The following is a 72,089-nucleotide window of genomic DNA, read 5'->3' as shown; positions in this document are numbered from 1 at the left end:
AACACTCAAGAATGAATACAATTGAGTACAAGTAGTGTTCTTGAAAGCAAAATGAATATTGAATGAAAAATACGCTTGAAATGCTCAAACTTGAGGTTTGATGCTTTCTCTTTGATTCTCTCTTGATTCTAGTTGCTTGTTGTTTCTTGTTGTTGATCAATGGCTTCTAAGCTTGTTTAAATACACCTTGAATCACTTATGAACGTTGGGGATCATTAATGAAGTTATTGGAGCCGTTTAAGTGTGAAAACAATTAATATTTCTGCTTGGAGCGTGGGGGGAATCGGTACCCCCTCATAGGGAATCGGTTCCCTAAGTGTAAAATTCAAATATTTCGACCGTTAAACAGGGGGAATCGGTACCCCCTTAGGGGTAAATCGGTTCCCTCCGAGCATTCTGTTTTTCTCGGAGCCAAACCCTTCAGGGGGGAATCGGTTCCCTCTGAGCAATCTGGAATTTTTGGCTTTGAAACGGTTCGAAATATTTTGTAAAATTGTTTTGAAATTATTTTAAGATTAAAACTTAATTTTACACTTGAGTAAGGATTAAAAATGACATTTGAAAGATTTGGAGTAATATTTTGATATTCGAATAATTATATCGAATATACTTAAAAAATCTTTTTGGAAAATCTTAAAATTCATTTAACTTAATTTGTTATATCGAAATATCAAAATGTTTTCAACATTAAGTAAGCTATTGTTGGGATAAATTTGATTGAAAGGGATGTATATGATTGAATGATTAGGGCTTGTGCCCTAGATTGAACAATTGTTATTGACTAGCTGTAAGAGTAAAGATGATAGAGTTATAAGATTAGAAGAAAAGATAAAGTAAGTTAATCAAGTATAATATGAATCTGGATTTGATTGTGTATTTTGATCATATAGATATGATGTAAGCAAAGAAATAAGTATTTGTATAAGATTAAATAAGAAATTATTTATACAAGAGATTGTAAAGGAAAAGATCTTGTATAAATAAAGGGGATTATCAAAGTTACGAAGATGCGATGAAAATCAGTAATCAGATATAAATATAAGTGATATGAACAAAGTATGAGAGTTTGAAGGAAAGATATGATCTATGTTACAAGAAGATTTTTGATTTGTGAATGAGTAAAGGGATAAGGAAATTAAATGAAAAAGAAATTAAAGGGTTAAGTATGATAAAGGGTATATGGAAGTGTAAATGATAAGTTCGAGATAGAAATACGGAAAATGTGTAAGGTGATGTGAAAAGATTGTTTGATTCTATAAAGTATATGTTTAATTACGTTTGAAGAATATTTAAAGTTAATATCTTTTGTTATAAAAGGGTGATTATTCCTTGAACAAGTACGTAAGATTATATGAAAAGATTTTGTGTATTGTAATACAAACAAGAATTAAGGAATGAGTAAAGATTTGGTTTATGGTGTAAAGCAATTAAAGAATGATGAAGGAAATCAATTGATTCATAATATTGAGTAGTAAGGATTGGATGTTACTGTTTACGTGATGAGTGATATTATATGGAATTTTTTTAAAAGGTCAAAGGAAAATGCAGGATAAAAGAGAGAAAAGACAGAAATAAATTGAGATTATTTGTTACTGTTTATATGATAAACTACAGTAGATGAATGAATAAGGGAAAAAGTTAGTTGAAAAACTAAAAGAATGAAATATTAAATAAAGGAAACAACCTGAGAGTATTAAAAGATATGTTTTTGTCAAAGTGTGCAATGAAAATTCGAGGACGAATTTTCTTAAAAGGAGGGGAGATTTGTAACATCCTAATTTATGGGTTAGTGACTAAATTGTAAAATTTTAGAATTTGGTAATCAAAATAGAATAGTTGAATAGTTTAATGATTTATTTGGGAATATTTTCGGAAAGTTGTTAGTAATTATCCAATGAATTAAAGGGAAAAATGGTCAATTGACAAGGAAATATATTTTCTCCCTTTTAATAGGTGATAAAAACATGGGGAGATGAAAACATTTCATCTTCTTCTTCTTCCTTTCTTCTTCCTCCTTCCCGTGGAAGCTAGGCAAAGGTGAGTTTTCTATTTTGTTGATTATTTGTTGAATTAAAGGTTGGGTTTTGATCATTAGATGATAACTAAGCTTAAGGAAAGCTTAAGTTATCTTAAAATAAAAAGATAAAGGAGTTATGACATATTAAAGAAAATGGGTTTTGAAGTGAAATTTTGAATATGAAGGTTTAAATGAATTTGGAGGATGAATTTGACTTATCATCTATGAGAATAAGAAGCTAGAATTAAGTTTAGATAACATGGAAAATTTGGTATGATTATTGATTTCTATATGGAGAATAGAATTTTGAGGTTTAAGATGAAATAAATGGATATAAATTAGTTTAAGTATATGAAAAGGAATGAAACTTGAAGAATTGAGGTTGAAAGAGTGAATTTTCGTGCTTAAGATACCTCTTGAACAAAAATTCCAGATTATGCAGGCGGTACAAATGTAACACCCCCAACCCGTATCCGACCAGGATACGAGTCCGAAGTGTCACATTGACTTTTCAAAAATTTATTCGTATAAAATAGTGAGTAATTTAAAACTTTTATAACATTTAAATTATTCAAAACATTTACAAAATTATTCAGAGCTTATACAATATATTCTTTTGACTACATGCCAACTAGAACTTTATATACAAAAATACATATTATTCACCTCTCTTCTGATCTGACATTCGGTAAGGAGAACTGACATGTCTTGTTCCACTTTACTTTTCTTTTCGCTTTCCAAACCTACGTGTGAAACAATCACATGCTAAGTTGATGACTTAGTGAGGCATATAAAACATATAATATTTCATATAACATAAAGCATACATAAACATATACCATCATTATCATAATCTCTATCATTATCATTAAGAAACACACATAACATCATATGGTTCATGTAACACATTTCAAACCACTTACCTTTGATAACCATTTATAAACTCATCGTATACATATCACATTCAGTATGCTTGTTTAATCACTTTATTAGCCCATGTACACTAGTGAGAACTTAAGGTATGTGAGTACATTGAGGTTGTGCACACATATGCTGTCACCACAGCTCGATCAATGTCCCGAACGACCAGTCCATAGATTCTGAAGAACCTAGGTAATCAGTCCATATATCCCGAAGAACATAGGTAAACAGTCCATATGTCCCGAAGAACATAGGTAAACCCTCGACCCTTTGCATGCCAACTATACCCTAGCTCTCATATCACATAACATGGGCATTATCATTTAACAGTTCACATTACTTGTCATTTCTCTTCTGTCACATACCACATGTATATGTAACCATGTATTCCATATCATATCACATGTATCACGTATTGCCTATTCATATGTCATTTCATATAACATATATCATATGTGTATGTAATCACATAGATCGTATCATATAGCTTTATTCATATCACATATTCATATAAGCTCATAGCTTCTTTCACATATACATGTAATCACTTAGTCTATTTTCATGTAATTCTTTTCACTTCTCATATGATTTTATATTCATATCTCACATAGCTCATATCTCCTTGCATTGTTTCATATAAACATAGATGTCATTTCTTGTTCACATATATTTTCCATATAACTCATATATCTCATAGTTCTTTCACATAGCTCACAATCATATTTTCATATCATATATCTTATAATAGATTCTTATATCATCATTTGTTTTATTTCTACCTATTCATAACCACATTAACATGTAATGCAAGCAATATGTATTAATACATACATGTAATCACATAACTTATACCACATGATTCATGTAGTCATTTATATCATTGTCTTTTAACACATATCCCATAATCACACAAATCATCACATAGATTACCAATCAAATCACATTTTAGGAGTTACTTCTTACCATAGTAACTCCATCACTAGCTCATCGCAAGCCAATGTTTATTCAATAATATAAGTACAAATTAATTGCACTCACCTTAGCCTTGCTTTGATTCGATTATAATCCTTTGATTATTCCGGAACTTGTTTAGGCTCAATATCTACATAAATATATCATTTCAAACAACTATCAGAAGCCTAAACTTTAAACTTGATGTTAATAACTTAAACCGGTTTAATGAATCAAATTCCATTTTTTTATTTAGGGGGGAATCGATACCCCCCAGGGGAATCTATTCTCGGGGAATCGATACCCCCCAGGGGAATCTGTACCCCCTGGACATTCTGGAAATTTTCGTCCAAGAGGGGGAATCGATTCCTTTCATAGGGTATCGGTTCCCTCTACCCAGAAATTGTATTTTAACCCCGGAAATCATCAATTCTTCACTTAATTCTTCTATTTTAAACCCCTATCATGTCATTAAACTCAACTACCATTACTTAAACCAACTTATATCCATGAAAATCATCTATAACTTCAAAATCCTATCCTTCATATGTAATTCAAGAATCATACTCAAATTTCAATATGTTCTAAATACAATTCTAACACTTCTATCTTCTTATTCTCATAGATGACAAGTCAAATTCAACTTAAAATTCAACTTATCAGATCTATTCCATGATTTCATATAAAAACTCGTTTTCTTAAATCTCTTATAACTTCTTCATCTTTTGACTATAAGACAACTTAAGCTTTCCTTAAGCTTAGTTATCATCTAGTGATCATAACCCAACTTTTAAAACAACAAATAATTAACAAAATAGCAAACTCACCTTTGATGTCTCTCTCTCTCGTATGGAAGAACAAAGGAGATGAAGTGGAGAAAATATCTCCTCATCCTTATCCCACATGCCTATATATCATTTAATTATAATTTTCAAGTCAAATGACCATTTTGCCCTTTAATTCTTTTAATAATTACTAACAACTTTCAGGAAATATCTCCACATAAATCATTAAACTATTCAACTATTCTACTTTAATCACCATATTCTAAAATTTTACAATTTTGGTCACCAACCCGTATTTTGAAATGTTACAAATCTCTCCCCCTTAAGAAAATTCGTCCTCGAATTTTCATTGTACAAATAGATGGGTAATTGTATACCCATATCTTATTTGCACTCACTTACACACTACTTTATTATCCAACTTATTTCTTTCCATCAAAACATAAACCTTCATCAAACTATCCATATATATATATATATATATATATATTCTTTCAGTCAAAATAATTCATTAGCTATATCCTTCACTTATCAAACCTTTATTCTCACTCATCCCTAATACAAATTCTTTGGTTCGAATTCAACCATTCCATTACCTTTGTCTTATAACTGATCACTAACATTCATATTCATATTCTTAAACCTTTCCTTGGTCTTTTAATATTCTCCAATTAACATTCATCTCTTTCACTTTATTTTGTCCATGTTGTAAAGAAACTATTCTATTTCAGAACGATAAAGTTCCTTTAATACTATAATTTCCAATCTGTCTGAACGGATTGGCTCTATTCTCTAGTGGGGAATACAACTAATTAATATATGGTTTAAAGGTGAAAACCAGTATCTCTATCTTTCTTTGATGATGCTTAACTTTATGAAGCACTAATTTTCTTAATCATCTGAGATTTTTGTTCTCTAATCCTTTCATTCTGAGCTCTTTCTATAGCTTTAACATGATTTACCATTTCTTGAAATAAGAACAAATTTAAAACAATAACACTATTTTGATTTAAGGCGCAAGCCTTAAACAACCAATCACATATATTCTTCTTAATCGAAATCATTTCAGCAATAAATCTACTTAACTTATTAAACTTATACACATACACATGCACGTATAATTTTCTTTCTTCAAGCTCATATATTCGAGCTTCATTTGTCTTATGAACTTATTATCGATTTACTTATTCTTGAACTGTTTTATAAACCATAACCACGTCACTTGATCTTTCAATATTCTTATGGTGACTTTCATTCACCATATTTTATCTTATCTACGTAGTAACGAAACTTCTCAATTTAATTTCTCATCTTTGGAGAAATGAACACCTTCTAGCATTATCTTCATATCATTTATCCAAAGATCTGTAACAACAGAACCTTTCTCAAATTCACCCTTGAACTCGGGTGCACTTAACTCTATTCGATACATTCATTCTATGAGTTAACAAAGTATACAATTTATAACACATCGGAATATCATTCAACATCATGAATCATTCTCTAATCTTATACAGGCATTCCCTGAGGTTTTCGCTCTTTTCCCTGCTTGGCCAGGGCAGGTGAATGTTATTACCTTCAGGTCTATCGCCTTGTGCTTCACTTTGGAAGCTCTCATATATTCATGTGCTCATATCCTTACTTCTATCACATATCACGTGTGCATATGATCATCCAATTCATATCATATAACATATGTCATTTGTATATGTTCACATATCATCTATCATATTATATAAACATATATATATCTCACATAACTCATTCTCAGTATTCACTTATCTTATATAACATAACAATTTAACTCTATTAACAAGACAGCACACTCCTTACCCTATCAGATCAGAAAATTTTTCACTTTGTGTTGGCATGTACACTTTTTAAAACACTTTCAACTTCGTTTTTAGCCTAGAATCGGCTAAACCGTAGCTCTGATACCATTAAATGTAACACCCCCAACCCGTATCCGACCAGGATACGAGTCCGAAGTGTCACATTGACTTTTCAAAAATTTATTCGTATAAAATAGTGAGTAATTTAAAACTTTTATAACATTTAAATTATTCAAAACATTTACAAAATTATTCAAAGCTTATACAATATATTCTTTTGATTACATGCCAACTAGAACTTTATATAAAAAATACATATTATTCACCTCTCTTCTGATCTGACATTCGGTGAGGAGAACTGACTTGTCTTGTTCCTCTTTACTTTTCTTTTCGCTTTCCAAACCTACGTGTGAAACAATCACACGCTAAGTCGATGACTTAGTGAGGCATATAAAACATATAATATTTCATATAACATAAAGCATACATAAACATATACCATCATTATCATAATCTCTATCATTATCATTAAGAAACACACATAACATCATATGGTTCATGTAACACATTTCAAACCACTTACCTTTGATAACCATTTATAAACTCATCGTATACATATCATATTCAGTATGCTTGTTTAATCACTTTATTAGCCCATGTACACTAGTGAGAACTTAAGGTATGTGAGTACATTGAGGTTGTGCACACATATGCTGTCACCACAGCTCGATCAATGTCCCGAAGGACCAGTCCATAGATTTCGAAGAACCTAGGTAATCAGTCCATATATCCCGAAGAACATAGGTAAATAGTCCATATGTCCCGAAGAACATAGGTAAACAGTCCATATATCCCGAAGAACATAGGTAAACAGTCCATATGTCCTGAAGAACATAGGTAAACCCTCGACCCTTGGCAATGCCAACTATACCCTAGCTCTCATATCACATAACATGGGCATTATCATTTAACAGTTCACATTACTTGTCATTTCTCTTCTGTCACATACCACATGTATGTGTAACCATGTATTCCATATCATATCACATGTATCACGTATTGCCTATTCATATGTCATTTCATATAACATATATCATATGTGCATGTAATCACATAGATCGTATCATATAGCTTCATTCATATCACATATTCATATAAGCTAATAGCTTCTTTCACATATACATGTAATCACTTAGTCTATTTTCATGTAATTCTTTTAACTTCTCATATGATTTTATATTCATATCTCACATAGCTCATATCACCTTGTATTGTTTCATATAAACATAGATGTCATATCTTGTTCACATATATTTTCCATATAACTCATATATCTCATAGTTCTTTCACATAGCTCACTATCATATTTTCATATCATATATCTTATAATAGATTCTTATATCATCATTTGTTTCCTTTCTACCTATTCATAATCACATTAACATGTAATGCAAGCAATATGTATTAATACATACATGTAATCACATAACTTATACCACATGATTCATGTAGTCATTTAGATCATTGTCTTTTAACACATATCCCATAATCACACAAATCATCACATAGATTACCAATCAAATCACATTTTAGGAGTTACTTCTTACCATAGTAACTCCATCACTAGCTCATCGCAAGCCAATGTTTATTCAATAATATAAGTACAAATTAAATTGCACTCACCTTAGCCTTGCTTTGATTCGATTATAATCCTTTGATTATTCCGGAACTTGTTTAGGCTCAATATATACATAAATATATCATTTCAAACAACTATCAGAAGCCTAAACTTTAAACTTGATGTTAATAACTTAAACCGGTTTAATGAATCAAATTCTATTTTTTTTATTTAGGGGGGAATCGATACCCCCCAGGGGAATCTGTTCTCGGGGAATCGATACCCCCCAGGGGAATCTGTACCCCCTGGACATTCTGGAAATTTTTGTCCAAGAGGGGGAATCGATTCCTTTCATAGGGTATCGGTTCCCTCTACCCAGAAATTGTATTTTAACCCCGGAAATCATCAATTCTTCACTTAATTCTTCTATTTTAAACCCCTATCATGTCATTAAACTCAACTACCATTACTTAAACCAACTTATATCCATGAAAATCATCTATAACTTCAAAATCCTATCCTTCATATGTAATTCAAGAATCATACTCAAATTTCAATATGTTCTATATACAATTCTAACACTTGTATCTTCTTATTCTCATATATGACAAGTCAAATTCAACTTAAAATTCAACTTATCAACTATATTCCATGATTTCATATAAAAACTCGTTTTCTTAAATCTCTTATAACTTCTTCATCTTTTGACTATAAGACAACTTAAGCTTTCCTTAAGCTTAGTTATCATCTAGTGATCATAACCCAACTTTTAAAACAACAAATAATTAACAAAATAGCAAACTCACCTTTGATGTCTCTCTCTCTCGTATGGAAGAACAAAGGAGATGAAGTGGAGAAAATATCTCCTCATCCTTATCCCACATGCCTATATATCATTTAATTATAATTTCCAAGTCAAATGACCATTTTACCCTTTAATTCTTTTAATAATTACTAACAACTTTCAGGAAATATCTCCACATAAATCATTAAACTATTCAACTATTCTACTTTAATCACCATATTCTGAAATTTTACAATTTTGGTCACCAACCCGTATTTTGGAATGTTACAACAAATACCCCTAGGGGCGTATTTTGAAATGTTATATTTATGTAGATATTGAGCCTAAACAAGTTCCGGAACAATCAAAGAATTAGGATCGAATCAAAGCAAGGCTAAGGTGAGTGCAATTTAGTTGTGCTTATGTTATAGAATGAACATTGGCTTGCGATGAGCCAGTGACGGAGTTACTATGGTAAGAAGTAACTCTTAAAATGTTATTGTATATGACATGAGTTACATGATTATATGTATATGTGATATGTTTAACATGATGTTCTATGCGTTGTTTGATATATATATATATATATATATATATATATATATATATATATATATATATATATATGCTTACATAAGAACATGAGAAATAAAATAAGTTATGTGATAAGGATATAGAAAATGAAATGAATGACATGAAATGTGTGTGTGCTTTATTATATGAGTGAATATGTTCTTGTAAGTACTAAATGACTTATGTAAATAAAAGAAATGGTGAGACAAAATAAGTAGTATTTATTGATAAGGTAAAATGAGATTATATGAACAGATACTATTGATAGGGCATATAAGACTATATGTATATCCTTTAATGTAATAAAGTGAAATAAGTCAAATGATATTGAAGTATGTGAATATAGTATATGCGATAAGTGATGTATGTGAAGCATATGATAACAAGAGAAGTATTATAAGCTAAGTGACATATGATTATGAAATCATATGAAAAGTGAAATGTGAATGTGAATATGTGAAATGATATAAATGATATTGCCCATGTTATGTGATATGAGAGCTAGCGGTATAGTTGGCATGCCAAGAGTCGAGGGTTACAGTGGTCCTACGGGACATAGTGGTCCTTCAGGACAATACAATGGTCCTTCGGGACAATACAGTGGTCCTACGGGACATAGTGGTCCTTCGGGACAAATTTCAGTGACCCTAGTGGGAATTTTATGAGCTGTGGTGACAACATTTGTGAACAACCTCAATGCACTCACATATCCTTAGTTCTCACAAGTGTACCATGGGCTAATTAAAGAGATAACACAAATATAATATATGTGATGTATATGCTTTTGATGATATGAAATGCTACAAGAATTATATGATGATGTGTATATTGTTTGGCTAAGAATGTTAGATACAAGAGCATATGACTAAGGGATTAAGGATAATGCTAAGAAGGTAAATGATGATATGTTTATTCCTTGGTATAGTGATATATATGTTATATGATGAATATATGGTAAGTAAAAGTGATTAATGATAGTATTTGCAGATGTATGCCTTTTGTTTATATGAAATGGTATATGGTTATATTATATGTTTTATATGCCTCACTAAGTCATCGACTTAGCGTGTGATTGTTTCACACGTAGGTTTGGAAAGCGAAAAGAGAAATAAAGAGGAACAAGACAGGCCAGTTCTTCTTACCAAAGATCATATCAGAAATGTAGATCGAATTACATGTATTTAGTTAGAAAGAATTTAGTTGACATGTAATAAATAAAGGATTTGTATTGGATACGCTCTGATCAAGTTTTGGAATGTTTTAAACGTATATATATGTAAATGGTAAATGTATAGAGATGAACGTTTTAAATTTTAAGAGTTTATATATATATTTTACTGCAGTACTGTAGCAGGGTATCGGTTCCCTGTAGCAGGGGAATCGGTTCCCCTATTACAATATGGAAAATTTTAACATTCATGTATGTTCATAAATGCGTTTTTGCCTCAAAATTTTATAACAAACACAATTCAATAATATATGATTGTATTTTCTTAAAATGAGTTCAAATGTTTTGATATTTTGTAAGAATATCGTTTTTAAAAGTTAATGTGACATCTCAGACTTGTATTTGGGTCGGGTACTAGTTGGGGTGTTACAGTATTAGATCGAGTTGGGTAAAAAATTCCAAGTTATTCAAGTTTACGATTTCTATTTTATAATTTAAATTTTATTTGAAATTTTTCGAGTCGAGTCCATGAAATCGGATTCGGGTCAAATCAAGTCGAGTTGTTCGAGTTTCTGTTTAAATTTAATTGTAAATATATAAGGTTATTATACTAATCAACTATAATTTAAACAACTTTTTATAACCATATATGATATACATATATATTTCTCTATATTTTTTCATATGACATATACATATACTATGTCGAGTTAAAAGACTTGACTCGAATATGAAAAGCAATCCACTAATTACTAAAATTTTTAAGTTATTCGAGTATAATTTTATAGCTCAACTTAAATTTGAAATTGTTTCAAGTCGAATCGAGTTGAATTTACATTTGCTCACATCTACTAACTATAGTTAAATCACAGTGTATCATTCTAGTTTTCGTTCAACCTGTTGAAATACATATTTTTATCCGCCGTGACTGATTTCAATCCTTTAGTTTCAGCTAGCTTTCAAACCAAACCATATTGAATATTATCTTGGTAGACAAAACTAAACTAAATATTGAAATATGATATCACTATTCCCTTGCAACTAATTCTTGACTCAATACTTGAATTATTTTTATGAATGGTGATTGATAATTGTCAATATATTGTTTTCAATGCCAATTTTCGATTAGAAAGATTAATGTTTTATGTTTATTGACAATTACTATGCTTTATTAATAGATATGATTTTCATACACATGTGACTTGACACAGCTAACAATTAGGCTTCCATAATAAATAATAATAATAATAATAATAATAATAATAATAATAATAATAATAATAATAATAATAATAATAATAATAATAGAGTCAAGGTTGTCTCGAATATTGTTAGGATTCTAAGCGGAAACTTAAAAATGAGTCTCTATAAAACAAAACGAAAGTAAAAGAATATTTTATTATTTTTAACATTTAATTTAATATTTTATTGATAAATTATTGTTAGTATTCTAAGTGAAAACTTAAAAATGATTCTCTATAGAACTAAAGCTCATGTTACTCCGCCATGAATCGAACATGTATAGTGTAAGCCCTAAACTTTTAATATACTATATCATGCAAATTAATTTTGTTGGTCAAATATTTCTTTAGTAGTATGTGATTATTATAATATAATATTTGTTCTGAATTTTTTTAATATATTGTTAATACACACTAAAGATGCTAGTGTTCGAGTCCAAAACTTACAGAGAGAATAACATTATTTTTTATCACTAAGAGTCTAAGATCACTTGATGAGTTCTTGGTGGAGTTTTTTTTTAAACCTGGAGTAAATACAAGGTAATATATATTTTTAGTGAGATTTTTAAACTTCGCTAGTATTATATCGAATATATTTTTATAAAAATTATAATATACCGAGATAATGACATTTTTGATATTTTAATAACTTTCATATATATAAAACCTAATAGATTCCCTTTGTTTAAGACTTGTTTATTACCAAACTGCTAAATATTAAGTTGTTCTAAAACTGCTTGATGTAATTCTGTCCACGCTGACGAGTTCTATTTGTGCTATTGAAGGAAAACGTTACATGTTGTATGTTTTCAATCCAATTCCCATCCATGGATAACACCCACACCAAAACTACCATTCTAAAATATTAGATTATTTTTACATATAATTCTTTTAAAACGTCTTTGTAAAATAATTAATTAAAAATACTTTTCTCTTTCTAAAATATTTTTCTATTTTTTTATAAGTGCTGGTACAAGTGGTTGAGTTTGTAAGACTAAGTTCGAATCATACCACCGTCACTCTTGGTGGACGATCTATAAATCCTTATGTAAACCCCAATTGAATCTTAGGTATGCCCTAGTCCTGGACGAGCCGCCCATGACCTAAACATTTTTGTATTGATTTTTTTAAAATTGATCTTATAAATATTTTTTACTTTTTCTTTTCAAAAATAAACTTCTTATTATTAAAATTTAACTTATTTTTTAATTCTTAAATTCTTTTAAAGTATACTTATAAAATTGCCTAAATGGAATTGTTGTCTCTTTTTGTAGTGTTTTTTGAATTCTTTAATTCCTTTTTACCCCACGCAATGTGTAGGACAATGGCAAGAAATAAAACCAATCAGTTATTAAAAGTTCTTGACAACAAAAATCCTAATGTTAGATTAAATAATTATTTTAATTTTAATTTTTCTAATTTTTTTAATTTTAATTTTTTATTTTGGGATTAAAAGATATTTTCGTAGATGGAGAGTAAACAAAACGGTCAGTACTTTTAAATTAGAAACATTTTTACTCTAAAACAAATAATAAAACAATTATTTAATCATAGATTAAAAAGCTTTTTATCTTAAAGTAAAACATTAAAATTATAATAAACTCAAAAATTAAAATAATTATTTAATCAGATATAAATATATATTTTCGACATTATGCTATTATTTTCCTATGCCTAAAGTTTTACCAACCTCCCAATAATGCGAAGCGAACACAAACATATAAATAAATTAATAAATATAGTAAAAGAAACTATTTATAGGCTTTAATCTAGCAACAGAACTGCAGGCAAGGCTAGGCTAGAAGACAAGTTTTTCTCTCGGCCCTTGCTTTGTTTGAGCGATACTAGGTTTCTGTTTCTTCTCCCTTTTGACCCAAGTTTCAATCACAGTTATGGAATCGGATTTGTGAACAAGAATCTCAGTTGAAAATACAGGAAAAAATCAGAGCATAGCGACTGCAACAATGGAAAACAAAGATAGCTTCGGTGCTTCTGAAAATGGTGATGATCAGCCGAGCAAGAAACATGTCAATAACAACAAAGGTGGCATTCAAACCATGCCATTCATCATAAGTAAGCTTTTCTGATAGCTGCTGGAATCTTGGATTTTGTTTTTCATATTTGGTTCAAGTGTTATTACTTGACCTTGGATGTTGCAGTAAATGAGATATGCGAGAAATTGGCGATGGTGGAGTTCAGTAAAAAACTAAAAACATGGTTACTACTTGACAAACCAGCTTCACATGCCATTAACAAAAGCAGCCAACACTGTCACCAACTTCAATGGAACCTCCAGCTTGACGGCACTGCTTGGGGCTTTCATTGCTGATTCATATGCTGGGAAATTCTGGACCATCACTGTCGCAACAGCCCTATACCTAAGGGTAAGAATAATTCACTACAACAAAAGTGTTATGTACCAGTGTTTTTAGCGGCGTTTTCAGGGTAAACGCCATAAAATTTAAGCATGTAGCGGCGTTTACAATCCAAACACCACAAAATGATATTTTAGTGGCTATTTTTCAACAAACTTTGCAATAGAGTGGTAATATAGCGGCGTTTGTAGCTCAAACGTCGGAATAGGGTCGTTTATAATGACGTTTTTCCAACAAACACTGTAATAGAGTAGTAATTTAGCGGCGTTTTTATACAAACGCCGCAACAGGGTTGTTTATAGTGGCGTTTGTCCAACAAACGACGCTATAGAGAAGTAATTTAGCGGCGTTTATCAAACAAATGCCGCAATAGGGTTGTTTCTAGTGGTGTTTGTGCAAAAAATGCCGCAAAAACATATACTATGGTAGCGTTTGTTTAAAAAATACCGCCAAAGGGTCAATATATGCTCCACCATTCTCTCTTGCCCGATCCCTAAAATCATTTCAACGCTCCTTCTCTAAAAGAGATTTTTCTGGTACAACAACAGTCCTCACACGATTCCAGGCGACGTCGTCTTCTGTCTGTTCCGGCGACCAAATTGGCCCTCTCACCGGCGAACAGTTATTTTACGATTGCACGGTTTGATCCCTTCTCTCACTACTGAACTTTTTCATTTATTTTTGTTAGTATTCTGAAAATGGGGAAAACCCAGAAAGTTAAGGTAATGGAGAAAAATAATAGCTTTCAAATAGGAAAAAAATATCTATACATATTGTTTTGCTGGTTTACTGCTTGGGAGCAGTATTTTTCTGCTTTCAAATAGAAAAATAATAACTTTCGAATAGGAAAAGAATAGCTTTTGAAAACATGAACAAATGGTTGTGGTACAAAGAGTATGTGTTGCATTCAGTAAGAGAAATTATCGTCGGAATGTCCACATGGCGTCTTTGCTCTGACGATGGATCAAATTATCGTTGGGAGGCAATCAGTCCGAACTTGCCGTCGAAACTCGATGATGACCCGAAAGACCCTCCTATTGCAAAATACCCTTCCATGGCCGATCTCCTAATTGAAGGTAATAATTAATCGCTGAAAGTTTCTGGCGTTATATTTTTATTTTGTACTCTAAAATTTCATAGATCGCACGCATGTAGGATGTTCAAAGCTTATTGAGAACGATGATAGAGGAGTGGATAAATACCCGATGTTTAGAACCGAATTTGGTAACTCTGTGGCGTTGAAAGAATCTTCAATTGCAAAAGCAATATTTATCCTCAACGAAGACGACGTTGCCTCTACTGTTACTCCAAGTAAACGTTTCTATCATCTATTTAAATTTTTTAATGTTTGATTCTGTTCCCAAGACACCTCCAATCAAGTTTCATATTGTAGGTGGAAGGTCGTTATCTGTTTCAAGTGAAGCACTGAAGTGCGCAAGGAGTCTTCTTGGTGAACCGGAGGTAGGGGATTTATTTGGTGAAATGGATGAAGAGTTTCTCCATATAGAGTTTTCACGGAGGAAAAACTTAACGATGCGTCGTCAAACAAGGAAAACAGCTTTCCTACGTACTTTCCCCACGAAGGAGCACAACTAAATACTAGTGAACAATATGGTGAAGACTGTTTATGCATAACTTTTAATGTTTCTAAATTTTAAGGTATTTTGTTGTTAAGTATTTTGTGATGCATAACTTATGTCTTAATTAAAATGTATGGTTGTATTTAATTAGATAAAGCTACATATATCAATCAATTTAGTTGATGTAGAGCAGAAATGAAATATGTAAAATCAACTAATCTTATTTAAAAAAAGGTAATTAGCGGCGTTTGTATCCAAAAACGCCGCTATAGATCTGACTTTTTGCGGCGTTTGTTTCCAAAAACGCCACAATATGTTAATCAATAGTGGCGTTTTTCCAATAAACGCCGTTAGAGAGTACTGCTTTAGCGACGTTTATATAAAAACGCCGCATGCTACTTCATCTATAGTGGCGTTTACAACAAACGCCGATATAGAATAGTCGTTCGTCTCAATAGATGTAATATATAGTGGCGTTTTTATCAAAACGCCGCTAAATAGTGCCTCTCAAGTACCGCTAAAGAGTCATAATTTAGTGATATTTTTCCAACAAACGCCGCAAAATCTCAACCTATATAGCGGCGTTTACAACAAACGCCACTATAGAGTTGTCCATTAGTGGTGTTTTAATATAAACGCCACAATAGATATAATATTTAGTGTCTTTTTTTTTCAACAAACGCCGTAATATTTTGCTATTTTGCGGCGTTTTTTTATATAAACGCCGCTATAGAGTAAGCCAGTAGTGGTGTTTTATAGTAAACGCCGTAATAGAATTGGCAAGTAGTGGCGTTTGGTTTACAAACGCCACAAAGTATTATAAAAACCCCCAAAAATTTTCATTTGCCTGAGCCCTAATTTGTTTATCACCTCCGTTCTGCCAAGAGTTCTGGTTCCCGTTTCAGTATCTATTTCAGCAACTCTGCCTCGCAGTGGCCACCATTGACGTCGTCGCTCCCAGCGTCGTGCCATCAGCCACGAGTGTCGTGCCTCCATCAATCCAGCAAATCAAGGCATTGGCCGGGTTGATTTTCCACTCTTCTCTGATTCTTCGTTCTGTTGTGAGTGGTGGAAGGAAACTCTCTATTTTCCACTCTTCTTTTTCTTCTTCTGTTAACCTCTTCTCTACCCGCATCTTGATTAATTGTTTTTGTCAATTAGTTTCAATCTAAGAAAACAAGCAGCATCCAATTTGGTTGACGAGAAAAATTGATTGTAAATCTAGGAAACTAAATTTCGAGATTGATATATTTGTACACTATTCTTCTGACGTATACCTTGTTTTAGCTGTTTGATTTTTTATATAAATAGCAGAGGAATACCTTCAATTAAATTAAGTTTGCATTTGAGAGATTGTTCATTACTGAATGATGTTCAGATTTGGCTCAACTTTACCAAGATTTGTAGGGAATTATATATATAAATTGTAAAAGCGCGTTACACTTTCCAAGCAATTTAATCGTTAGTATGCTATTAGATTGTTGTTTTTGTTTACAGCATGGCGTCTTATTTTCCTTGTTGATCAGTTCTTTTTGGCGTTAGACATTATTTTACTAATAGCTATTTGAAATCAATGTACCATGCAGCTTGAAGGAAATGAACATTCAATGTACCTTGAGGTTCTTCGGCTGTTTGCGCATGTCACATGGAGTGATAGCAAGAGTAAGTTGGAACCTATATTGGTTGTTCAGTTAGAACTTGGTTATGAATTCAGTACACTTGTTACCGTCCTGTACCATAAGTTTTCATTTTAAGAAAATTTGAAAGATTATTAGTAGACATTTGTTGTTACAGTGTATGTTAAGACTTTTGCTTCGCAATAAGGATTCTAATTGTGTTATTCTTCTTGTTGGTTGAATTTGAGCGTGAAATGTGGCCATGTAGAGATGTTTTGCCTTTTGTAAATGTTTAGTATTTTGATTTTTTTACTGGAAACTTTCTGTTAAATTGATGATAATAGAGAAAAGCTACTGAAAATCATAATATATAGAGTATTATTAGGATGATCTCATGAAAGAAAATATTACGCTAATATGATTATCCAAATGGAAATTTCATGGAGTAGTAATTCAAAAGGCATTACCTTAATATGCTTATTGTTCCGGGCACAGTTGACAGTAAGATACCTTTTACTTAATTGAACTACATGATATATTTCTCAGTCTTGATTGTTCATATTTTTCTTCGGCTCATCATAATATGATTAACTTTGGCTGTTTAAACTGTTTAAACAGATAATATTGATAGTCTTCCTCAATTTACTCCCCGATCAAGTTTTGAAGCTAAAGCAATTGACTGTCATTACACTTACTGAGGCAAACAAGGTATTCTCTGAGATATGAGGCATTGGCTCATGTAAATATGCTATTTTCTGATCAAGTTAATTTATGAGGTAATTTGTGATGTTTTGTTTTGGCACAAAACCAAGCAGATAAAACCTAACGTATGTGTTGCAACAACGGATCAAATAGGAACTGGATTGTCAAATCATGAGGTACGTTTTCATAACAAAACTTAAATCCAGCTTAATCTAACAGATCGTTGTTCATGTTTGATAGTACTTAAACACTAAACAAATAAGTTTATAAACATATAATCAATCATGTCGACATTAATTAACTATTAAAACAAACCTTAAATGACATCTTGAAAACGCTTTGGATGTGATTCATAACCATATTTGTTCTTGAACAAAAATAAAACTTGAACTGTTCACGAATTCGTCATCGAATTGTCTGTTCATTTACAGCGTTAGTACTTCGTTGAAATGCTAAATAATTTATCTTTTGATTCAGCATGTCGATGAGATTGCAGATTCAAAGATGTATGAACTGTTCACGAATTTCTTGACTTGTGATAAGTTTATCGAATATTTATGTTAACCAGATTCGTGTGTGAGTATAAATATAGATATGCATAAAACTTGGAGGCATAGAAGATTAGGTGTTAAGAACTTCTAGCTAAGATTAGTGTTTAAAACTTAAGGTTTAAGATTTAAATTTTAAAATTTTAAAGTTTATAATTATAGGATCTAGGGTTATATACTAAAATTACAGGGTTTAAGATTAAAGTAATGTTGTGTAGGATTTAAGATTTAAAATTTAGAATTTAGAATTTGAAGTATAAGAATTTGTATATTTATTAATTAAAGTTATAACGAGAGTAGTGAGAATAGGGCAACATTTTAGGGGGAAATTATTTAACTTTGAAATTAATAAAAAAATTTTAAAAAGTATTCAAATTTAAAACAAAACTAAAACCTAATTGTAACTGCTCCACTAGTGATTATTCTTGGAGCATTCGGAAAACAAGAACTAAGTTATTTAGGGTTTAAACGCCCCTCGCCTAGTTTAATTTCCCCTTAACAACTTTTATATTCTTTATTTACAGGTGAGGCGTGAAATAAAAATCAGTTGTTAAATTGGCGTCGCCACCATTTCATGCTCAACTCTTTCTTTTTCATTTAAATATATGGGTAAGCTTATTTCTCCTCTTATTCTTCAACCTGTTGTCAATGCCCGATGGAAGCTCTCCTTTAAACATATTGTTTTTTCTTAGCAATTTATGGTAATATAGAAGTACCATTTGAAAAAATATATTAACCTTTTGACGCGTCGTTTGAAATGAGACATGAGTTAGTTGTCTCAGACTAATATAAAGTACTAGCTCCTAGAATGTTGAAAATACCATGAGGGAGTAGAGTTATCAACTAATAATAAATTGTTTATCAATTTAAAAGTTCTATAATTTAGAAGTGATTAGTTCTATACTATGCAAATATTAGTATGCATTATATCTGATAGTTTAATGCTTATGTTTAGGTTCTAACTTTCTGTATAATATTAGCATTTAACATTTGAAATTGAAACTCCAGAAATACGAAATGGATAATACTTGGATGTATTTCTCAAGGGTTAGTGTCGAATATCGAAATGGAGTCGAAAACTTTCTAAATTTAGCTTTTCTGAATGCAAGCCAAGAGAATATGATTCTTTGCCCTTGTAAGCAATGTGTTAACATTAATTGGCACATTCATGAAGTTGTGTACGAGCATCTAGTTGTTTTTGGATTTGTTAGGGGTATAGAAAATGGAACTTTCATGGAGAGTTTATATCAGATAGATCTGCTTCCACGAGTTATTCGACTTATCATGCTCCTTCTAACCATCCAACTTTTAGAGAAGATGACATGGAAGGGATGTTACGAGATGCATTTAATATGCACAATCATCAGCAATATGTTACAGAAAATTATTGTCAGAATGATGTTAATGATTTCATTGAGATGGGAAGAATTGGATGTGATGAAGAGCCAAATGGAGAAGCGGCAAAGTTTTACAAGTTGCTGAATGAAATGAATGAACAACTTTATGAGGGATCAAAGTTTTCAAAGCTTTCTTTTTGCATTCGTCTTTTCCACTTAAAATGCCTGGGAGGGTGGATTGGTAACTCGTTTACGCAATTGTTGGAGTTACTAGGAGAAGTGTTTTCTTTTGCAAAAATCCCTCAATCATGCAAAGATATGAAGAAAATGATAAAAGATTTGGGTCTTGGATATGACAAAATTCATAGTTGTCCGAATGATTGTATGTTACATTGGGGTGATTGAAAAAATAAAGAGTCATGTCATGTATGCGGAAAATCTCGATGGATGACTAAGGACGCAGAAAATGTTTCTAAGGATGAAGCTCAAGCACGATCAAGAAAGAAACCGATAAAGATTGTGCTATATTTTCCTCTCATTCCTAGGCTACAAAAATTGTTTATGTGCTCCAAGAATGCTGAGTCTATGAGATGGCATCATGATGGCATAACCGATGATGGATTATTACGACATCATGCTGATTCTTTAGCTTGGAAGTCATTTGACAACAAGTATCCAAGTTTTGTGAGAGATCATCGAAATGTCAGGCTCGGTCTTGCAACTGATGGGTTTAATCCATTCAAAATCATGAGTACTTCTTATAGTACTTGGCCTGTTGTACTTGTTCCATACAATTTGTCTCTGTGGATTTGCATGAAACAATCATCTTTCATCTTATCCATGATAATCCCTGGCGATAAAGGCCTTGAAAATGATATTGATATTTACATGCAGCCGCTAATTGCATAGTTGAAACATTTATGGGAAGAGATCGAAACATATGATGTGTTTAAGAATGAGAACTTTAATTTACGTGCGACTTTATTATGGACAATTAATGATTTTCCTGCGTATGCAAATTTATCTAGTTGGAGTACCAAAGGTTGTTATGCTTGTCCTTGTTGCGCTACACAAACATGTTCAAAGTGGTTGGTTAATGGAAAGAAGTTCTCCTATATGGGACATCATCGGTGGTTACCTAATAATCATAGATTTATATGTTAAAAGAATATGTTTGATGGTGATGAAGAGTTTCGAAATGCTCCTGACCAAACATCTGGGTCTGCATTATTTAGAATGTTAACAAATATCAATTTTACTTATGGAAAGATGAATCAACCAAGTAGTACACGATCAAAGAAAAAGGCAAAGCAGGTCAATGAAGAGGTTGAAGTTGACCAACAGAGTGATGATGAGTCTGATGAAGAGGATGATCCAAATGAGACTGACTTGTGGAAAAAGAGGAGTATATTCTTCGAGTTGCCTTAATGGAAGAATCATATTTTGAGACATAATCTTGATGTAATGCATATTGAGAAGAATATTTGTGAGAATATTATCGGGAACATCCTGAATGATGGCAGAAAATCTAAAGATAATCTTAAGAGTCAACTTGACTTAGTCGACATGGGAATTCAGCATGATCTTCATCCGCAATTACATCATAATTGAAAATCTAAAGATAATCTAAAGAAGTGTTTTGCACGGTGTTGAAGGATATATAGGTCCCAGATGGGTATTCATCAAACATTTCTTGATGTGTCAGTGTTAAAGATCGAAGACTTTATTCTTTAAAGTCACATGATTATCACATATTAATGCAAGATTTACTGCCAGTAGCTGTACGCGGTTGCATGTCGAGTAAGGTGACGTCTTGTATCATTGAACTTTCTAATATAATAAAATCCATCTGTGGGAAAGTTCTGATGGTTAAAGAACTTGATAAACTACAAGATCGAGTCGCCTTGACTTTATGTAACTTGGAGAAGATATTTTCGCCTTCATTCTTCACAATTATGATGTATCTGCTAATTCATCTTTCTAACGAAGCAATAGTTGGTGGACCAGTTTTTTATCGATGGATGTACCCTATAGAGAGGTGTTAATTGAATTATACATTTCAAATGACTACTGATTGTACCTTTTAATAAAATGTATTTACGTAGTATGTTGTTTTGTGTATAGGTTCTTGGGCAAGTTGAAGTCATACTGTCGTAATAAGCGTTATCTGGAAGGATCAATTACTGAAGGCTATTTGGCAGAGGAATGTATGACATTTTGCTCCAGATATTTGGAAGATGTTGAAACAATATGGAATAGACCAAATCGAAATGATGTGTTCAGTACTAATGACTTACCTCAACTTTACTTGTTTGGAAGTTATGGTCAACCATTAGGGAAAGTTGAAATTGCACCCTTAGATGACACGTCTTGGGTACAAGCACACCGATATGTTATTTTCCATCACGATTCAATAGATACCTTTCGCACGTAAGTATTTTAGACCCAATACTAATGAAATCTCTTAATCTTTTATATTTATCATTTTTAACGACATAATATACTTTATAGTGAGTTTAAAGAAGTCTTGAGATCTCATTCACGCTTCCGAAGATTAAATCAGTGAGAGATACATAAGTTATTCACATAAACTTTTCATGAATGGTTAGGCCAGACGATAAGCAACTAAGTCATTCCACATACTTATAAATAAAAATTGTCTTGTTTTTTATAACGAAATCAATGCAAATTAATTCACCATTCATGTGTAATAGGTTTGGAGTGGGAGAGAAGTTAGTGAAGATGTTAAATGGCCTTCTCAAGGTCTGAATAGAATAGTTAAAAGATATAATGCCTTCCTCATAAATGGGTTCAGTTTCCACACGAAATCTCGTGAAAGATTAAGGAGGACACAAAATTGTGGAGTTGTAGTTACTTCGTCAACTACAAGTTATGCTAGTGTCAGGGACAATAATCCGCAGGAGGGAGATGTCGATTATTATGGAATTCTTACGGACATTATTGAGTTAGATTATTATGGAAAATGAAAGGTTGTGTTGTTTCGGTGTGACTGTGTTGATGTAAACAGAGGCATAAAAAGAGACAGATTCGGGTTTACAATGGTGAATTTCTCTCGATTAGTTCACACTGGTCAACGATTGATGGATGAACCATATGTATTTTCTTCTCAAGTGAAACAAGTATTTTACTGTCACGATCTAATGGATGACAGTTGGTATATTGTGCTCTCTAATACTCCCAAAGACTTGATAGACATCGGGGATGGAAGTAGAGATGACATTGAAACAAGATCATAATGTTTACCTCTACTACCACAAAACTTAGATGAAACTATCACTAATATAACACAATTTCAATAGGTTCGGGAGAAAGTTGATGAAGATATTTATTACAACTGACATTACATAAGAATGTCGTAAGATTTTATATCTTAATTTATTTATTTATAATGTTATAACCTTTAACATGTTGTCTTTTAATATATTCATTAATTAATTCATTTTCTTATTACACATGTTTGTTTATTACAGATATCATGCCGAGGAGAAAAAAAAGTGATTTACGGGTTGTTTGAGCTTCTGAAGACCATGAACAAAGAAATAACGAGGAATCGAATGCAGTTGAGTCTTCCTGAAACTGTTGAAGAAGATGTAAAAATTCAAGGTAATCTTCGAAACTTTATTTACTAGTTTGTTCATTTTCAAAACTTACATTTAATAATTTCTTATATAGTTGAAAATAATGGAACGCGCAAGAGTCGAGGAAGTACAACGTTGAAGGAATTATACCAACTTCCTCCTGGGCACCGTGTCAAAGTTTAAAGAAACGATGTCGGTCAACCTATTGGCCCAGAAGCACGTCTTATATCCGGTTACTTAGGCATAGTTGGACGTAATACAATCCTTTATCGATCAATTATGAGTCATGGCGCAAAATGCCTAATAGTAACAAAAATCAGGCGTTGGATTTTGTTAAGATAATAATGTCATTATAATAGATACTCTATAACAATTCAATACTAATTTATACTTACGTTGCACACTTATTTGCTGTATAGGAGAAATTTTCTTTAGAGGTCTCTGACGATTATGTGAAGTAAGCGTTAGGAAAGAGATGGAGAGACCACAAGAGCTCATTAAAGAAGAAATACTTCAAGAATGATCTCAGCCTTGAAGAGAAGCTACAAATAGTCCCACCTGGAATGCTCAGGTACCAATAGGAAGATGCAGCCAGATTTTGGAGTTCACAAAAATGACATGTATGATGTATTTTTCAAAAACAATTTTAACGAATTATAAATCATCGTTAAAAGTGGTTGTTTGACATTGTAGGACTAAGAGCATGTTGGTGTTGCTAGCAGGCAACAACAAAAGTTTACGCACACGGCTGGATCGAAGAGCTTTGCTTGTATAGTTAATGAGGAGGTATTATAGATTTTTTAATAGTTATTTGTATTTCATGCACATACTAACTCAAAGTAATTATATTATGGTACATTGTAGGAATATACATCTGGTTCTAAAGTTGGCCGAATCAAACTCTTCGACATGACACATACAAAGAAGGATGGCACTCCTATGACTGCTGAAGCTACAGAAATTATGGTACGTTTATTAGATAGAGGTTTTAAATTTACCTGACTTTATTTATATATGTACCATGACATTTTTTATTTGAATTAATTATTCACTTTATTATTAGAAAAAATTGAGGAAGAAAAGGGCGGAGTATCATGCAACTGCTTCGAGTCAAGGTCTTGTTAATGATGATGACATTGAAAATCAAGCTATTAATGATATTTTGGGTCCTGAAAGATATGGTCGGGTGCGCTGTCAAGGATCATTCGTTACTCCCACAAAATATTTTGGATCCAGTTCATCACAATACATGTCATCACAGTCTCAATCTTCCCAATTAGAAGTTAGTCGTTTAAAACAAAAGTTGGCTGAGATGAATCAACAAATGGCTAACATGAAAGCCAAAAATGAAGCAAGGGAATCAGAGAGAGCAGCAGCGGAAGCAGAGAGAGAAGCAACGATAACACAGAGAGAAGCAGCGGCAGTACAAAGAGAAGCAGCGGCAGCACAAAGAGAAGCAGCGGCAGCACAAAGAGAAGCAGTGGCAGCACAGAGTGAAGCAACATATCAGTAGAGATGTGAAGAATTTGAAAAACAACTCGATGCTATGATGAAGATGTTACGAAAAACGCAATCTCAGAATCCACCATCATAGTCTCATTTATGTTATTAGCATTCTGTTAATGTTATTGAACCATGTTTAACTGAACTGATATTACGTTAATGAAAACTTTTATTTATTATATTGGATTTGATGTTGCTTGTTATGGATATAGAGTTTGATGTTATTGATGTTATGTTTGTTGAATAATGGAACAGGTTGAAAAAAAAACAAATTTGGGGTAATCGAAGAAAATATTTAAATTGTTTAAATTCTGTGTTCTTTAGCGGCGTTTGTAACAAAAAACGATGCTATATACTATACATTTTGCGGCATTTGTATCATAAAAATGCCGCTATATACCAGACCTTTAGCGGCGTTTGCATCCAAAAAACACAGCGAAATATCTTAACCTTTTAAGGCGTTTAAGAAAATGCCGCTATATACATATGCATTTTACGACGTTTGAGGGGAAAACGTCGCTAAATTTCAACACCTATTACGGCATTTGTGAGAAAAACGCCGCTAAACCTCAACACCTATTGTGGCGTTTGTAGGACAAATGCCGCTAAATATCAACACATATTGCGGCATTTTTTGTTACCAAACGCCGCGAACTTTAGTGGCGCTATTTTCAGCGGCGATTTTTGCATCGTTTATCATATCACCGCATGTGTTTTTTGCGGCGCTTAAAAACACCGCTATAGGTAATAAAAACGCTGCAAAAAGCTAGTTTTGTTGTAGTGATTGCAGTTTTCATGTAATTGAAGAAGAAGCATCAAATTTACATCTTATATATAATTTGATGGGATAAGCAGGGAATGATAGTCCTAACACACTCCGCAGCAATGCCACAGCTTCGACCACTTTCATGAAGGTAACCAAGTTTGCCAAGAAGCCAACGGTAGTCAAACGACTATTCTCTACTGGCCGCCTTGGGAATCCATGCATGCGTGTCGGCCTTTGGGGCGGAGCAGTTCATTGAGGAGGACCCTAGGAATCCTAAGAAAACGTGGGTGTTCTTTAATTGGTACTACCAGGGCCGGTCCAATGAGTTTTAATGCCCTGGGAGAGATAATAATTAATTTTATGCCCTATACATATTCCTTATAATAGACAAAACATAAATAATTTTTTTAAAACAAAAATGTAATAGAAATTATAGTCAAACAATATCAATACTAATACAAACCAAAACCTACAATGCTACAAATATCACCTAAAACGATGCTTTCGTGCATTTTTTAAAGCAAAAACCTCTATTATTTTACGATAATTAAGACTTTGTAAAAATTAACTTTCGATGCTTAGAATTGCTAATCCGTTCAATCTATCTTGAGTCATCGTGCTTTGAAGATAGGATTTCAAGAGCTTAAATATTGAAATACTTCTTTCCGCGGAAGCAACCATTGTAACAACCCGACTATTTACAAAATAATATTAATTGAAATTGGAGGTAAATTGTGAAAATGGGTGAAATTAAGTGACTAAAGTATAATTTATGAAAACTTGTATGCCATTTTCGAAGTAAAGGAAATTCATGTACCAAGCCCTGAATTTCACCTAAAAGTGTCGGCAGGTTTGGTTATAACTTAACGTGTTTTCTGATTTCAATCAGAAAACACAAAAGCTTTTCTTAAACTTTCACTCCTCCCGCACCTCGACTTTCAAGTCCGATTCCGACGCCGTTCGACATCCGATCGTCAAATTGAAACCACCATCGTGTTCGTTATTGAGTCAGGAACAATCCCCTTAAATTAATTGAAGTGAAACGCTGCTAAACGTCGGGAATTTCAAGTCAAAGCATCGACGTTTTTTTTAGCTCTATCGCCGAGAAAATCTCAAATTCACCGTCGATCGTTGCTCAGTTTACGACACCTCCTGCACCATCGTGTTCCTTGTGTCGTTTCGAGATCACCGGTGTCAACCTTGTCCGCCGTCGACGGCGGCGCGTAAGGAGGTGGTGCAGTCAAAGATTTGGCCGATTTGAAATCGAGCTCTCCGCCGTTCAAAAATTTGAACCGATCGTTGTAAGTATCTCGAAATCGCTCAAAATAATTTTTAGAAATTTTTTCGGGATTTTTAGGGCCCCGGAGGACGCCTCATGCGCCACACGCACCGCCGCAGGGAGAGTGGCTGCTGGAAACCGGTTTAACCGGTTTTCAACTGGTTCTGACCGGTTTGACCAGTTTCGACCGGTTTGAACCGGTTTGACCGGTCTGAACCGGTTTGACCGGTTTTGACTGGTTCGAACCAGTTTGACCGGTCTGAACCGGTTTGACCGGTCTGACCCGACCGACCGACCCGACCGTTGACCCGACCCGACCCGACCGTTGACCCGACCTGACCTGACCGTTGACCGTTGACTTTCTTTGACCAAAACTTAAAATGGCTTTGACCGAGCATTAAACGACCGTTAATCTTTTCCGAGTGTACCTATCCTGATAGTTTTTGACGTGCCGAATCCGTTTCCGCTGTCCGTTTCATCAAATTCGAACCCGAAGGCCTCCAAATCGACGGTCAAAGTGGTTGACTTTGACTTTGACCAAGAATCTGAATTTTTGAAAGTCATACTTTATGTTTTTCGACGTCCTGATTCCGATTCCGCAATCCGTTTGGCCTAATTCAGACTCGAAATACCCCAAATTGATAGTCAAACCCGAAAAATGTTTATATACTTAAGAAGTCTAGTTTTGAACAATTAAATAGGATTTGGGACTGATAGATTATTATTGTTTGAAGGTACAAGAGACTCTCCGGATCGTTCGACAGCTCGACCCAGCTCTTCTAGATCAGTTAAACCACGTGTGACATTATTCACACGTTCGAAAACTATAGCAGAGCGTGGTGAAACCAGCAATCAGTAGATTTGCTATTTGAACCTATTGTCGAGGTGTGTTCCCTACTTATTACTGAACTGTTTTATTGGTTTTAATATGTGGTACACCGAATTCATTGGTTATTGTTTTATGGATGCACCAATTTTATGTGACAATTTATGGAATATGGCTGCTATCTAATTTTTGTTTTGAAATGGTATATGATTACCATGTTTTTGGATTTATGGAATTTATGTCACGGTGCAATTGAATTTTGGAATTGTATTACGATGGAATAGATCTGATCAAGCTAAATAGGCCTAATGTGACTCTTGAGGGCCCCAAGATGTTTCATTAGGTCAGCTTTCCTTTGCTGTGTGCTTAGGGTAAGCTATATGGACTTATTGACTTGGGCTTAAGGATACAAGCTTCAGAGCATATCCTTAAGTCGGCTTTCTTTTTGCTATGTGCATAAAGTAAGCTATATGGAAAATAATTTTGGGAACTACTGATGGTGTACCAGAAAAGGGTTTAAACTATGATTTTCAAAAGCTAAACTCTTTTACGAATTTGTGAGATTACTGGACTATGATTTGTACCTATTGTGATTTTATGGAAATGTTGGGACACACTGAGCCTAGCTCACATTTTGAAAATGTTTTCCCCCTTTCAGATACTGTTGGTTAGATACCTCGGTTCGAGCACTTGGAGGATCAACATATCTCTTGAAGTAAATCAGATTGTAATGTTTTTATCTTGCAAGTTGACTTTATTTTGGTGACCTGGACCTTATTTTAAATATCAGATTTTATAATGATGACTCTTTTGCTATTACTGCTCGGTTTATTGTGATTTTGAATTTGAAGACATGTTTTAAATTAAATTATTATTTATTGGTAATATATTTACGAGTTGGATTTTGATAGTATAATTTGTTTATAATTTCATGTTATTTATAATATGATTTTATATTGATGGAATAACGGTTTCGGAAAATGTCTTTAATAATCATAATGTGATCCACTAGACTTAGTCGAAACGCATAGGCCAGGTCTAGGGGGTTACATTTATTGGTATCAGAGCTTTTGGTTTTTAACCCTCGGACTGTGTATGAGTCCACATTGAAAATACAGTTTTGAAATATTTTACAAAACGAGTTACTAAGGCCATGTTACAAAGTTATTAAGATTTTAACTATGTTCGAGACTCCAAGTGCTTATCTAACCTTAAGTTTATCTTCTGTAGTAATCTCGAGATACACCAAAATGAGTGCTAGACGTGGTCGTCGAACTAGTCGTGGACGAGGTCGAGTGGCTAGATTTGCAGATCCGATTGATGAGATGCGAGTAGATTCCCCACCTCCGATAGGTGATCCTGCTCCTACGACCCCAACGAATATGCCACCTACCGATGGTATTGGAATGACTACACCGATCATAGGAGCGACCGATATTGAGTCAGAGTCTACTGGAGTTGCATTGGATGAGAATTTTAGTAGACAGTTTCTACAGTTAATACAGGGAGCAGTTAGAGCTACTGGTGTTGTATCTGAGGTTCCTATTTCACAGACGTTAATTGCCAATGGAGTTAGAACTTTTGGGGGACAGATTGGTGGAGCTCCTACTGAAGCTGAGGATTGGCTCCAGGATACAGAGAGACGCATGGATCAGTTGGATTTGGACTCAACTAAGAGATATCTGGGTGCTGTAGCAATGTTAGATGGTAATGCCTACACTTGGTGGGAGTCAGTGATCAGTAGTGTTCCTACCGATCGTTTGACCTGGAATTTCTTTAAGGATCGCTTTCGGAGTCGTTTTCTGGGAGAGCGCTACTTAGCTTAGAGACAACAACAGTTTTAAGACTTGGTTCAGGGAGACATGACTGTTTCTGAGTATGAGATCGAGTCCTTGAAGTTGCTGAAGTATGGATTTAGTATGGTACCTACTGAGAGAGATCGATGTCGTAAATTTGCCATTGGACACAGATACGAGCTGCGTAGGCAAGTTGTAACCCATCAGGATGAAATATTTGATGTGCTGGTGGGCAGAGCCAAAGATGCTGAAGAGGTGGAGGTTTTAGCTTCTGGTAGAGAGCGTGTTGATCAGGAACGATCAAAAAAAATTTCAGGCCCGATGGAGTCATCAGCAGAGTCCGAGAAGAGGACTCGTACTTCAGCCCCTTAGAGAAGCAATACACGTTTCAGGCCTGCAGCATCCTCACCGTTAGTTGGCAGTCGAGGCGGTTACTCGTCGTATTATAATGGGCCCCTTTGTGAGTATTGTGGTAAACAACACTCAGGAGAGTGTCGTAAGAAGATGGGCCTTTGCTATCAGTGTGGATCTAGTGATCATTATCGGAGGGATTGTCCTCAGCTAGTTTCGTTTGAGCAGACCACTACCCAAACTCCTGTGCGTTCGCAGACTACAGTACAGACCCCAATTAGAGATCATAATCAAGGAAAGACTCGAGGATCAGCGTCCAGGATAGACAATAGAGCCCGACCTCAGTAAAATAGAGGGCCAACAGCTTCTTAAGCTAGACAGCCAGCTTTGGTTTATGCAACTAGACGTCGTGATGACAGAGATGAGCCTGAGGTTATTGCAGGTACATTTACTATTTATTCTACCCCATACTTTGCATTATTGGACAATGGCTCCACTCACTCCTATGTATCGAGCTCAGTATCTCGAAACCTTCAGATTCCGATTGAGAACACTGAAAATACTGTTACAGTTACAAGTCCAGTAGGACAAGCGGTATTAGTGAATAAAGTATTTCGGCATTGTCCTCTCGAGGTTCAGGGAGAAATTTTTCTCGCTGATCTTATGGAATTTCCTTTAAGGGAGTTCGATCTAATTCTTGGAATGGATTGGTTGAATAAACACAAGGTAAAGCTAGATTGCGAATACAAGCGGGCTACTCTGAAGACTTCAGATGGTCGGACTGTTGTGTTAATTGGTGAACGGCGTGGTTATCTCTCCAATATAGTTTCAGCGATAGAAATTGATCGTATGATCCGGAAGGGATATGAGACCTTCATTGCTTGTATTTTAAACACCAAAGGTGCATTGTCCACGATCGAGGAGATTCGTACAGTTAGCGAGTTTCCTGATGTTTTTTCGGAGGAGTTGCATGGGTTACCTCCTGATAGAGAGGTAGAGTTCGAGATTGAGACTTATCCGAGATCTTCACCTATTTCTATGGCACCTTATCGTATGGCTCCAAAGGAACTTAAGGAGTTGAAAGTCCAATTGCAAGAATTATTCGATCGAGGATTTATCTGACATAGTACTTCACCATGGGAAGCTCCAGTTCTATTCGTGAAAAAGAAGGATGGGTAGCTAAGATTATGTATTGACTATCAGAAATTGAACAAGATGACGGTCAAGAATAAATACCCATTACCCAGGATTGATGACTTATTTGATCAATTGCGAGGAGCTACTGTATTCTCTAAGATTGATCTTCACTCGGGGTATTATCAATTGAAAGTTAAAGGATCTGATGTTGCAAAAACGGCCATTCGCACTAGATATGGTCATTATGAATTTTTAGTGATGCCTTTTGGTTTGACGAACGCTCCTGCAGCTTTCATGGATTTGATGAATCGGGTGTTCCGACCATATTTGGATCAATTTGTGGTGGTCTTCATTGATGATATTCTGATCTATTCTCGTACTGAGGCAGAGCATGATGAGCATTTGAAGATCGTTCTGCGGACTTTGAGAGAGCATCGTCTATATGCCAAACTAAGCAAATGTGAGTTTTGGCTTCAAGAAGTGTCGTTTCTGGGGCATATTATTTCTGCGCGAGGTGTTCAGGTCGATCCCAGCAAGATAGAGGCTATTATGAATTGGAAACGACCTAAGAACGTATCTGAGATCCGTAGTTTCTTGGGCTTGGCTGGTTATTATCGACGTTTTGTTGAGGGCTTCTCGATCATTGCTTCTCCTTTGACAAAGTTGTTAAGGAAGAATGTGCCGTTTCACTGGGGCGAGGCACAACAGGAGAGCTTTGAGAAATTAAAGGCGGTTTTGAATCAAGCACCGGTGTTGATTCAACCAGAGTCCGGGAAGGATTTTACAGTGTATAGTGATGCTTCACATTCAGGACTTGATTGTGTTTTAATGCAGGAAAGTAAGGTGGTGGCTTATGCATCCCGTCAGCTGCGGCCGCATGAGAGTAACTATCCTACTCACGATTTAGAGTTGGCAGCAGTAATTTTTGCCTTGAAGATTTGGAGACACTATCTTTATGGAGAGAAGTGTTACATTTTCAAGGATCATAAGAGCTTAAAGTATATTCTGACCCAGAAGGAACTTAATTTGAGACAGCGTCGCTGGTTAGAGCTTCTAAAGGATTATGATAGCGTGATTGATTACCACCCTGGTAAAGCTAACATTGTAGCGGATGCTTTGAGTCGAAAGACGGTATCGTAGTTGAGGTCTTTAATGGCCAAGATGAATTTATATGACGATGACACTTTGTTAGCAGAATTGCAAGTTAAGCCGACCTTGGTTGATGAGATCAAAGCTAAGCAACCCCTTGATAGCTCTTTGCTTTCCATCTTTGAGCAAGTAGAGCAGGGGACAAACTCAGATTATGCAATTGATCAGGATGAAGTTTTATGCTTTAAAGGTAGATATTGTGTGCCTGATGATGCTGAGTTGAGGAAGACTATCCTTACTGAGGCTCATAGTAGTCCATATGCTATGCACCCCGGAGGAGATAAGATGTACCGAAATTTGAGAGAGAGGTATCATTGGATTGGGATGAAGAAAGACATATCTGACTTTGTGGCTAGGTGTTTGACTTGTCAGCAAGTTAAGGCAGAACATCAACATCCATCAGGTTTGTTACAGCCTATCAAGATTCCTGAATGGAAATGGGAGCGTATTACTATGAATTTTGTTACTGGCTTGCCTATGACTCCTTCGAAAAAAGATTCAGTTTGGGTGATTGTTGACAGACTTACAAAGTCAGCTCACTTCATTCCTGTGCGAGTAAATTATACTTTGGATAAACTGGCAAGATTGTATATTTCAGAGATTGTCAGATTGCATGGTGTTCCATTGTCTATTATTTCTTATCGAGATCCGAGATTTACTTCGAGATTTTGGAAGGCGTTATATACGGCTTTGGGAACAAGATTGGATTATAGTACATCCTTTCATCCACAAACTGATGGTCAATCTGAGAGAGTAATTCAGATTCTGGAGGATATGTTGCGGGGTTGCGTAATCGATTTTCATGGTAGTTGGGAGAACTTTTTGCCGTTGGCTGAATTTGCTTACAATAACAGTTATCAGACCAGCATTCGTATGGCACCCTATGAAGCACTCTATGGGTGTAAATGTCGCACTCCGATCTGTTGGACTGAGTTGCGTGATAGGAAAACGTTGGGACCTGAGTTAGTGCGAGAGACGGAGGACACAGTCAGATTAATCCGTGACCGTCTAAAAGAGGCATTTGATAGGCAGAAATCTTATGCAGATCAAAGAAGGAAGGATATATAGTTTGAAGTGGGAGATCAAGTCTTTTTGAAAGTTTCACCCTGGAAGAAAGTATTGAGATTCGGGCGTAAGGGTAAATTGAGTCCAAGATTTATTGGATCATTTCGTATCTTGAAGAGGGTAGGACCTGTTGCATATCAGCTTGAGTTACCTTCTGAGCTAAGTCGTATTCATGATGTCTTTCATGTATCAATGTTGAGGAGATACCGTCCAGATCCATGCCACATTATTCAGGTTGAAGAAGTAGAGTTGAGACCTGATTTGTCATATGAAGAGGAGCCCATTCAGATCTTAGAGAGAGATGAACGAGTTCTTCGGAATAGGCGAATTCCAATGGTCAAAGTTCAATGGAGTAATCGAGGCCCCTCAGAAGCTACTTGGGAGACATTGGAGTCAATGGAGGCTCAGTTTCCTCAACTATTCTCATAAGGTAAATTTCGAGGGCGAAATTTCTTGTAGAGGGGGAGAATTGTAACAACCCGACTATTTACAAAATAATATTAATTGAAATTGGAGGTAAATTGTGAAAATGGGTGAAATTAAGTGACTAAAGTATAATTTATGAAAACTTGTATGCCATTTTCGAAGTAAAGGAAATTCAGGGACCAAGCCCTGAATTTCCCCTAAAAGTGTCGACAGGTTTGGCTATAACTTAACGTGTTTTCTGATTTCAATCAGAAAACACAAAAGCTTTTCTTAAACTTTCACTCCTCCCGCACCTCGACTTTCAAGTCCGATTCCGACGCCGTTCGACATCCGATCGTCAAATTGAAACCACCATCGTGTTCGTTATCGAGTCAGGAACAATCCCCTTAAATTAATTGAAGCGAAACGCTGCTAAACGTCGGGAATTTCAAGTCAAAGCATCGATATATTTTTTTTAGCTCTATCGCCGAGAAAATCTCAAATTCACCGCTGATCGTTGCTCAGTTTACGACACCTCCTGCACCATCGTGTTCCTTGTGTCGTTTCGAGTTCACCGGTGTCAACCATGTCCGCCGTCGACGGCGGCGCGTGAGGAGGTGGTGCAGTCAAAGATTCGGCCGATTTGAAATCGAGCTCTCCGCCGTTCAAAAATTTGAACCAATCGTTGTAAGTATCTCGAAATCGCTCAAAATAATTTTTAGAAATTTTTCCGGGATTTTTAGGGCCCCGGAGGATGCCTCACGCGCTGCCGCATGGAGAGTGGCTGCTGGAAACCGGTTTAACCGGTTTTCAACAGGTTCTGACCGGTTTGACCGGTTTCGACCGGTTTGACCGGTCTGACCCGACCGACCCGACCGTTGACCCAACCCGACCCGACCCGACCGTTGATCGTTGACTTTCTTTGACCAAAAAATTAAAATGGCTTTGACCGAGCATTAAACGACCGTTAATCTTTTCCGAGTATACCTATCCTGATAGTTTTTGACGTGCCGAATCCGTTTTCGCTGTCCGTTTCATCAAATTCGAACCTGAAGGCCTCCAAATCGACGGTCAAAGTGGTTGACTTTGACTTTGACCAAGAATCTGAATTTTCGAAAAGTCATACTTTATGTTTTTCGACGTTCTGATTCCGATTCCGCAATCCGTTTGGCCTAATTCAGACTCGAAATACCCCAAATTGATAGTCAAACCCGAAAAATGTTTATATACTTAAGAAGTCTAGTTTTGAACAATTAAATAGGATTTGGGACTGATAGATTATTATTGTTTGAAGGTACAAGAGACTCTCCGGATCGTTCGACAGCTCGACCCAGCTCTTCTAGATCAGTTAAACCACGTGTGTCATTATTCACGCGTTCGAAAACTGTAGCAGAGCGTGGTGAAACCAGCAATCAGTAGATTTGCTATTTGAACCTATTGTCGAGGTGTGTTCCCTACTTATTACTGAACTGTTTTATTGGTTTTAATATGTGGTACACCGAATTCATTGGTTATTGTTTTATGGATGCACCAATTTTATGTGATAATTTATGGAATATGGCTGCTATCTAATTTTTGTTTTGAAATGGTATATGATTACCATGTTTTTGGATTTATGGAATTTATGTCACGGTGCAATTGAATTTTGGAATTGTATTACGATGGAATAGCTCTGATCAAGCTAAATGGGCCTAATGTGACTCTTGAGGGCCCCAAGATGTTTCATTAGGTCGGCTTTCCTTTGCTGTGTGCTTAGGGTAAGCTATATGGACTTATTGACTTGGGCTTAAGGATACAAGCTTCAGAGCCTATCCTTAAGTCGGCTTTCTTTTTGCTATGTGCATAAAGTAAGCTATATGGAAAATAATTTTGGGAACTACTGATGGTGTACCAGAAAAGGGTTTAAACTATGGTTTTCAAAAGTTAAACTCTTTTACGAATTTGTGAGATTACTGGACTATGATTTGTACCTATTGTGATTTTATGGAAATGTTGGGACACACTGAGCCTAGCTCACCTTTTGAAAATGTTTTCCCCCTTTCAGATACTGTTGGTTAGATACCTCGGTTTGAGCACTTGGAGGATCAACATATCTCTTGAAGTAAATCAGATTGTAATGTTTTTATCTTGCAAGTTGACTTTATTTTGGTAACATGGACCTTATTTTAAACATCGGATTTTATAATGATGACTCTTTTGCTATTACTGCTCGGTTTATTGTGATTTTGAATTTGAAGACATGTTTTAAATTAAATTATTATTTATTGGTACTATATTTACGAGTTGGATTTTGATAGTATAATTTGTTTATAATTTCATGTTATTTATAATGTGATTTTATATTGATGGAATAACGGTTTCGGAAAATGTCTTTAATAATCATAATGTGATCCACTAGACTTAGTCGAAACGCATAGGCCGGGTCTAGGGGGTTACAGCCGTAACCGGTACCGTCAACAAAATTTTATATGCTATCAACACATTAGGGAACATATCCATTCTTCTTGCAAACTCCATTATTTGAATAGATTTCCATGGACTCTCACCTTTGTGTGCTTCATCCGACAACATTTTCTGCAAAATTTGTAACTCCATAAATAAATATTTTCCATCAATATCAAATTCTTCACCATTTGTCAAATTGAACTCAAGATTTAAACAACATTTTTTAGTTCGTCATCAAGTAATGAAATTAACTTTGAACCATCAAACAAAAAACCAAATATAGACTCGAAATGTTGTATTTGTTCAAATCTACTTTTCAATTGAACAAGAACCATCAAATCTATTTTTTTAGATCGACGATCAGATGTTTTAGGCTAATTTTTTTGGGCTAAATATATGTATACACACTATAAGCACTAGAAAACTTATGCCTCCTCAAACATGCTGCCCTGGGCTAAGGCCCATCTGGCACATGTATTGGGCCAGGCCTAGGTACTACTTTGCATTGGGAGTCGCCGTATTGATAGCATTAACGGTGATCGTGTATATCCAAGGCCATGTAGAATGTAGCTTAGGCCTTGGGATTCCTACCATAACCATGGCTTTGTCCATCATCGTCTTCCTCATTGGTTACCCTCTTTACCGAAATCTGGATCCTGCAGGAAGTCCTTACACTCGTGTCTTACAAATCTGTGCTGCTTCTTTTAGAAAGAGAAAGATTCCCTTGATTTCTGATCCTAAGTTTTGTATGTCAACGAGGTGCTTGATGCCTCGATTTCAACTTACGTACTGCTTCATCATACAAAACAATTCAAGTTGCCACTTGCCTCTTTTATGTGATTTTTAATTATTCTCATAATTAACCAAATGAATATATGTGTTTACAAAATTCAGGTTTCTGGATAAGGCTGCCATTGTGACTGAAGAAGATGGTGTTGTTACATCAGAGAAACCCAGTTTTTGGAGACTCAACACTGTCTATAGAGTTGAAGAATTAAAATGCATATTCAGAATGCTACCAATTTGGGCAGCTGGTATTCTGTCTGCCACAGCCGATGCTCAACAAAACACATTTTCGTTACAACATGGCAACACAATGGACAAACACCTTACCAAGTCTTTCGAGGTTCCCTCCGCTTCCGTGTCGGTCTTCGCCAAGCTGTCGATGCTCATCATGATAGTCTTGTACGATCGCGTACTAGTTCATGTAGCGGATGAGAATAGGCTTTTTCATCTTGATACTAGCAACTCTGGTAGCCGGATTCGTCGAACTGAAGAGAAAACATGCAGCCTTGACCGATGGCCTAATCGACAGCCCAAAATCGACAATTCCCATCTCTGTATTTTGGCTCGTGCCGCAGTATAGCCTTCACGGTGTTGCCGAGGCATTCACGGCTATCGGTCACCTCGAGTTTTTCTACGACTAAGCTCCCGAGAGCATGAGGAGCACTGCAACAGCTTTGTTCTGGACATCCATTTCAGCAGGGGACTACACGAGCACGCTTCTTGTTACGCTAGTCCACAAGTACACCGACTGGCTTCCCAACAAGAACTTGAATAAGGGGAAGTTGGAGTATTTTTATTGGTCGCTTACCTTTTTGCAAGCTCTAAACTTTGTATACTACTTAATATGCGCAAAATTTTATACTTTCAAGGTTTTCCATAGCCACCAAACAGAACATGGTGATGGGGTTGAAGTCACCAGCTCGGTTTAAGTTTTAACAGCGACCTTTGCTTAGCATGAGAAAGGAACAATCTTCTACAAATATGATATAGCTTTCTTAATTAGCTTGTACAAGAAAAATGAACTAGACATCAATAATGAGCACACATATGCAGGCAACCATGGCCTTGAGCCTTGTTTATTTGTCCTTTTGTTTTCCATTTATTCATGTGTTTGATGGTATAGATGTCGGCGTGCTTGACATGCCATGCATGCAACGAGTATTTTATATCCAAAAGGAACATCAACTAACTATAGTTAAATCCCAAACTGTTTTATTTTACACTTCATTCTACCTATTGAAATACACAATCGGTCTTGGATTGGTCAAGAGCATGGACGGACACATGATTTTATGTCAAGGTGACGAACTTAAACTTAGGGGGCGAATTAAAATTCCAAGGAGGGAAAACAGATTTTCAATAGAAAATACATAGGGGTGTTTGGCAAACAATTTTTTAAAGAGCTTTTAGCTTATTTGAGCATAAATAGTTGATTGGTAGTCAAACCCTCCATTTTTTGTGTTTGGTAAACACCTTTTTTAAAGAGTTTATTGTGCAAAATAAGCTGAAAATGAAAACGCTAAAAATTCAGTGGTTTGGAAGAGCTGATTGCAAAATAAGATGTTAAATGACATATTTGACCTTATTTTTTCCATAATTACATCATTATCATAAAACCTAATATAATGAAATAACCTCAAACCTAATATATTTAAGCTGAAATTTTATTTTATTATTCAATTTTTAGTTGTAGATTCTCAAATATATTTTAAGAAAATATATCAAATTATGAAAGTAAAAAAATATACTGTTGATATTTTATACAAAGTTAATAGTATGAATCAATCACACAAGGTTAATATTCGTAAATTTTAAATTTAAAAAATATATTCAAAATTTTCAAAAATATTCACTAATTTTATTAAAGAATTTTTAATTCATTGTAAAAAGCATTTAATCCGAATAATCACCCCAATAAAGACTAAAGTATTATAAAACATATATGTAATTAACAACTAAATGTATCATACCCTTATTTGTCATTTTACCCATATCAAATATCAGCTAAATTTTACCAAACACTTCTATATAAACAATTAATCAAATTAGTTGATCAAATCAACTACTGTAATAAACTACAAGCTATCAAATTATGAAAGTAAAAAAATATACTGTTGATATTTTATACAAAGTTAATAGTATGAATCAATCACACAAGGTTAATATTCGTAAATTTTAAATTTAAAAAATATATTCAAAATTTTCAAAAATATTCACTAATTTTATTAAGGAATTTTTAATTCATTGTCAAAAGCATTTAATCCGAATAATCACCCCAATAAAGACTAAAGTATTATAAAACATATATGTAATTAACAACTAAATGTATCTTACCCTTATTTGTCATTTTACCCATATCAAATATCAGCTAAATTTTACCAAACACTTCTATATAAACAATTAATCAAATTAGTTGATCAAATCAACTACTGGAATAAACTACAAGCTATCAGCTGTTTGCCAAACATCCCCATAGAAAAAATCTAAAATATATGAAAATTTTAAATTTTTAATAGGCGACTGCCCTCACCTGCCCACCCCCGGTCCATCCATGATCAAGAGCTTGACAGAAATCGTCATCCACTTGAAAATTTTAAAGTGTCATATAATTTAAGTTTTTTCTTTATATTTTTATTGATGATTTATTATCGTCCCCTAAAATTTTATAAATTAATTTTCTTAAAATTTTATAAATTCATTCTTCTAACCTAAAAATATTTTAATCCTTTATTTTTAGCTAAACCAAACCATATTGAATATTATCTCGGTAGACTAAACTAGACTCGAAAATTGAAGTATGGCATCACTATTTCCTTGCAATTGACTCTTGACTCAATACTTGTATTACTGTTTTTTTAATAAGTACTTGGATTATTTTTATGAACGGTGATTGATAATTGTTAGTATATTCTTTTGAGTGCCAATTGTCCATTAGAAAAGATTAATATTATATGCTTACTGACAAGTACTATGCTTTTTTTAATGGATGTGTTATGATGCACTTGTGACTTGACACAACTAATAATCATGCAAGTAGAAGTAATAATAATAATTGGGTTAGTGTTTGATATATTCTTAATGAAATATTTTGATTTCAAAAGTATATTTAAATGTTATAACATGTTTTAAAATTAAAATCTAAAACTCTAAATATTTTAATCATATTTGTAAAAAAATTAACTCTGCTAATTTGAATAATCTAAGGTGATTTATAAGAGTAATATATGTTCATAATCTTTCTTAATCATCAACAAAGCACAAACCTTATAGACACAGTTGTTCAAACCCAAAATCTTAAAAGAGAATTATATTTATTTTAACCACTAAGACTGTATGATAGGTTATTATCTCTCATAATACTGAATGAATTAGTTTTCATACTAATTATATTAACCCAAGATACTGGAATTATTGATATTTTAATAACTTTCATATTTATATTTATAAAATTAACCTATTAGATCCCCTTTGTGTAGGACTTTTTATTACCAGTTTGCTAAATATTATGTTTTTTTAAGACTCTTCATGTAATTCTTTCCTCGCTGACGAGTTTAAAATATGATCCCTTAATATTGAATCTTGAATGCGATTAAAAATGAACTTATTTGGAATATATATGTATTTAAATAGGTTATTTTGAAATCACGAACTAAGTTATCTCAGTTTATTAAAGGAATTATTGTTATTCTTAGAGGTTTCAGATTCGAACATTAGAAACTGCAGAGTATTTGAGCGTTCATTGTCAAATGATTTAGAATCTTCCTTTATTTATCGGGTGCAATAAGTTTATGATAAGGGATAAACTTGCTGCTGTTTAGAAGCGTGAAATTCTTGTTATGTGATTTAGGTTGTGTAATTATGAGTGTGTCTCTTGTTGGCAGGATGTTTCCGATTTTGTTTAGTCATATTATTTGGATTGTAAGATTGTAGATTGTGGTAGTTCTTGTTACATCCATTTAGTATTAGGGAGATTTTTTAACAATGCATACAATTTGGATAAATTTGATTCGATATTTAATAATTATCTTGTCGAGAAAAAGAAAACTTGTTATCATCATTTTTTACCACCACGACACCTCCCTTCTTGCGAACCTCATAAATGCAAAAGAAGTGTGGTCTTTCAGTCCAATGGAAGCATATGGTGAAGTGGAATACGGGGACTAAACCCCAAGAACCAGGGTGTTCTGGGACTTTGACGCTCAAAGCAACAAAACACTGCCTTTGAGCTAAAAATGGGTTGGATACTCATGAGCCGAACTCAAAAAGTTTGGGCAAGAGTCTAGATCTATGCCAAATACGTGGGATCTGCTGCAAACCCCTGGCATGCGATAGCTCCTTCTTCCATTTAGAGTGTTGGAAATATTACTGTAAAACAAGAACATATAGGATAAATAAAATAAGAAATTACATAAACGAAAATTTACAAATTGTGTCGTGCTATTGCTTTCTCTTAGAACTTGGTAAGAATGCAGAAAGCTTTGAGAGAAAACGTAGAGAAAAAAAATGGGGTAATCTCATGTACCTTTCACGTTATATACTTTTACTTACCTTACCCTTTTATTAAGTTTTGATCAATGAGACCAAATCCGTCCCAAAAGATATGTAGACTATACATTACTTTTTAAAGGGAAGGTTCCTAAAATATTTTATAATAAGGTGAAATTATAAAGTATCAAAATTTATTATATTACGATTTTTTATTTTTTTAAAAAAAATCTAAACATATGAAATTAAGACACTATCATAAAACAACTCGACAATCGTGACATTTTATTTAAAAAGTGTTATCCTCTAAACGCTCTTAGAAGTATAACAATTTACATCCTCTAAGCACTTTGGGGTATTTTTATAACAAATCTTCACCTAGGCTTTTCTTCCTCGTGTATTTGGCAGCATGCATTTGCCTAATAATTTTGTACTTGATGCAGGATGATAGTTAGGTTAGCTTTATTCAGGAACAATGGATATAAAATGCATCTTCATGGAGGCGAGACCAAATGTTAAAAAGGTTTGGACGATATAAGTTCACAACATAGAATGTCCATAGATATTTTGCTTGGGACATTTAAGTTCCCCATTTTGGTACTTAGACATCGAGTCTAAAAGTGGAGCGAATATCAAATTGTGAAGTTAGAAATATTTTTCGATAAAATGAACATCATATTTGTATTTAAGAGGTCAAAAGTGAGTGACTTAAAATTTTTGAAGATCAATATAAGGCGCTCGAAGAGGCTAACAATGAGAGGATGGTGGTGAGCTACGACATACGAGGACTTTAGACCGATTTAGGGGTTAAATTAATATTGGATAAATTATGTGTTTAGTATCTAAACTATCAGTTTTGATCTGTTTTAGTACCTAAACTTTCAATTTTTTTCAAAACCATACCTAAAGTTTAGTTTTTGTTTCATTTTATTACCTATATTCAAAATTTAACGTTAACTTTTAAAAATTTGAAAGTTTATGTACTAAAACGAACCAAAATTGATAGTTGAGGTACTAAACGCGTTAAGTTTTTAATAGTGGGTACTAAAATGAAAAAAAAAACTAAACTTTAGGTATAATTTTGAAAAAATTAAAAGTTTATGTACTAAAACGAACCAAAATTGATAGTTGAGGTACTAAACGCGTTAAGTTTTTAATAGTGGGTACTAAAATGAAATAAAAACTAAACTTTAGGTATAATTTTGAAAAAAATTAAAAGTTTAGGTACTAATAAACTAAAATTAATAGTTTAGGTACTAAATACGTAATTTACCCAATAATATTTTATCTAAAGCTCAAAGGTCAATTTGATATTTTATCAAAAGTTTAGAGGTCAAACTAAAAATTAACCCACATCATCAAACTAATGACTAAATGTTATAAATAGGGATGTGCATGGGTCGGGTTTGGGTCAGGTTTCGGCCAACCCGATCCGACCAAAATATTTTACATCAATCACCTGACCCGAACCCGATCCAATTTTTTGAGATAAAATCTGAACCCGATCCGACCCTAAATAATAAAAAATATTATTTTTATTGAATAAAAATAATATTTAATTGAAAAAATAATATATAGATATGTATTATTATAATTATTCATAAATATATAAGGTAAAATTATATTTTTCCCCTGGTCGGGTCGGGTTGGGTATTTTTTACCCTAAACTCTAATCCGACCCGATCTAAACCCAATTTTTTTTAAAAAAAGCCCATGCCTATCCCTAGTTATAAATAGACTATGTAAATGACCAAAATGTTATTTTTTGAAACTGGTTACTAAAAGTGAACAAAAATGAAAAAAAGTGACAATTTTGGTAGTTAATCCTAACATTGTATTATTACTTCTATTTTAAAAAAGTTAATTTCATTATAAGCCTCCAAACTATGATCTTCATTCTAAAGTGGTCCTAAAACTTTTGAATATTACAATTCTATCCTAAATCTATGTCTCTAATTCTAAATTGATCTCAAAATTTTGAACTATCCAAAATTCATTCCCAAATCATGACCCCTTTCTATATTGGTCCCCAAAATTTTTAATGTTCCAATTTTATCCCCAAATGTTGAATGATTTTGAGGGGCATTATTGGAATAATCAAAAGTTTAGAGACCAACTTATAATTAGCTTTATAGTCAGGGAATCAATTCAGAATGTTCAAAAGTTTGGGATCAATTTAAAATGAGAGTCATAGTTTGAGGATAAAATTAGAATATTCAAAAGTTTAAGGACCAATTTAAAATGATACTCATAGTTTAAGGATGTGTGGTACATATAATTTTTTTTAAAAATCCCTTTTTCTTTTCTAACTTAGTTTACAAATAAATAAGTTTAAAAATATTTGGAAAAATAGAGCTTTAAAAAAATAATAAATAACAGTAGAAGAAAAAAAAATAGATACACGATGAGGGAAACAAGCGGGAGCAAATTGTCTACACTCTACAACAAAGAAAAGCGTAAAAGAAAGAAAAATAAAAGCCCAGAGAGAGAGAGAGAGAGAGAGAGAGAGAGAGAGAGAGAGAGAGAGAAACAATTTTCAAATTTTCATAATTATATTATTTTCTTTTTTCTAATTAAAGATTTCATTTGATTGATAACCGATTCCTCCCAAGCAAAGCAAACAAAAAGTTCAGTGCAGACCAGTGTTGCGGGAACGGGGAAAAAGAAATCTGATTTTTTTTTTATTGTTTTCGAGCAAAAAAAGAAGAAAAATTAATGGATGATGAAGTTGTCCAAAGAGTATTCCAAGAGGGAGGACGGGATTATTTCCAGCAACAACCTTCGACTTCTACTTCGTCTTCTTCTATTCTCCAGTCTCTACCTCTCCATGTGGTCAGCCCACCTTTAATTTTTGTTTTCAATCAAATTGCTTTGTTCCAGTTTTTCGATTTTGGGTTGTTCGGTACTTTTTATTTCTCCAATCGAATCTGGGTTCTGAAGAACTTTTGTCATTAGAATTTAGAACTTTTCTTTTTGGGTTATTAGGTTCGAAAAACAAGAATCGTAACAAATTGGGTTATCTTTTTTTAGCTACTTATTGAATGATGATGAGCATCTTGATTATTTGTACCTTATTCATTTAAGTGTTTGTTTGTGTTTTACACATGCGTTGAATTTCTGATTGTTCACAGTATCTCATTTACTTGATGCCATTTTGAACTATGGTATGTAAATCTAGTATTGCAAGTTTTTTAAGCTGCCTCTATGTCTTTGATATTTGCCCAATTTGCTGTTTGATAAATTGATGATTGTTCCTGTTATTAGAAAACCATTAATTCTAGATGACATCATCCAAGTATGGAAACGGAGATCTTTAAAAAAAACATGACAAGTATCATCCAAATGTTGTGCTGATTAGGGTTAAATATATGACTTAAGAAAAAAATTTGGTTCCATCTCAGTTATGTTAAACTTCTTCGCATGTTTGAATTGATATTTGCCGAATTTGCGCTCTCTTCCTGAATTTTCGTCTAATTTCTTGGCATGTTTGAAAGATGTTACCTTCCTTTTTCTTGTCCTTGACCTATATCAGTGTTGTTAGGGCATGCAGCCTTGACGACACTTAACCATATTGTTGGCATGGTATGAATATCTTGGTTAATTAATTTCGGTAAGCTTATCGGGGGCTATATTGTAGACGATCTGGAAGTTGAGAAACGAAATAGTGTTTAATAAAGGGAAGCTTGATTCTGCTCTGCTTTCGTTTCTTACAAGGTATAGGGTGGCAGCATGGTTCTCTTCAAAATTTGCTAAGGTGTCAATCCCTTTTGATAGCCTAGTGGGGGATATTACCTTAGGAGACTGTGTTCTGAGCTATAAAACGGCTCCATCAAAGTCTGTGTGCTGGTCTCCTCCCCCCTAGTTTTGTTAAATTGAATGTGGATGGTGCCGTAGAGAGGTTGTGGCAAAAAGGAGGAATTGGTGGGCTGCTCAGAGATGAGAAAGGTGTGGTGTTGGGTTCTTTTTTCGAGAGTGTTGGTCCAGGTCCTCCAGTTTTGGCAGAACTTTTGGCAATGAAAAGAGGGTTGCTACTCTTCATGGAGTCGAGGAGTTCAGAGTGTTGTAAGTTCAGTTTAGAATCCGTCTGTTTGATGGCTTTGGAGTGGATTAAGAGCCCTACTTCCTGCACCCCGCTGTTCAACTCATTGGTGAAAGACATTGTCTCCTTTGTAGTGGAGAAAGGTGTTACTGTTAGGCATGTAATGAGAGCAGCTAATTGGGAAGCGGATGAACTTGCTAAGATAGTGATAGGTTAAATAGTTTGTGGCATGCTGTTATAATGGTTTTGTCGTTAGTTTTTTAGATGTTCTGGTTGTAATTGGTATTATTGAACTCTTGGTGTAATTGGTTTCTAGCAATAAAATAATTGAGGAACTCTTTTCCTCCTTCCAATGTCCGTTGAGCTACTCTAGTAGTTCGATGGTTATGAAGGGGGGTTATAACGAGGCCTCCTATTCTTATAAAAAAAATGGTAAGCTTATTTTGTTGTTTTATTGGTTGTTTATGTGTTTATATTGTGGTGCTTTATATCCTAGGTTTCCAGTTTTTCTATTTCAATTTCATCTTATATAAAATTGAACAAGTTTGCTCTCATATTAACTCCGTAGTTCTCTGTTGGTCATTTGAGTTTATGTATTAATTTTCCTCAAAATTTGCTTCGAGTTTGATGAGCGATTTGGATGAAATGATGCAGTCATTTGATCATGGCTATTATTTGCTTGTCAAATCCATACAAGAACTCAGAGAGAAAAAGGAGGGTCTTGTCACAGTTGGCATTGGTGGTCCCAGTGGATCAGGCAAAACTAGGTGAGCATGCTATTTAGATTTCTGTTTAGTTTTCTGATTTCTCTCCCTCTACTAATTATCCATCTATTTGCTTTTCGAAAGAAAGATTGTAAGAATCAGGAAAAATGGTGCTGGGTGCTTTCTTTCTTTTCTTATAATTATGTTTTTGGGTTTATATGGTGGTCTCAATTTCCAAAAGCTTAGCAGTGAAGGTAGCATCTGTCATTGGTTGCACTGTTATACCAATGGAGAACTACCGTGATGGAGTTGATGAAGGGACTGATTTGGATTCAATAGATTTTGATGCATTGATCCAAAATCTTGAGGTTTGTACATTTCTTCACAATGGCACATTCATCTAATTTATTGCCTTTGAAAAACTTTTCTGTGTCTCGATATGTTCTGAATTACTCTAAATGTATACATCTTAAAGTTTTCCCTTTGTTTCCGGTTAAACTCAGGATTTGACAGAAGGGAAAGATACTATGATACCAGTGTTTGATTTTCAACAAAAGAAACGTGTTGGATCCAAACCTATAAAGAGTGCTATGTCTGGGGTGGTAAGAAAGTGTAAAATAGGATATATTTCAAATTATGGGTGCTTTGGACTTAGTTTGCTCATACATTTTTCAGGTAATAGTTGATGGTACTTATGCTCTGCATGCGAAATTGCGCTCTTTGCTTGATATTCGGGTTGCTGTGGTAATATCTTCTTTTCCCTAAGCATTAGGTTTGATTAAGGCTTGTGCGGTTATCAATTCTTTTCATCAGATTTTTATATAGTGCTTCTTAATATTTGGGTGGTGTATCAGGTTGGTGGTGTTCATTTTAGTCTTCTTTCCAAAGTTCGATATGATATAGGAGATTCTTGCTCACTGGATTACCTTATTGATAGCATTTTTCCTTTGTTTAGAAAGCACATTGAGCCAGACCTTCATCATGCACAGGTTTTTTTTTCTTTTGTTGTTGTTGTTTCTTTTTATGTTCTTTCTTATTGGAATTTAACTGGCAATTCCTCAGTAATTGGGTTTATCATGCAGATTAGAATTAACAACAGCTTTGTATCATCGTTTAGAGAAGCAGTCTACAAGCTGAAATGCAGAAGTGAGGTATGTTATACTTAATATCTCATTGTTAAATAAAATTCTAAGCATGTCATGCATAGAAGATGTGATTATGATCTTTTTGTAGTCAAGAAAGAATGTACATTGTCATAAACTGATAAACACCGTCAAATTATCTTGATAATTTATGTTTTGTAATTTATATTATTAGTTTTCATACCTGACCTAGGATTTCTTGTGCCTCTTTTTCTCAAGAATATGAAAGTCTCTCTCTCTCTCTCTCCCCACCCCCCATATATGTATATATATATATTTCTATATATGCATATGGACATTGGATATCTCCTCTTTGAGAAGTTTTGTACTTAGAACAGTGACTATTGCAGTTTAAGTGGTGAATATATACGCTGAACAGAATCTTTAATTCACTTTAAAAATTTATTTGCATATTGCAGTTAGATTTAATTTGTAGCCATTGTGATATTACTATAGGCTGAATGAATTCTTAATGAGACACATAGAAAGTGGGAAAGAGTGGACACAAAACATAGAAAACTCTACATATATATCCCCCCACCCAAGAAAAAAATGATAAAAAATTTGATTAGTTATTTGTCTGCAGCTGTCCTGAGTGAACATCCTTTTATTGGAACAAACCTCTAGGTATTCCATTTCTTTAATGCATAACATTTGAAGTAAACTTTTGTTGCATTGTTAATCGGCTGCACCCTTAAAGTCTCATTTGAACATTTTATTGCTGTGGCAGACACCTGACGGACATTCTTCCTTTTTCCTTAAAGATGAAGCAGAAACCGATAAGTAAGTGGTTCTGACTAGTATGACATGCTATCTTTATGCAGAGTGTTAGTTATGTATGTCTCCATAGCCTTTTTTCTCTCTATGTTTTGGGACTGAAATGAAAATTTCATTTTGCTTTAGTTTCATTGAGATGTACCTTAGACCCCCATCAGCTAGTGAAGAAGCACGGATAAATGATTGGATTAAGGTGCGGCAATCTGGTATTCGATATTATCTGTCACTCGGGGATCAGAGAATTGTGGACAAAAATTTCATCATCAGACCAAAAGCTGAATTTGAGGTCAGACATTTTGTCCTTTGCAGTTGTAGTATGGCCATTGCTGTCAAACTCAAGTAGTGCTCCCTAGTGTGACATAGATGTTTTCTTTTCCTGTGTTAATGTCAAAATGGTTTTACATACCAACTAGTTCCATTTTAAATCTATCAATTTATTCTCTTTTTGACTTCTATTACAGGTATTATTACACCCAACTTTTTAAATCTTTAAATTAAGGATAAATAATTGAAATAGGTGTGTTTTTATTATGTATCAAAGTCATTGACATGAATTGTTTTTGTCAAATAACTATGTGCAATAATACAGCTGTATTATGCAACAATTAGCTAATATGCAAAATGATTAAAAGCAAGGTTGCCAGTGATCAGCACACCTTTATTGGTTCTCGATCTTGTTCTTCTGCATCATTTCAGGAGATACTGCATAACATTTTGATTTTTGGTAACATATCTATCAAACCAACTAAAAAGCCAGCCCAATCTGTATTCTACGACCGTTCCCCTGGATCTCTCTCGTTAGATAAAAGGCATGCTTATTTGTGTTGGAAACTTATTATATCACAAATCATCTGAAAGTTAGCTCATTGGCCCTAACTTAATGTGGTTTTACTTACCTTTTTTAATATCTAATCTTGAACAGGTTGGACGGATGACACTAGGTGGACTGCTGGCGTTGGGCTACAATGTTGTTGTCAGTTATAAAAGGGCATCAACATCAGTTAATATTGGCTGCCTTTCTCTGTCATTTGAAACAATTGACACACTTGGGGAAACCTTCTTGGTGCTTAGGGGCACAGATAGGAAAGTATGCACTTAATTTTCTTCCAGATGGAAACATCTGAGATTTTTTTTAGTTTGTTATATTTGCATCAAAGTATTCCTTTTTACCTTCATAAACTATTAATATAATTTGCATTGATTGGAAAACACTCCAGTATAAGATGTTTTTGCTTGATGTAAGTTGCCTACCTGTTGGTTATTAATGGACCGTGACTGACCCTCACATGTTTGTATGTGTTCCTGTTAGATTGCTTTTTGTTTTAGGAAAATTTTGAGAAATGAGATAATTATGAAGGGATATTTTCTTATCCACTAGGTATGCTTAATGAGGTTATCACCTAGCAGCTTTTCATTGAAAACTGACTTTGTTATAAGCTAGATATGTGGAAAAAAGAAATATAATTGGACCTTATATGACCAGTCAAAAACTTGTTGCTTTTGTTTGGTTCAGCTTTGAATGAGAGTGATCAGATGCCATTGTAGTGTCATACTAAATGAAAACCAATTGATAAAAACTTATGTTTGTTTTGGTTGCTATACTATTGCAGACAGTTGGAGCAGAAGCACTGAGATTGGGAATTACTGGACAATGGATCACTAAATCATATCTGGAAATGATTCTTGAAAGAAAAGGTTGTTCACTAGACGTGACCTCCATCTAACTGTCCTGTGAATGCAACTATTTTTGGTTTTCTTTTTTGTTCAACTTATTTCCACTTTCAGGTGTACCACGCCTCAATACACCTCCACTTGTTTCTGCTACATCTATCTCTAGTAATCAAGAAAAAGTGATTGCAGCACCAAAGCCCATTCGTACCACTCCAAACCTTGTAAACCGGCTTGAGGATTTATCTCAACCTTGGACTCGATCTCCAACAAAATCCCAAATGGAACCTGTATTACCAACATGGCATTTTGACTCATCAGATCATTCACATGGTGGTTCAGTTATAGGTATGTGGCCAGCTTGGTAACTTTTCAAGTAATTCTTTTTCTCAAGTACAATGGAAGAGTTGTAATTTACTTCATGCGTAGACTTTCTCATGAAGCAGCAACAGGTTCTTCTTCTTTCAGGGATACAGTGAAACTTGCCCCGATGCCTGATTCATATGACTTGGACCGGGGTTTACTTCTTGCTGTGCAAGGAATACAGGTAATGAAGGAAGAGCTCTTATAATGAAATGGCTCATAATGTTAAATTGTTGTAGAATACCAGTCACTCGTGTCCAAAGCTAATGCCATGTTTTTCTTTGGTTTACCTGTTTCAGTTTTTGTTGGAGAATAAAGGAGTTCCAGTTATTGTTGGAATTGGTAATTTTAATAATTAGACATCTCTCCCTTTCTTTTGGTTGGTCTGTCATTCCTTTGCCCTGTCGCTCTAATTTAATTTCTTGTTCAAACTTCAATAGCGTTCTTAATAATGTTTGGGTGTGTAAAACTTAGTCCTAACAAAGATAGTTCTTTTCATAAATTTAGAGTATGGCTGGACTTTTGGAAGTTTGTGGGCTATCGAACAGTTCTGTTAGCTCTTGTTGGATTGCTGCATAATTAATTCTTTGATTGTTATTAGCTTTAAATAAAATATGAAATGCAGTATTAATATACGTTTACTATAATTTAACTTTATTTGCCTCTGTCACGTTTTATGAATCTTAATTGTTGTAGCGTGATTCTTCATTTCTTCTACACCGCTAAGAAAGCAATTTTGAAATCCAAAGTTTACCTTCCTGTTTTTGTATTTGGCTCTATGTGCTTACTCTTTAAAAAGAAGAAGAAAGAAGTTCATGTAAAATTTTGAAATCACTATTTATATCTTCTAATTGCTGATGAGCTTGCAAAGTTGGGAATTGGGTATTAGTTTGTAGTGCAGCCTACTGTTCTGCTGTGTATAGGATGTCTAGCTTATTTTGTAAGAATGGGAAAGTATTGCTAAGTTAGGGATAGGTTTTTGTTATGTTGTCTGCAGATTGTTATGGTCATTTTGTGGATGTATTCTGGTTGTGTTTGGTTGTAATGTACTCTTGATGTACTTGGTATTTAAGTAATAAAATTTTGAGGCACTCTTTTCCTCCTTCCAATGTCCGTTAAGCTATTTTCGTAGCTTGACGGTTATGAAGGGGGGTTTTAACGAGGCCTCCCATTTTTATCAAAAAAAAATCTTCTAATTGCTGAACTCTTATGTTGTCGATATCTCACCTGTATTTGCAGGTGGTCCTAGTGGATCTGGAAAGACAAGTTTGGCACATAAAATGGCAAATATTGTTGGTTGTGAAGTAGTTTCCCTTGAAAGCTATTTTAAATCAGAGCAAGTTAAGGATTTCAAATATGATGATTTTAACTCTCTTGATTTGCCTTTGCTTTCAAAGGTAAGGTTCCTTGTGTAATTTAATTAATTTAATGCATGTCTTAAGGATTGAGGCCGAATGAGGCATTGAACTTCAGTTGAACCATTATAGTGGCAAACCATGCATCTTTTAAACTGAACACTAACTAAAGATTTGTAAGGATTACGATTACAAGTCAACTTAATTCCACTTCCAGCATCACTTAATGTTCATAACATGGTAACCAATTTCCCTTAATGCAAATTTCATTTTTTATTTTTGATTATCTAATTGATTTTCTCTCACTAGCAAAGTTGAGTTTTTAACGATCATAGTTTTCCTAAAATTTTATCAAATTGCTAAAATAAGATTTTTTTTTAATTTTGGGAAAAAGAAAAAGATTCATAAGGTTAAAGGTTGTTTGGTGGGTCCAATTGTCAGTTTCCGTCAATAAACAATGTTTTGCTTAATTTTAGATATAGGACATATAGGAAGTCTTTGTCATATATATAATATATGTGTCCCTATGTTTGTGTGCTTTGTAGTTATTTTTTTAATTATGGAATATATTTGACAAATATTATTACTTTTTTTCAATACTTTTAGGTAGTTCTGTAAACTATACTGAGAATAGTATTTTTAGCATTCATTTTTACCATATAGAAATGAATAAAAAATTGCAATAATGAAGAAATAATTTATCTAAACAATATTTGCATTTACATGTAAAAATGTAAAAGTCTATTCTATTTATTTTGTTTAACATATTAATTTCAACGTTGACAGGTTTTTTATTTGCCAATTCAGATTGAATTGAATACGTCCAAACAATTGGTAGTTATTACTAGAGAGTTATATAATTTATATTGTAGTTTATATTTTTATTTAGAATATTGATTATGTTTATCTTCTTTTTCTTTACATATTACGTGTAGCATATTTACAATACTTTAACGGTCGCCTTTTATAAATTTGAAATATTCATTGTTACTGTTACTTCATAAATAATATTATATTAATATCATTCCCCTTATGAATATCAACAGGAGTTGAAACATTGTTTTCAAAATCCTTGGAAGCAGTAATTTCTTGTTCCCAGCATCTCTGAAAACTGCGTTTCCTTTTACTTTCCGGAAAATAAAACCAGTTACCTAAAGTATTTTTATTTTGATTCTGAAATAGTAAAAACCAGACAAACTATTAGAAATTAACCCGTTCAACTAGAGCTTATGGTATCCAGATGACGGTCTTGATCAAAGAAATTCAGATTATAAATATATTGTATACCTTGGGGTGTGATGTTGATCGGAAAGTTTTATACCGATCAGTAATGCCTTACTGTTCTATTTTTGTCTTTTGCAGAACATTGGTGACATAAGGCATGGTCGAAAGACAAAAATACCTGTATTCAACTTGGAGACTGGCTCTCGTAGTTGTTTCAAAGAGCTTGAAATTTCTGAAGATTGTGGGGTGGTCTGTTACATATTTATTTCATTGCTTTCAAAGCTTGCTTATTTTTTAAACTTATTTATTATGTTTATGGAAATATTACAATTTAAATAAATATCAGCTGGTTAGAAACTAAAAGATCGGTTCCTAATGTGAAATATTTGTTCCTTCTTTATCCAAGAGGCCTGTTATTTTGTTTTTAAAGGTTGTTTTATCATAGATATTACCTGATATTTCTGCAATTGAAACCCTTTCTGGGTTGTTCTGCTTTGGATTCAATACTTCTAACATTTCAAATTTAATTCATTTCTGTTGTCCAGATCATTTTTGAGGGGGTTTATGCTTTGCATCCTGAAATCCGAAAATCCCTTGACTTGTGGATTGCTGTTGTAAGATGACTTCCTTAATCTATCTTTACAGCTTGATTTTCTCATGTGATTCAACTATTATCTTGTATTCTTTGAGAAAAGATAGAATATTAATTGGTTGTTTTCTGCAAAGCCAGGTTGGAGGTGTCCATTCACACCTGATTTCTCGAGTTCAAAGAGACAAAAGCAGAGTGGGGTGTTTTATGTCCCAAAATGAGATCATGATGACAGTGTTCCCAATATTCCAGCAACACATTGAACCGCATCTTGTTCATGCACATGTCAGTAGTCTATGAATATCTCAAACTTGTGTTACGCATTCTTATACATATTAAAAAACTCGTGGTATTTCTTTCTGATTTTGTATAGGAACACATGTTGATAAAATATTTTACTGTGTCTGTTTTTAACCCATTGCATGACCATATGTATTGAGTGTACATATATGCATGTAAATGTATGGCTATATTTGCAGTAACTGATTTTGTATAGGAACACATATATGTTTGTTGGTTCAAACTTTTTTTTTAATTATTGCAGCTAAAAATCAGAAATGACTTTGATCCTGTTCTTTCTCCTGAGAGTTCACTATTCGTTTTGAAGAGTAATAAACAAGTAAGTATCAGAAAGTCTCTGGTTCGAAACTCATGTGCCTTCCCTTGTTATTGACAATCCATTCCTACTTCTTCATGGTATCAGGTGGCCTATCAAGATATTTTGAATATCGTCGACTCTGCTAAGTTCTGTAGTTCTGTTCAGAATTTCATAGATATATATTTAAGGCTTCCCGGAACTCCTACAAATGGGCACTTAGCAGAGAGTGACTGTGTACGAGTCAGAAAATGTGAGGGAAGATTTGCATTGCTAATACGAGAGGTTAGTAGTGAAATTTATAAAAAATGTCTTTTATTCCATGCAATGCAGTTGCTTATTCTAAAACTGTAGCAAATAGCTGATATTTTGATTTCTTCTCTGTTCTCTTTGTTAGCCAATTAGGGAAGGGAATTTCATCATTCAACCCAAAGTGGATTTTGACATTAGCATCAGTACAGTTTCTGGCCTTCTTAACCTTGGGTAAGTCAAATATTTAATGTTAATATTCACTACAATTTTTCTAGTATGGATTCTTATTTTAAAATAGGTACTGAAGAAAAATACGGTTACTACTGCAATGTTAATATCTCTCATTGTCAATTAGAATGAGGTTTGAACAGTCATTTCCCAGGATTGACCCAAAAGGCTCGCAATTTTCCCCCCTCCTCTTCAGAGAGAGAAAGAGGGGGGAGGGGTTGAGTGGGACAGTTGAACAATAAGTTTATACTCTTCCATGAATTTCGAAAAATGAAAACACTGGTTGGATGTGTAGTTTATGAGCGGTAACTTTTAAGAACATGGCATAAAATATGCAACTGTTGACACAGTTTGTTGGTGACGGGGCTCAAACATAAATGCCAGCTTCTGGTATAGACGGTAGCCTTGATTTTCAGAGTCTACGTATTTGGAAAATTAGTAATCGGGCATATTCTGCCATTTTCAGTTTCTTTTTTTTTTCACTTGAACTTGTTGATAAGCTCATGTTCAATTGTTTTGGTAATTATATACTCTTTTACCTGGTGTCAGGTATCAAGCTGTAGCCTACATTGAAGCATCTGCAATGATTTACCAAGATGGCAAGGTAATACTAGTTTTGGGTTTTGTAATACCCCTTTTGTGTCGATATGAGTGGCTTTCAGAATAATAATTGATTGTGATATGTGACTTAAAGCATAGGTTTCAAGCTTTTTCAATGTTCTGATTTAATTCTAATTCATGATTAATGCCAAATATTCCTTTCTACTCTGGGCTATTTCGGAAGTCTGCACTTAAATTTAGTTGAATTTTGCTGTTAAACTTTGATTTGAGTAATTCTGGACAAAATTAACAAGGATGCAATACTCTTTCTGTATTGTATTAGTATGAAAAATATGATGTTGGTTTTCTGGAGTAGTCATCTGTCCTAGCTCTTTCTTCTGAGTATTCCTTTCGCGTGAGTAGATTTTCTCGATTCACTTGGAAAGTGTGAAGCATTTAGTGGCCAGACTATTATTCAATCTTCTCTACATTTGTCTAATACCATTGAAAACCACACTTTTCTTGAACCGTTTTCCTTTTAATATTTGTTTGCATAAACTATTCTTGAAAATGAGTCAGTCGGTGCGGCATTTTTCCCCCTTGATTATTTCCCACATATATACACCCGTGTCTTTGTACAGACATTAAGTAATAACATTTTTGGGTGAAAAAATGGTTGGAATTGATGCATTATCTCGGTTGCCTATTTAAAGATGGCATTCTTCTGCCTTTTAGATTCTTATTGAGGTTGATCATCTACAAGATGCCCCTAGCCCTTACGTCCAGATCAAAGGGATCAATAAAGAGGTGTGGCAGCTGCTGGTTCGGCATTGAAACTCGATGGCTCGTACACGACAAAGGTTTTGTCTTTGAATTGTGTTATTAGATATTTCAGTGTTTCTTCCAATTTTTCCTGTTAATTAAACTTGCTACGAATATATATCTTTTAGAGTTATCTCCAAATAATTTTGGAAGGAATACCATTGGTAGAAAGAAATTACAGTGGAATTCACACTCATCAAGCTGCAAGGTTACAGGAACTTGTGGAGTCTATACAATCCCAGGTGCTCATTGTTAAATAAAATTAAGCAATCAACACATATTGATATATTATATGGCCTTTAATGTAAGCTTCCTCGTATATTGCTGGATTAGACTCAGAATAATTATAGCAATCTGCATGGTTATGGTGATTTAGATTCTGCATCTCAAGCAAAGAAATACCTTTCAATGAAAGAGTATCGGAAGTAGATGATTTGAAAACCAGGCTATAGACGTGTAAATGTTATTTGCATATACTTGATAATTTGAGCGCCGCATGTTAATGAAAATAATAGTTTTTTTGTTTATGAATCAGAACTGGCCGTAATCGATGTTCATAACAAATTTCTTAATTTTTAATAATGTTTTAGTGGACCAAACAGGGTGGCGGTACACCATCAGAATCCTCACATGGTAGGGAGGCATCTCCGATGGATAGCATAATAGAAGACATGCAGTCCCGGATACGGAGGCTTGAACGGTGGCAAACCATCAATACGGTACTCTTCTCATTGTTTCCTTGATTTCTTTCCCGTGCTTGATTGCTTCGATTTCTTCTTCACGACAACCATGATCAGCGGCTGATGGAACCAATCACTTACCTACTTAATTGTGCTTGGTTTTATTGCAGGTGCTTTGGACGTTTTTGATGTCTGCTCTTGTTGGTTATTCGCTTTACCAAAGACAGCGGCAATAACAAAATTTACTATAGATTAGCTACACAGTTAAGCGCTAGAAACTGACCCCAAAACAAAATGGTCCTCACAAATTGTCAAAATGGCTGCCTTGCATGGTACACAAATTACAGGCTTAAAGAGACTACAATATAAATAATATTATTGCTTTACTTCCTCCATTTTCATTCTTTAAATACCAAATTATAAACTTGTGGGTCAAAAGTGGAAACAATCTTATCTTGAGCAATAAAGGTGGCACCTTTTCATGAAATTGCTGCAAGTTTGGTTCACTCTGCAAATTGCATGGAAGGCAGGTAAGGCTATGCGGAATATATTTGAGTTAAGAGCATGGTTTGAGGGTTAATTAATGTATTTTATTTACTGATGGGTTTGTTGGTCGGTAAGTTTGGTGTGATTCTTTCTAGGGTAAATTACGAGTTTAGTATCTAAATTATCAAATTTGATCCGTTTTAATATCTATATTTTCAATTGTCTCAAAATTATACATAATGCTTAGGTTTTTGTTTCATATTAGTACCTCGTCGTTAAAACTTAACACATTTAGTACTTAAATATCACTTTTGGTACGTTAGAAATTTAACGTTAATTTTTTAACGAGGAACTAAAATAAAATAAAAATTAAACTTTAGGTATGGTTTTAAAAAAATTAAAAGCTTAGGTATTAAAATAAATTAAAATTAATAATTTAGGTACTGAACATGTAATTTACCCTTCTTTCTATTGCGGATGCCACACTGGTACCGCACATTTGATCAACAAAATTATTATTTAGAACGTAATTAAAGGATTAACTTAAATAATCTAATATAATTTATTTTTGTATTAAAAATAGGCTTAACAGTTGTATAGAAAAAGAAGGATAAACTACCTATTTAGTCATCTACCTATTATATAGTTTATATTTTGATCACTAACTTAAAAATCATATCTAACGTTATGTTTTAGTTATTCGTCGCTAAAAAAATAATATTGATTTGAATTGTTATTTTTTAAATTATTTTTCTAATGTTGATATGACATTATCTTAAGAAGTTATATTAGAATCACCTTTAATTTTTTAATGATGGGAGATCAAAATAAAATCATAACATTATGTATGATTTTGGAGAAAAAAAATAGTCATGTGATCATAACAGAAATTAAGTAATGGTAGGTGACCAAATAGGTAATTTACTCAAACATATTAAATTAAAGGGTAAAGTATACAAATAGTCCCTAAACTTTTAGGACACTTGTATTTTGGTCACCAAACTTTTAAAACTTACAATACAATCATCAAACTTTTAGTTCATTATCGTTTTTGTCTCTCTCGTTACCTTCCGTTAGTTTTTGTGGTAGTTAACCCTCTATTAACCTTCTTCATTTTTGCTGACGTAACAGTTGACCCTTCTTCTTCTTATTTTGCTGACATGGTGGTTGACCCTTCTTCTTCTTCTGCTGACGTGGCAGTTAACCCTTCTTCTTTCGTCGTACGCAGCGGAACCATGCTCTCAACATCCAATAATCTGCAAATAAAAGCCTTGCATTAATGATCGATGGCTATGTACATGCATACACTTTAACTGACCCAAAATGCCCAAGTCGTTTCTCAACTCCTCCTTTTCTTCAGCATTCAATCTTGCATCACTGTCAATAATTTGTTTCACATTCTCCTTCGAAGGCTCTGGATCATCATCCCATGCATTTTCTCCTACATAAGAACTGTCGTGAATAAGCATTCCATTTGGTCCTTCGATAAATTTCTTCAATTTCAGGCCTTTGGGTGTTGTCTTCCTCCATAAGCCCTTTTTAAACCTGTAACTACATGAAAGCTAGATAATATAAGAATTAAAGTTTGAAAGGCCTCTCTGATGCCGAATCTCTGCGTTGGTTTACCATTTTCAATGTATGTATCACACGAAAGAACTCAAGTTAAAAAAGCTTGGGGGACAATAGAAACAGGAAATAAACATAGATTATAGGCACATGTAAGTATATAGGCCAAACAAATACTTGATAATAAACCAGCAGTAAACTAACCAAGAGATTCAGGGGCCAGGGCTACTTGTTACTCAAAATATTAGCTATAGACAAAATCGTTGTGAATCGACTTATGAGCAGAAGATATCACTTGCAAAACCTTCAAGAATTTAGAAATTAAAGAACACATTCTTTTTAACACAACAAATCACATTATTCCACGACTTCATATTGTGTATCTAGACCTTTACTGAGAATGATACTGCGTTGTCTGACCATTGAACAACATTTGTATAATACGAAGATTGATATTTATGAAAATCCTGGCAAACACATGAAAGTAACCAACTTACTCCAAAAACAAGAAAATAAATAAGCAATAAGCAACAAAATCTAAAAGGCTTACTATTATGAAAATTAAATTGAGGCAATCAAATCTTCCATTAAAACATGAACTTAGACGTTGGTTGATAAATCATGTAGCAAACCACAACTAGATAGTCACGCCTGGTATATCATTAGAATGAAGAAATTACTAAACTGCGTATTATACATTCCCCGTACTCTTGTCTTCCATTTATCGGAACCATGCTATCAACATAAGCAATAATTTGCATTGTTTCCCGATACGCATGGATATTGAGATTTTTAAGCTCTCTTGTGGAGGGGTCAAACATTGCAGTGTTCTGCAATGGGAGGAAGATGGGGTATTCTACCAGCAGGAAACAATTGTCCGATGATGAGCTCCATGTTATGCAGCTACTCCTAGGTGTTTCGATGGACGCCGGTGTGCTTCCTAGCCCCAACGACAAGGAAACCGACGGGGAATTGACGTATATGAGAGCTAGATTCGAGAGGGTGGTCGGATCCAAGGATTCAGAAGCCTTTTATATGATTAATCCCGATGGTGTTGTGCATGGTCCGGAACTCAGTATTTTCTTCGTAAGATCTCGTTAGAAAATTTATAAACTAATACCATAGAAGACTATTCTCTTTTAATGTTTTGACATTTTTGAGAATATGATGAACACTTTGTCTGAAACTTGACAATGAACATGGAGATGTTCAATAATGGCAGAAAATGTTTCTAGTTTAGTGTATCTTGAAAACAAATTTGGGTTTTGGATTGAGATTATTATCCACTATAACACAAACCAATTTCGAAATTTTATCCTCAAAAGTCAAATCTAAATAGAACATCATGTCATGGCTGAACATTTACTTTTGCAGGTTTGAGTAAGAAGAGGAAGAAGAAGGTGGGGGAGGGTGTTTAACGGTAGTAAGGTGCCACGTTAGCAAACACTAACGGAAGGTAACGACAAGTACCTTACTGAAACGAACTAAAAGTTCGATGATTGTATTGCAAGTTTCAAAGATTTGGTGACCAAAATATAAGTACCCTAAAAGTTTGGTGACTATTTGTATACTTCACCTTAAATTAAACTAGCAATTTTCTAGAGATTCATGGATGTATGTGTCGAAACGATTTTTAACTGGGTGGGGTGCGAGATTTTGGAAACCACGTCATTTTTAATTATTCTCTTTTCAATTGAATTTTTAATTAAAAACAATGTGATTTTTAGAAAACCTATCGTTTCGAAAATTTGGAAATCCTTTTACGATAAAAACATATGGTTCGAGGAGTCGCCACCAATCTTTGATTAGAGTGTGATTGGGCACCCAAAAACATTGTCATTTTAAATAAAAATTAATTTTAATTAAAACGAAAAATTTACGATCTACGTTACCAAAATCCAAGTTCGGGAGTCGTTACGTGTGGGGAAGGATTAGCACCCCACAACGCCCTAAATCGGTACCTAGTCGATTAATTAATGTCTTTGCAACGAATTTCACAAGTTTGAGTTTAATTTGATTAATAATCCCTTTAAACAACAAAAATGCTAATTTTATAACATTAAAAAGCAACGAAAGTAGATTTAATTAAAATTACCAAACCATTAGAAAGATAAAGAATATTCGATTATTTAAATATATTGAGACCAGATCTTTAGGTCAGTTCTAACAACCTTTTCTCAACAAATTTAAATAACCGAACATTTCTTTTTCTTTCGCTCCCAAATTTTTAAAGTGAAGAATCAAATTTTTTTTGGTGAAAATGACGGGATACACTTGTAATTTAAAACTGTTAAGAACAACTTCTCTGTAAGTTAAGAAAATCTATTCTGACAGTTTTAAATTAAAAGGGTATCACCCTTAATCCGATTATGTGATCAAGTTGAGTTATGCACATGAGGATATCAACAAAAAATAATGATTCTAAGAAAACTTTATCTAGATGAACGAACAAATAAATAAAAATGTCATGACAAACAAACATAAGGACTGAAGAGGAATGAGCAATAAACTCTAAAGTTAAAATCATAAATTGAGCACAAATTGAGTTCTAAGATATAAACCATCACATTCCATGTACTGAAATTGAAATAAATTCCTAAACATACGTAGGACTGAAATTAAATTCACATAAAATAAAGGAACAAAATTACTAACATGAAAAATTCGGCCTAGGGATTAAAATGAAACATGCAAAAACATAAAAGCAAAATGTTTAAAATAACAAGAACTAAATGACACAACATTTGGGACTGAAATTAAATACGCATAAAACATGGAAACAAAATCAGAAATACAAAAACATTGATTTTAGGACTAAGTTAAAATGCACATAAAACATGGGAGTGAAATTAGGAAGACAAAGACATTGATTTAAGGACTAAAACGTAGCATGCAAAACAATGAAAGCCAAAAGTCTAAGAAAACAACAACTAAGTATATTACCACTCAGGACTAAAATGCAACATGCAAAACACGAGGGTCAAATGTTTAAAACAGAAAAGAGTAAATATACTAACACTTGGGACTGAAATTAACCTTGCGTAAAATATAAAGACCAAATTAGAACATTAAAATGAATTTAGGACTAAAATGAGTTACAAGTGAAACCTAAATGACTCGAAAAATGAATAAACCAAACGCCCAAAACGGATGCCCTAAACTGCTCAAACTACATCGTTTTATCAATACCATATATATATATATATATATATGATATTTTAGACATAACCTAAACCCTAGCCTCATTTCTGCTCAACACCCCCTAGCCGTAACTCTCCTCTCTCACCAGACCCACGCAGCGCTGATCTCTCCTCAAACCACATGGACCACCGATCTGGTAGCCATCTCACGCCCCGATCGATGACAGAAGAAAACACAGGGACGACCCAAACATTGACAACTTGAAACCCCCCTCCAAACTACCTAACTCAACTGAAAATCGAAACCCAAAAGAGCCATGGCCCCCGTATATCGACGACGCCTCTGCTCCGACCTCCAAACGATGAAGACCACCAAAGCCCAAAGCTACCTCACGCTCATCTTGACCCTATCGTGGTTCGACCGATATCTCAAACATCCCCAAACTATGGCCACTGACTGGCCACTAAACATCAACGGCTACCCTTCACTCCGGCGAAGACTTGAACAAACTAGGTAAAATCTCCTTCCTCTATTTTTGTATTTTGCTCTTTATTTCTTCTCAAAATTTTCCCTGACTTCGAACAGTGCCCATGCTCGTAGAAAAAACACTACTCGCCTACGCTCGAACTCCTTACCCCGACCGCCACACGACTCAACCGACTAAGGTAACCAAGATAAATTTCTTTTTATTCCTATTTATTTTGATTTTAAAATAATAAAAGTAAACATAAATAAAACTGGAAAACAAGAGGAAAAAAATGAGTGAGGATACCTCGAATCAAATTGTACTTCTATTACTTCTCGATTTTTTGCATACAATGGCCAGTTTCCTGTTACAACCTATTTTCCCAGGTTTTAGAAATACCCTGATTACATCCAATTTTTGATGGAGTTCCCCCTGTTCTTGTTTCTGTGGTTGCCTTTTGTTTGTGAACCCTATCCCCTATTGTAGGGGTTCATTGTGCTCTCTGTTTACTGATTTTTTCTTTCTGTTTTAATGGTTGCCCCTGTTCTTATTTCTGTGGTTGTGTTTTGTTCGTGAACCCTCTTCTGTTATATTTTTTGACCCCTTTTTTATCCTCCTGGTTGATATCTCTTTTATTGCTGATATATTTCCTGCCTTCTTACTTCACGTGTTCCAGGGTATAGACAGATCGGTTTGAAATGGTGAAGGCACGGGCACGGGTTGGGAATGGTGAGCCCTGGTCTGCTCGGGCGTGGTGCTTGGCAGTACGTGGGGAGTGTTGTCGGGCATACTGCTCGATTCTGATGCTTCACGTGGGAGCTGATGGGAATGGGGAACCGAGTTATTTTGCTCGGGCTTGGTACTGGCATGGGCACGGTATGGGTGAGTGTTGGGGAGCCGAGCCTTGGTCTGCTCGATGTTATCGGCGTGGTGCTCAAGGCTGATGTTTGATCCTTCACGTGGAGTGTTCGGGTGTTGGACATGGTGATGTCCTCACGTGGGCAGGCATGAGCTAGTGCTACTGCACATGGGGTGTTCAAAATGGCAGCTGCTAAACAGGTCCTGGTTATAATCGGGTCCAACTTGGGCCTTGGGTCTTGAGCTTGTAATTAGGCTTACTTTGTAATATATTCCATAAATATTTGTAATCAATTTTGGGGTTGAATTTTAATTTGTCTCTCGATCTCCAAAATGAAACATATACGACATCAATCCAAATAAGCACCAAAGTTTCTTGATTTTCATGTTATCCCCAAATGCAAGCTTCCATTTATCCTTTGAATTAAATCATTGTTTGAGCACGATTACCTCCAAATTAATTCTCGAACATCTTTAAGTGAATTTAAAATTGCCCAGACAAAATTAGGGTATTACAGCTGCCCCTCTTTGCTCGTTGTTGTGAACACAAAAATTTAGCAAAGACAAAAAAATAACCTAATTTTGTCTGACCACGGCATCTTCTTCCCTTCTTCAGTATTCTTCTCGACTTTCGCCTCCATCTCACGTGCAAAAACCCTTTTAATCGATTGTTCCACTTCTTCGTACCCGAGAATCTTCGATTTCCTTCCACACTGTACTTGGGCGTTTTTGTCCAGTTCCATCTTCTTGCTTTAAAATTTGATAAGAGATCTGCTCCACTCCTCCTCCGGGGTAAGTGAGACTTGAAAAATCTTCAGAAAACATGTATGCTCCCTATTCTTTCAGAGAGTATAGGACTCGATCAATCTTTGATCAACGAGTTTGCTCCCTATTTTTCAGGGTGCCTGGAACTTGAATAATCTTCAACAAACGTGTATGCTCTCTATTCTTTCAGGGAGTTATAAGACTCGAACAATCTTCAGCCAACTTGTTTGCTCCCTATTCTTTTCAGGGAGTATAGAACTCAATAAATCTCCAGAAAAATGGGTTCGCTCCCTATTCCTTTTAGGGAGTATAGAACTCGAGAAATCTTCTGATGTGATTCTGCTTCACTACTCTTTGGTGAAGGCTTACAAATTACCCGAAGGATTTAATCATCATGCTCGAAAGACTTACTGATGGCCCGAAGGACTTATCATCTTGCTCTAAAGGCTTACAGATAACCTGAAGGATTTAATCATCATGCTCGAAAGACTTATTGATGGCCCGAGGGACTTATAAATTATGAAAATTTGAAAATCACATTCTTCGTTTTCAAAAATTTCATCTTCTTAAAACATCATTTTTCTTCATTTTCAAATTCATGTGAAAATATCCTACCCGAAGGTTTTATGGATGGCCTGAAAGACTTATCATCTTGCTCTAAAGGCTTACAGATGACCTGAAGGATTTTAATCATCATGCTCGAAAGACTTATTGATGGCCCGAGGGACTTATAAATTGTGAAATTTTGAAAATCACATTCTTCGTTTTCAAAAATTTCATCTTCTTAAAACATCTTTTTTCTTCATTTTCAAATTCATGTGAAAATATCCTACCCGAAGGTTTTATGGATGGTGGCATCTTCTTCCCTTCTTCAGTATTCTTCTCGACTTTCGCCTCCATCTCACGTGCAAAAACCCTTTTAATCGATTGTTCCACTTCTTCGTACCCGAGAATCTTCGATTTCCTTCCACACTGTACTTGGGCGTTTTTGTCCAGTTCCATCTTCTTGCTTTAAAATTTGATAAGAGATCTGCTCCACTCCTCCTCCGGGGTATGTGAGACTTGAAAAATCTTCAGAAAACATGTATGCTCCCTATTCTTTCAGAGAGTATAGGACTCGATCAATCTTTGATCAGCGAGTTTGCTCCCTATTTTTCAGGGTGCCTGGAACTTGAATAATCTTCAACAAACGTGTATGCTCTCTATTCTTTCAGGGAGTTATAAGACTCGAACAATCTTCAGCCAACTTGTTTGCTCCCTATTCTTTTCAGGGAGTATAGAACTCAATAAATCTCCAGAAAAATGGGTTCGCTCCCTATTCCTTTTAGGGAGTATAGAACTCGAGAAATCTTCTGATGTGATTCTGCTTCACTACTCTTTGGTGAAGGCTTACAAATTACCCGAAGGATTTAATCATCATGCTCGAAAGACTTACTGATGGCCTGAAGGACTTATCATCTTGCTCTAAAGGCTTACAGATAACCTGAAGGATTTAATCATCATGCTCGAAAGACTTATTGATGGCCCGAGGGACTTATAAATTATGAAAATTTGAAAATCACATTCTTCGTTTTCAAAAATTTCATCTTCTTAAAACATCATTTTTCTTCATTTTCAAATTCATGTGAAAATATCCTACCCGAAGGTTTTATGGATGGCCTGAAAGACTTATCATCTTGCTCTAAAGGCTTACAGATGACCTGAAGGATTTTAATCATCATGCTCGAAAGACTTATTGATGGCCCGAGGGACTTATAAATTGTGAAATTTTGAAAATCACATTCTTCGTTTTCAAAATTTTCATCTTCTTAAAACATCTTTTTTCTTCATTTTCAAATTCATGTGAAAATATCCTACCCGAAGGTTTTATGGATGGTGGCATCTTCTTCCCTTCTTCAGTATTCTTCTCGACTTTCGCCTCCATCTCACGTGCAAAAACCCTTTTAATCGATTGTTCCACTTCTTCGTACCCGAGAATCTTCGATTTCCTTCCACACTGTACTTGGGCGTTTTTGTCCAGTTCCATCTTCTTGCTTTAAAATTTGATAAGAGATCTGCTCCACTCCTCCTCTGGGGTAAGTGAGACTTGAAAAATCTTCAGAAAACATGTATGCTCCCTATTCTTTCAGAGAGTATAGGACTCGATCAATCTTTGATCAGCGAGTTTGCTCCCTATTTTTCAGGGTGCCTGGAACTTGAATAATCTTCAACAAACGTGTATGCTCTCTATTCTTTCAGGGAGTTATAAGACTCGAACAATCTTCAGCCAACTTGTTTGCTCCCTATTCTTTTCAGGGAGTATAGAACTCAATAAATCTCCAGAAAAATGGGTTCGCTCCCTATTCCTTTTAGGGAGTATAGAACTCGAGAAATCTTCTGATGTGATTCTGCTTCACTACTCTTTGGTGAAGGCTTACAAATTACCCGAAGGATTTAATCATCATGCTCGAAAGACTTACTGATGGCCTGAAGGACTTATCATCTTGCTCTAAAGGCTTACAGATAACCTGAAGGATTTAATCATCATGCTCGAAAGACTTATTGATGGCCCGAGGGACTTATAAATTATGAAAATTTGAAAATCACATTCTTCGTTTTCAAAAATTTCATCTTCTTAAAACATCATTTTTCTTCATTTTCAAATTCATGTGAAAATATCCTACCCGAAGGTTTTATGGATGGCCTGAAAGACTTATCATCTTGCTCTAAAGGCTTACAGATGACCTGAAGGATTTTAATCATCATGCTCGAAAGACTTATTGATGGCCCGAGGGACTTATAAATTGTGAAATTTTGAAAATCACATTCTTCGTTTTCAAAAATTTCATCTTCTTAAAACATCTTTTTTCTTCATTTTCAAATTCATGTGAAAATATCCTACCCAAAGGTTTTATGGATGGCCCGAAGGACTTATCATCTTGCTCTAAAGGCTTACAGATGACCCGAAGGATTTTAAGCCTCATGCTCGAAAGACTTACTGATGGCCCGAATGACTTATAAATTGTGAAATTTTGAAAACCGCATTCTTTGTTTTCAAAAATTTCATCTTCTTAAAACATCATTCTTTCATTCTCAAATTCATGTGAAAATATCCCACCCGAAGGTTTTATGGATGGCCCGAAGGACTTATCATCTTGCTCTAAAGGCTTACAGATGACCCGAAGAATTTTAAGCCACATTCTCGAAAGACTTACTGATGGCCCGAATGACTTATAAATTGTGAAATTTTTAAAATCGCATTCTTTATTTTCAAAAATTTCATCTTCTTAAAACATCATTATTTCATTCTCAAATTCATGTGAAAATATCCCACCCGAAGGTTTTATGGATGGCCCGAAGACTTATCATCTTGCTCTAAAGGCTTACAGATGACCCGAAGGATTTTAAACATCATGCTCAAAAGACTTACTGATGGCCCGTAGGACTTATAAATTGTGAAAATTTGAAAATCACATTCTTTGTTTTCAAAAATTTCATCTTCTTAAAACATCATTCTTTCATTTTCAAATTCATGTGAAAACATCCTACCCGAAGGTCTTATGGATGGATTTGCTTCACTATTCTTCAGTGAAGGCTTAAGATGGTGCTTCACTACTCCTCTATGAAGGCTTAAGATGGTGCTTCACTACTCTCCGGTGAAGGCTTAAGATGGTTTGCTTCACTCTTCTTTGGTGAAGGCTTAAGATTGACTTGCCCCAATCTCATGTGTGCAAGTCCTTCCAATCGATCGATTCACTTCTTCATACACAAAAATCTTTGTTTTTGTTCTATATCTGATGGTCTTCACTTCAAAGCAATGCTTCTTCTATGGATTAGACCTCTCTGTTCTTCAGGGTATGCCTCTTTAAATGTAACTCTTTGCGTTTGAGGTTTGAAATCTTCCTTTCATTCGTCGAGATTTTAACATTTTGCATCTTCTCTTTTCGCTGGAAGATCTGTCAAAATCATGTATTTATGCATGAAACACGAATGTAACTAAATGTATCAGCGTAATGCATTTTCTTTTATGCAAATGATGTTCTAATGAATACATAAATGTCAGTTTAATCTTCATTTGCCTTCAACGTGGCAAACTCAATCTTCTTCTATTTGATCATTCTTTCTAGGGTCTGCTTTATATACTCGTGTAGCGACTCATAGTTTCCAACTTTCATTTTTGACGAGCCCTCTGATCTTCTTCTATATTCTTTTTGTCTTTGTTTTCTTTCTTTATTTCGGAGAAAGTGTTTTCTCTCTCAACATCTTGCTATAGTCAAAAGCATGATATTGTTGCCCCATTTCCATCCTTGGCTCAATTACGCTTCCAGAGTTGTTCTTCCAGGACTCTGTCATTGGCCGATGCTCAGTTGACTTGCTTTACAAGGTAAGCTCTGCTCAAATTCACGGTTTTCCCCTGACACTTTGAGTTGCGAGACTCATTCTTAATGCCCACTTGGTCTGAGTCTTGTCATCTCAGCATGATGTGGGTTCAGTCGTGCCCCAACATTATCTTATACTGGTACGGGCCTTCAAATTACCCCATTACCTCAAATTGTAAGGCTTATTCTTCATGCCTCCTTGTTATGAATCTTGTCATCTCAACATGATGTGCTTTCAGTCGTGCCTCAATGTGTATTTATGGCTCCTTTCGTACCAAGATCTCTTAACTCTGGATGCTCACATTCTAGTGCTACTGAACAAAAGTGTTGTCAAATAGCTCGAAGGTTTTTCTTCATGTTACCATGGACACTTAAGGAATGATCAATTCTTCTGACAAAATGTCTTGCATTTTATACAAGCTGTAATATGTGCCCTTTCTGAATAATGAGGTCATTTTCTTCCTGATAGGTTATCGACAACGTCACAAGGAAATGCTACAAGCTCTTATTCTTCATCAATTATGATCTCTTTTAGACTAACTGCTTCAAGATTGCGAAATGCTTCATGTTCTGGCCTTGCTTATTTTTCTTCTCCAATGAAGGCACAATGAGCCTCACCAGCTTCAAGGACCTTTCACTTTTGAAAATGTCCTATTTGAAAATGTTTTTTTCCTTTCTCTTATTTCAAAGATCAAAGAATGAAAGAATTTTATAAAACATTGCCCCTTAATTCAGGCTCGCAATCAAATCAAATAATAAACATGAGTTCACAAAATATCAAGAGAATCAATAACTCTTTAATGTTTTCAGGGTTATAGCTCTTTGACGAGTGTTAAAATTGAGGGGTTGGTTTCATGGTTGGCTTCCTATTTTCTAAGGTTACGACCACCAAAATTTCACTTCTTTCGTGATCATTGTGAACATCGCAACATGCCCTTCTTTCTTGGCTTGGTATTTTAATCGGATGCGAACAAAATGACGCAACTAGTATAATCAATTACTAGACTTTCTAGAACACTTCTATTTCAGTTCTCTGAAATCTTCCATTTGTTCAAGCTTCGTATACTCCTCTAACCAAGGTAGTGCAGAAATATCGATCTAAAAATGAAATTTCTGAGTGCTCGTGTGAAATTGACTATGACAGGTGTTCCTCAACTCCCTTAGTCCATCTTTACCATAACTCCTTATTTAGATAAACTTGATTTAATTTTTCATTTTCTGGCTAGCTGAAATCAGCTTTATTGTAATTTGTCTTTATCAGGCTAGCTGAAGGATTCATCTCATCACAAAGTCTTTGACTTGACAATCACAGTGGAGCATACACCGAATTGCCAGGTACCCAATCAAGGTCATGGTTTGAATATAATCTATTCATAAAGCCAGGGCTTTCGAGTTTCCTCTATAACCAATTGCCTTAGCGGAATAGCTTAGCTTTATTCTATACACATATAATATAAACACCTTTATCAAACCTCAGTATACATATAATATTATAATCTGGGTATACGAATCCAATTTCTTAAGCTTGTCAAGAAGAACCTGTCATAGTCTAGGTGTTGTTGAAAGTCAGAAAATCTCATCGTTAGAGTTCAATTTCCAAGAAACTGACCTAAATTATATTCACCTACTCGACTATTCTATCAGTGAAGATCATAATCATCATCGAACGTCGTCAACAAAAGTATGGTCTAGACAGTTTTGTAACATCGTACACAAAAGATGCCTCATGTTGTCTGCTCCTATGCATACCTGAATACCAAGCCTATGGTTCATTCCTTTATGATAGGAGAAGGCTATATCGGTCCCTACAATAAAAAGGTATGGTGTTCGAGTATATCTTATGGGGGTAAGGTCCAGGGTCCTTTTTTATCAGATTTCAACCTTGTCATTTTGTCAAAGATTTGTAACTCTAATCATTAAAGAGCTCTTAACTCAGTTGATATTCAAAGAATTTCAAGTCATAAATCCGATTCAATGTTCACCATCCTTAAAGTAATATGAATTCATTTAAATATCATTACAAAAAACTGATGAGAAAGTCCAAAAAACATGTTCAAACAAGATGTTGCAAATGAAAAAAAGTTTCATGATGAACAAAATGATTTCTGCGCAGTTAGGATGCCCTATTATTCTTCTGATGGAGTGGTGTCTGACTCGATCGGGTGTTATATGTTGCGCTCTGATGCCCCACTCTAGCTCGTCATCCATTGTTCCACCATTTCTTGTGTCAACGTCCCATTTTCAACCAGCTTCTCTATTTCTTTCAACAGCGGCCTATAATTTCCCGTAGAATGTCCCAATACCCCTAAGTGAAAATCACAGACACTATCTTGATCATAGATGTGAGAATAAGAGTCTGGTTGCACTTTCACTGGCCTTGGTGTGAGGTATTGACCTTTAACCAAATGGGGATACAGATCCGAGATAGAAGTTTGGAACACTTTCAAAGTATTTTTCAATCTTGGGACCTTCTTTGGACGACTCAGGTAACTTTCTACCCCTTTTCTTTTACGATTATGGGAGCTCTGGATGTGACATTCATTCACCTCATCAGCTTTTTCCTTTTGATCGATTGGACGTTTGGAAGTAACTTTCAAGTTTCCCTTGCTGATTGCATCTTCAATGGATTCTCCAGCCAGCATAATATCCTTAAAGCCATTCATCGAGTTTCCCAGCATTAACTCAAAGAAAGGAGCTGGGAGAGAATCGAGAAACATACATGATATTTCTTCTTCTAGCAAAAGAGGCTGAACTTGTGCTGCCACTCCTCTCCATTTTAGGACATATTCTTTAAAGCTCTCAGTAGCCTTCATCCTCATCTTCTGAAGGTGATGACATTTTGGGGCTAAGCCTTTAACATAGCGATATTGCCCCAGAAAAGTATCAGCTAGGTTGACTCATGTCTTGATATGCTCTCTGTTCAAATGAGTGTACCATACTACAGCTGGCCCAACAAGACTATCTAGGAAGAAATGAATCAACAAATTATCATTATTTAAGTACCCTTCCATCTTTCTATAAAACATCCTCAAATGTATTAGGGAACAACTAGTGTCATCATATTTCTCAAAATTAGGCACCTTAAATTCATGTGGGATGACCAAATCAGGGACTAAACTGAGTTCCCTAGCTTCTAACTCCTTGTGAGAGGCATTAACAACCTTCATATCTTTAACGACTTCGTTCAACCACTTGAAATCGTCTTTAAATTGCTCAAAATTGATGAGGCTCACCCCTAAGTCTGAGTTAGATGCTCCATGGAAGATTATCACTTTTGATGCACTACTATGATGAGACTGGTGTCCTTTATAAGTGATTTTCTCTCTGCCAACAGCCTTGGTTGCCAGCACCTGGATCATTTGATTCGATGCGCCTTGCAGAGACCCCGATGCTTGATTTCTCGTATCTTGTTGTAACCCAATCAACTGCTCTTGCAACTGATCTTGTGATTTCTCATTAGACTGCTCTATCACTTCCAATTGTTTGTTCATGATGATGAGGAACAATGTGAATGAATGATCTTGTTATTACTGTTACATAATCTTTCATAAGTTATTTCCATGTTTTCATAATTAATGCATGTAAAAATGCTTAAATAAAAACATGCAATGCAAATACAAATGCTAAATGCAAATACAAAAGGTGTCATTTTAGAGTGACCATCTTAAAATAACTTTCATTGAACACAAAGGTTTTGATACATCAAACAAACTTTTACAGATAATGGACAGCTTTTGCTCCTAGCTTTTCTATCTCCTTCAAAAGCCAATTTAACTTCCACTCATGCTCGGGGGTCGATTTGTCTATCTGTTTCAATTCTCTTGTAAAGCC

General features: G+C 34.5%; 2 pseudogenes; both read left to right on the top strand.

The window, feature by feature from the left end:
* Positions 1 to 13,834: 13,834 nt before the first annotated feature.
* Positions 13,835 to 38,084, top strand: LOC120124896 (annotated as a pseudogene).
* A 6,069-nt stretch (positions 38,085 to 44,153) lies between these two features.
* Positions 44,154 to 57,013, top strand: LOC120124719 (annotated as a pseudogene).
* Positions 57,014 to 72,089: the final 15,076 nt, after the last annotated feature.

This window comes from Hibiscus syriacus, unplaced genomic scaffold (genome assembly GCF_006381635.1).
Source record: "Hibiscus syriacus cultivar Baekdansim isolate YM2019G1 unplaced genomic scaffold, ASM638163v2 tig00110429_pilon, whole genome shotgun sequence".
Taxonomy (NCBI): domain Eukaryota; kingdom Viridiplantae; phylum Streptophyta; class Magnoliopsida; order Malvales; family Malvaceae; genus Hibiscus; species Hibiscus syriacus.
This window is presented reverse-complemented; position numbering and strand designations above follow the sequence as displayed.